The sequence below is a fragment of the Rattus norvegicus genome, chromosome 5, assembly GCF_021556685.1.
Source record: "Rattus norvegicus strain SHRSP/BbbUtx chromosome 5, alternate assembly SHRSP_T2T, whole genome shotgun sequence".
NCBI lineage: Eukaryota > Metazoa > Chordata > Mammalia > Rodentia > Muridae > Rattus > Rattus norvegicus.
In genome coordinates this window covers 144,123,143-144,194,903 of record NC_141538.1, presented here as the reverse complement: position 1 = coordinate 144,194,903, position 71,761 = coordinate 144,123,143, and the positions used below count along the sequence as shown (strand labels likewise).

General features: G+C 49.4%; 1 long non-coding RNA gene and 2 pseudogenes across 4 annotated transcripts; 1 reads left to right on the top strand and 2 right to left on the bottom strand.

Moving 5' to 3' along the window:
* Window positions 1–2,849: 2,849 nt before the first annotated feature.
* Window positions 2,850–3,016, bottom strand: LOC120103333 (U2 spliceosomal RNA; annotated as a pseudogene).
* A 16,977-nt stretch (window positions 3,017–19,993) lies between these two features.
* LOC108351107 (U1 small nuclear ribonucleoprotein C pseudogene) lies at window positions 19,994–23,528 on the top strand (annotated as a pseudogene).
* A 23,682-nt stretch (window positions 23,529–47,210) lies between these two features.
* LOC148006043 (uncharacterized) lies at window positions 47,211–59,648 on the bottom strand. 4 transcript variants are annotated; one of them, XR_015621126.1, is made up of 6 exons: window positions 59,467–59,648; window positions 59,261–59,354; window positions 50,933–51,135; window positions 50,439–50,671; window positions 49,428–49,505; window positions 47,211–49,262 (listed from the first exon to the last, which is right to left on the bottom strand). It is a non-coding gene; the product is annotated as an uncharacterized LOC148006043 (long non-coding RNA). The 4 variants fall into 4 exon arrangements; XR_015621124.1 differs by having other exon boundaries at window positions 50,933–51,030; XR_015621123.1 differs by lacking the exon at window positions 59,467–59,648 and having other exon boundaries at window positions 50,933–51,030; window positions 59,261–59,463.
* Between the last annotated feature and the right edge of the window lie 12,113 nt (window positions 59,649–71,761).

Here is a 71,761-nt window from a genome sequence, read left to right as displayed (position 1 = left end):
ACACACACACTCACACACACACAGAACACAGAAACACACACACATAGCACAGAGGCATACACACACACACACACACACACACACACAGACCAGAAGCAGGCACATACATACAGCACAGAGGCAGACACACACACAGCACACACACACAGCACAGAAGCAGGCAGGCACACACACAGCACAGAAGCAGGCAGGCATACACACACAGAGCACAAAGATAGACACACACACACATAGCACAGAGGCAGGCACATACACACACAGCACAGATGCATACACACACACACACACACAGAGCAGAGGCAGACACACACACACAGCACACACACACAGCACAGAAGCAGGCAGGCACACACACAGCACAGAAGCAGGCAGGCATACACACACAGAGCACAAAGATAGACACACACACACACACACACACTCTCTCTCTCTCTCTCTCTCTCTCTCTCTCTCTCTCTCTCTCTCTCTCTCATGCACAGGCAGACAAGGAGACAGACACATGGCCACATAAGTCCAGGTCTGGGGTGGTGCATTAGGAAGTGCAGGTGGGCACACATCCTCACAGAGAGAAATGCCGATGTTTGCCCGCCTTCTTTACTTCATGGATGAGCATCGAACCAAGCAAAGTGGCAGAGAACTGTCCTGGGCATGGGGCTGCCCTGTCTACCAAGCGGTTGACCATCGGGCTGGGGGATTTTTGGGAGATCAGTGGGGTCTTGGAGACCTGCCTTATTTCTGAGCCTCCGATGTCTGCTCCATGCTGGTAGGCAGTGTCCTGGTGCTGTGGGTGGGATTTTCTGGGGAAGGCTCTGTCAGAGGGAGGGAGGGAGAGAGGGAAGGAGAGAGGGAACGAGAGGGGGGGAAGGAGGAGGGAGGGAAACATGACACAGGCCAAGGAGGCCTGTCTAGGGCTACCAGAGGATGCCCTCCCAACCCCTTGCTCCTCTGACCCATGCATGGCAGAGACACCGCTGGTTTTTTCTCTTCCTGTAACGCTTTTATAAGCATGACCTCCAGAGGGCACTGGACCCGGAAAGAAAGCCCCTTGGAGACCTCTGGACAAGCCCAGTGCTCATGCTCTGTGGTAGCAGCTTAGGGGGGCAGTGTCAGGCGTGGGGTGACGCTGTAAGTCAGAGCATTTTGGTGCATAAAATCTGGAAACATGAGTCTATGAATTGTAATCGAGCATGACGAGATCTCATCAACAGAAGTAAATATGAAATGCAAGAGGATGGGACTCTCAGCCATGTCTGCTCTTCGCCCAGCCCCACTCTGTCTGCAGATTCTCTGCAGCTTCATACACCGCACGTACCATATCAGCCCTGGGCAGCTCTGAGGGCCATTTGACCACTGAGTCCTTCATGTCCCTGTTTCAGGACCCTGCCAGTTGCCTCCTCACGGCTGACCACTCTTCCTTCACTGTTTGGCTTAGACTCTTGCTTGGAAGAATCTAGAGTCTAATTCTGACACCCACACAGGCCTGGAGCCGGGGACAGACACCGCCTGTGTACTGTCAGAGTCCTGCTGAACAATGGCTCTATCCGGTCTCTTTGCAGACCTGCTGAGAGCTTTTGCTAATTTAATCTGTAAGCTCCAAGATGGGGCTGGAGCAGCCTGAAGTTTGCAAATTTATTTGGCCAGTTTTGTTCTTGGTGTCAGCGTCTCCTGGCTTTAGCCTGTTTCCTTAGGATAACGTTGGGATAAGAGTTGTCGGCCCGAGTGGAAGGCCTTTTAGGCTTTGGTTTGGGAGGTAGGCAGAAGTGTCACAGCCTTTTGAACTTGTGAAAAGAGCAGTGACTGAGAGAGAGAGAGAGAGAGAGAGAGAGAGAGAGAGAGAGAGAGAGAGAGAGAATATGAATGAATGTAGTACCAGGGAGGTGGTCACTGAGCACATCCGAGTGGCAGCCTCCCCTCTTTCCCATCAGGCAGAGTACAGAGCTCACCCTGGAATTCCCTCACCCAGACAGGACCACCAACAGATTCACTTGGAAAAAGTCTTGGCTTCATGCAAGGAGAAACTGGGGGTATTAGGGATTCCCTGGTTTTTACTTTATGATCCTACAATCCCACTCAGGGGTGGAGAGGCGCACTCAGGGGTAGAGAGGTGCACTCAGGGGTATGGGCACACATAGGGGATGTACTCTGCATGTAGCCACAGGTGCACCATCTGTTATACATCACAGACAGCCCAAGCCTCTCATGCACACCACACAGTCCCAGCTCCCCTACTCGTCCACAGTCTCCCTTGAGCTTCACAGAGTCCCAGCTCCCCTATTCGTATCTTGAAAGATCTCCCCTTCTCAGTTGACTCCAAAGCCTTGTCATGTTAGGCAAGTAGTCTACCACTGAGCTGTGTTCTCCACTTTTCTCTTACTTTTTATTTTGAGACAGGGTCTTGCTAAACTTTCTAAGCCAACCTTGACCTCTCTCTGGATGTAACCGAAGCTGGGACTTGAAGTTGGAGTCCTCTTAGGGTAGCTGGGATGGGAGGCTTAAGCCAGTGGGTGCATCTTAGAAACGACAGCTCTTACTTCAGTGGCTTTGGGTTAATGACGAAGGCAATCTGCCTGGGTGGACCTGGCTGAATCAGGTGAGGGCCTGCAGGTGGAAGAGGGGCTCTTCTGCCATGAGCTCTCCATGTGAACTCGACAGAGGAGCTTAGTACATCTTGATCAATGTCTCCATCGTGAGGCTGTGTTGGGTCTCCTGGCCCATGGACACCGTAATATGATATTTGGTATTCTGAAGTGTTGTTCTGTGGGACTTAGCTATAGTTGCAGAACACATGGCTCAATGTCCCATGTGACCAAGGTATGTAACTAGACAATGCACTCGTGTATGCAGACATCATACGATGTGTGCACTTACACACATGTATTCCTGTATCCACTTACAAACTTGTTATAGGCACACATTTACACACACTATACAATATTCACACACATGAATATATGTAAACATAAATAAATATGTACGTGTTCTACACTTGATCTTAGCCAAAAGGCCGAGAAGCGATATATGTACGTGTTCTTAGACGTACATGGATCCATCTCTTAACATGGAGGGAGGCATGTAACATCTATGCAAACATCTCTATTCACATGAACGCAGACATGGGTACCTACACATGTTCGCACATCGTAACAGTGGCAACATGCTGGTTGCTTTGTATGAGCTGGCCTTCATGCCTACTAACCAAAGGAATTGGCAACCGCCCAGATGAATACACGTGGTCTACGCACACAGATCTGTGTTATCAAACTTCTGTAAGATAGCACACTGTCCTGAGACACAAGGGATAAGGGGAAGAAGCTCTCAGGTACGGCAGGCTCCATGGGAGTTTCTGGGGAGCCTGCCCTGCTTCTTCTAGCACCTGCAGCTCAATCCAGGCATCTCACACAGGGCCACTTCACCCAATGCAGATTTCAGTTTTTCCACTAGGTGGCGCTAAATTGGCACCTAGGGTTTGATGGGCAGGCCACTCCCACTCCCACTGGGTGTGTGTATGGGTGGGGGCAGGGCAGAGCTTGCATCTTGGGTGAGGAGAAGAGCAAACACAGCCCTTTTATTTCAACATAGTCCAATATGTCCTTGGAGTCCCGGTTCCTGAGGCCATTGCTGCTGTCCTCAGTCCGCAGCTGAGAAGGCTGGTTAGTTCTGGTCTTGCCTGACAAACCCCTGCCAAAGATACCCGCTCAGGTTTTATTAATTTGTTTTTAAAAACCCCTATGCACCATTCACTGTACCCAAGGGACTGTTCAAAGTGCCTCATGAATGTCAACTCACGTGGTCCCAGTAACAACCTTATGAGGTAGGGCTTTAAAAAAAATCTTTATTGTTATTTATTTATTCATTTGTGCGTGTGTGCGTGCATGTGTACCTGCAGAGGCCAAAAGAATGCACTGGATGCTCTGAAGTTGACCTGTAGGCTGCTGCGAGCCGGCTGACAAGTGTACTGGGTACCAAATTTGGATCCTTTGGAAGAGGAGCGCCTGAGTGCTCTCTCTGCCCCTGAGGTAGGAACAGAGTAGCAAGTGTAGGAATGGAGTTGAGGTAGCTTGCCCAAGCTCACACAGCGTGTAAGTGATGAAAGGGTAATCATTCTTCTTCCCATTTTAGAGACTGAGTAACCCAGCACCAAAGCCAGAGGGTCTGGAGGACTCTAGCCTTGAACCTAGAGTTCCAGTCCAGGGGCAGGGTTTTCTCCCTCGAGTGTGGGATGAATCCAGACGAAGGCTTAAGCTGTTGATGAGTTAATGATCTGCGAGGCCCCAGAAGCCACTTCTTGGCTGTTTTTAGGGTTTTCGTGAGGAATCCACAGAAAAGGCTGGGCCGGCTCACTGCGGATGCCCCGCTGTGGGTAAGTCTATAGACTCAGACGGCGGAATGGGCCTTTTACAAGATACACAACCCATTCTACACTCAATTGCATCCCATAAATCAGGTTAACCTTTTCAGCGCGGCTCGGGGAAAATTAATTACTCATATCGGAGCACATGACCTTTTTCCTGGCCAGCACGAGGCAAGCCGCTGGGGAGTGCTGGCTTCCCGTCCTTCGAATTACAGCAGCCTGGCCTCCAGGAACCCACCCAGGGCCACACAGTGAGTCAGGGAGAGCAGCTACCTGTGGGCTTCCCAGAGATGTTTCCACGGGGCTTCCCAGCGTCCAAAGGACCGGCAGAGACTGCATTCTCATTAAGCTGCCCACAGGGTGCACGGCAGGAATGTCCTCTTGGGGTCTTGGCTTTGCTGGAGAGGGGAGGGATGAGAGGAAAGGACAAATGGTTAAAGGTTCTGTGTTGCCTCCTGGGAGACCTTTCATAGAAACCGGAGAGGATCCAGCTGAGATCCTTTTGATAGATTTCCCTAATAGGGTCTACTGCTGGCTTTGCAGGTCAATCCCCGACATTCACAAAGGGCCATCTCCCACCCAAGCAAGGCGGACATCTAAGCCAACGGTGGTCCATCACACGCTGAATAGACAGCCACGAAGGCAGTTTGCACTGGAATTTACATTTTTCTCATGCAGCTCTGGGGAATAAAGGTAAAAGGGTACAAGCCCTCTAGAGACTTCTAGTTCAGCGGAGACATAAGACTCACAGGGCAGGTTTACTGAGTAGGTGAGGAAGGCTCTCAACCAATCCTGGAATGGTTTAGTTTCTATAGGGGCTGGGTGCAACGTTCGCGCGCGCGCGCGCGCGCGCACACACACACACACACACACACACACACACACACACACACACACACCGGTGTGTACAGGTGTACATGTGTGTACAGATGAGCACGCACATAGACGTGGAGGTAACGCTCTTTCTACTTTGTGCTTTGAGTCAAGTCTCTTATTGGCCCAGAGCTAGGCTGGCCAGCCAATGAGCTCCAGGAATCTCCATGCTTTTGCCCTTCCAGAGCTGGGATGACGAGAATGTACCACTACGCCTGGCTTTTTGCTTGAATGCTGGGAACCGAACTCAGATCCTCATATTTTTTGAAGCAAGCACCGCACCAAGCCATCTCAACAACCCTCCTTTTTTTTTTTTTTTCTTTTAAATTTCAGTGCCTGTGATTGTTTTTCCGCTTCAACACAGGCAAGGTATTCTGGGAAAAGTAGTCCTTTGACCATGATCCCAACCACATATGCATGCCCTGGTGAGGATAGGGTGTAGCCGTTCAGCGTTTTGCCTTTGAAGCTGAAAAGATTTTAAAATTTGAAACCTGGCTCCTTGGGCAAACTACCTAAACTTTGAGCATTCATTTTGTTGTTCTTAATCAAAGGGAAAGGCAAGGTATTGTGAGATACGCCTTTCAGAGCAGCCGTGGGAAGTCACGAGATAATGCCCGGAGAGTGCTTAGCACAGTGCCTGGTACTTAGCAAATGCTCATTAAACACTAACTGTAGTAATTACCATGATCAGCTGCCAGTATGATTCTTGGCAGCCTGGTGAGCCCAGTTCTGAACCAGATCTGGAGATGCTGTGCGCTTTGGAGTGCGTGTTTCGGAGGGGACTCGAGAAGTATGCTGCTGGAGCTGGGTGTGGGGGTTCGTGCTTGGGATTCCAGCCCTCTGGGGATGGAGGTGAGATGATGAGGGAGCCTAGTCTACACAGTGAGCTCAAGGGTAGCCTTGGCTATGCAATAAGACCCTGCCTCAGAAACATAAAACCAAAACCAGGCATAGGGAAAAGGAAAGTACATTGCTAGTCAGCTTGCTTCCTTGTGTCCGGATTGAGGTGATTGTGCCGCTGATCCTGAGCAAGCGGTAGAGTGTCTCACTGTCTTGGTTCTGTCAAGGGGAAGGATGTTTAGTTTCTGGCCCTGTCAGTAGAGGAGACAGCCTTTCTCCTTTCTTCTCATTCCCACGGTGGGTTGGTGTTCTCGATCCCACCAGCAGGTTGCTCTCCTGGAGGGCCTGGCATTTCTGTAAGAACAGCCACTCGTGTCCTGTGCCTAGGGATTCTTGGGGTAGAGGAGCCAAGGCAGGTGGAGGTGAAGGGCTAGATGAAAGCAGAGGAAGGGCGGACCACAGGTCTTGCATGAGAAGATGCATGGAGGGGCTGGCCACACTAGTGTTAGAAGATGGGGTAGGCTGGAGAGATGGCTCAGTGGTTAAGAGCACTGGCTGCTCTTCCAAAAGTCCTGAGTTCAAATCCCAGCACCTATTTGGTGGCTCACAACCATGTATAATGGGATCTGATGCCCTCTTCTGGTGTGTCTGAAGACAGCTACAGTGTACTCACATACATACAATAAACAAATAATTTAAAAAAAAAAGAAGATGGGGTAGATACGTGATGCCAGAGAGGCAGCTGGGGCACAGTGGGGCTAATGGGGACAGATGTAAGCCCAATTAGAAGTGGAGGGGACTGCAGGGAGGAAGCAGACTGACATCTGTCATGACTCCCTGGTTCCATCTTCAGCCCACATGATCCCATAGCTTCCTTTAGTTCTTGTCACCTGCATTCCTGAGACCCTGAGATGGACGAATTCACAGGCACCCAGCCGCATCCTTGGGTTCCGGACCTGCAATCTACGAGGAAGTGGGAGGCCTTACCGTCGGATGACTCCAGAGCCTCACTTAGCTTACCTCTAACCCTAAACTTCTTCCTCTGTATCATTTGCCTGAGAACTGCCACTCATTCCTAAGGACTAGTGCCTGCAGCCACATTGCTATGAGACTCTGTCCCAAGCCATGGCTGATTGGACTCAAGCTTGGCCACTGAGATTTTCTGTCTACTGGCCAGCAAGGGCCAGTCTGTCAGTGGCAGCAGCACTGTGCATGGGGTGTGGGGAAGAGTCCTCTTTGGTTGTCAGGTGTACGGGGAAGCTGAAGTGGAGATTCCAGACAGATGAAGGGAGGAGACTTCTGTTGGCTTTCCAGGCCTTTGGTGGATGGGCCAAGGCTCTGCCTCTGGTTGCACCAAATATCCCCAGAGCCGCAGAACAACCTACTTTACTGAGCTGTTTTTGTCCTTTGGGCTACAACGTAACTGGCAACTTGGAAAACATTCCTATAGCTGTTAGGTTGAGGAGTGTGTCCTGGCCATGGGGGAGGGGACAAGAGGGGGTAAGGAAGGCTGAGTAATGGGAACCCAGTGTCATGTGTATGATGGTGTATGCCATCGGAGGTTGAGGAGGACAACAAGATGGACAGAGGCTGACATTCTCTCTCTCTCTCTCTCTCTCTCTCTCTCTCTCTCTCTCTCTCTCTCTCTGTGACATGGACAGGGTGAGACTGAATGAGACTAGATCTTATGTAGAAGGCTGATCAAGGGTTTCTATCACTTCAGAGAGAGAGGATGGGGTAGATGGGGGGCAGTCCCGGGGGGGGAGAGAACAAGGAGACGACAGAGATGATTGTAGGTCTGTGGAGATGGGATGAGGCTTTTCCTTTTGCCCACAGGTCTGAACTTCCAGCTGAGACTGCTGGGAGACAGCAGGGGCATGTGACACAGAGCCTGCCTTGGATCTTTCCCATCTATGGTCATGCTGTACAGCTGGGTGGAGACCCTCTTCTAACCCAACTTCTAATCCTCTGTGGGGATTGCATGGAGCTCAAAAAACCTCCCATGGTTGACCAGGCACCGACCTTTGATCAGTCTCTTGCCCTTACAGCCCCAGACGCACACAGTAACACAGTAGACACACAACACACAGACATGCAGACATGTCCTCTCTATCACACATATTGACACGTAATATAGTTACAGGGTAACACACACATATGTAGACATCCACATAGTAATGCTTTTGTAAACGTGGACAGATAGGCACACGGAAACACAGGCATGGGCACACAGTGTCTATAATAACACAGAGACCCCCCTACGTGCATGGGTGGACACTAACACAGAGATCCAGACAACATACAGAACACCAGGGCAGAGGGATGCACAGTGACCCTGAAATACACACACACCCATGCACCCTGACAGGTGCAGATTACAGACATGCATGGTCACAGACCTCAGACACTTGCAGACGTGCAGAGGCTGCCTTGGTCAGCAGATATGCGTCCTGAACGCCCATGTGCATGTGTACCAGGCACATATATGTCTACAGGCACTGTGAAGATATGGCCTGGACCCTTATCTGGTGGATAGATAGGGCTCACACTGGCTGGGTCTTGAGGACTGCTCTCTGGGCAGCTTTTTCTTCCATAGTGGGAGAACATACTGCTCAAGGGTGGGAATGGATTGTTCTGCATTGTTGGTCCCTGCAGTGGCATCTGTGCAAAACAGGCTCCTGGGAGTGGGAGGGAAGCTGGTCACTTGGCCTTCAGGAGTGGGGTGGGCCTGGCAGGATTCCTGAACAGGGCCAACACTGAGAAGGGCCAGGCAGGTGCATGTGAGAAGCAATAGAACGAATCCATTCTAGGCTGAGGGTCAAGCCTGGCTTCCCTGGTTGGGGTCTGAGTACAGAAAACAGGGCTTCCCCAGGTCTCACTGGGGCTACAGCCTAGCCAAGCTCTTAGGCAGAACCGGAAGTCTTTATCTTGGAGACTGCCTGGAGATACGGCAGTGATTGTGTTCGTGTGTACAAGTGTGTGCATCCATGCATGCATTTCTTCCATAATGGGAGAAAATACATATACATCCATACATATATGTGAGCACATGCCTGAAGTCATACCCATGTGTGCACTGCTCTCAGCCTGCAAATGCACGTATATGCACATGGACACACATGTGTGTAGGTTTGGTGTATTTGTATGTGTGCATACTACGATGTGCATGTCTGCAGGCCTGTGGTTGTGAGGCTGTGCATACACAAGAAGGCTGTTTTCTGAGCTGCCAACACTGCCGTCGCTGTGTGTACCTCAGCCTGGGGCAGCTCCAGATGTTGTTCCAACATTCCTCAGTCACTGCAGAAAATCAAACAAACAAATGAAAAATTAACGCCATTGTTAGCCAGGGATGCCCCCAAGCGGCTGAAGCTGCCTCCAGCCAGCCCAGCTGGCGCAGATGGCGGAGGCTCCAGGGCTCACCTTGGGCCTTGGCACCAGCACAGATAGGATCAGCAGTGGGTTGGAGAGAGGCGGGTGTGGTGGGTTGGTAGGGCCAGGATGTGACTGGGAAGGCTGTCAGGGCCTCAAGGGAGTGTCTGTCTCTTCTAGATATCTCTGCCCAAGCATCTCCTAGGGTTCCAGGGCAGGAAGGCAGGATGAATGAGGCGCTTAGGATATAATCGATAACTGGGCAGTGTTAGCCTGGGTGACGTAGACATATGATTCCTGCATTTGACAGAGCAGGAAACTGAGGCTTGGAGAAGTTGCTTAGGCTGCTCAGTGCTCTGAGGCTTGTGTGAGGGGCAGTGAGGCAGTGGGCTATCTTGAAAGTCCTTTCAGCTCAGGGACTTCTCACTACACTGTGATACACATGGTGATGAGTTAGAGATGACTGCAAAATTTCCGCCATTTTCCCCCTGGAAAGGTGGCATCTAATCTCCTAGCCAAGGATTGGGGCTGGGCTTAGAGACTTCCCAGGGCTGGCTGTGACAAGCTTTGCAGCTTCTAACCCGCCAGGAACCTCCCTTGGAACTCACCACATGAAAAGTCCTGTGATCTGAGGCTGTCCTATGTAGAAGTGTCATGGGGGTGTTCGCCGAAGGTTGTGACTGAGCCTGCTGCTCGTGGCACCAGGCACGTGAGGAGTCATCTTGGACCCAGATTGCCCTGCTCTCCAACAGAAGCTGCCATTTCTGTTAATATCTCAGTGGCTCGTAAGGAAGCTACCAAGCTGGGGACAGCCTGGATTTCCTTTTCTTTTTTTTAAATTTTCTTTTATCTTGATTTTTGTGCGTCACAGAGGCCAGAAGAGGGTGTCAGATTCCCAGGAGCTTGAGTCACACAGGCTGTTGTGAGCCATCCTGTGTTGGTGCTATGAATCCAACCCCAGTCCTCTTTAAGAACAGCGAGTGCTTCTAACTGCTGAACCATCGCTCTAGCACCAACAGCCTGGATTGAGCCGTAAAACCATGAGCTATGACAAAGTGACTGTGGCTCAAGCCACTTAATTTTGAAATAGCTTGTTAATGCAGCAATAAAACCTGGACCAGCACTGCCCCCATAAACCACACACACACATACCACTTACACATACACGTACCACACCACACACACACGTATATACACACCACACTCCCCAAACATCCCCCCACCACACATATACGCTGCCACGCACACCCCCCCAATCACTCCACATACATACACTACCCCCACCCTGTCCCACATATATCCACACCACACCACCACGTACACATACACCACACACACACCATACACAAACACACATACACACACCACACCCTACACACCACACCTCTCCAACCCTTCATAAACGCATGCACTTAGAGACACACGCAGTAAGAGACCCCACCCCCACCGGTGTCCGCAAATTCTCCTTGGTGTTTCTCTGACCTGGCAGCATCCTGCCGCTGTGTGCTGTGCCTTCCTGCTTTTCCTGGGTGGGAAGTGCTCACGCCCAGAGAGCAGACAATGGCTCCTCATCAAGCAGCTGAGATCATTGTTTGTGATCTTTCTCGTTTGAATTCTCCCCAAGAATCAGAACGAGTAATTTCATACGGAAATGCATAAAAAACAATAATTACTGTGGTTGTGTCATAGTAAACATTTCTGCTGAGTGGGTCCTCTGCATCCTTCGGCGCCGCTCTCATATCTGCTCCAGCCTTGCGCCTACAGCCTGAGAGCTGGGATGAAGGGTGGACGTCCCCGGGAAGACATGGAATACATTGGATAAAGGGAAGAAGGCTTTTTGTGGCGAGGTCCCTGAGTCTCTAGCCAAGAGCTGAGAAAGGTCACCTTGCCCATCCTCCAAATGCCATGTCCCACTAGTTGGTTGGGCCATGTGGGTGCCAGTCTGGGTGACATGTGCTTTCCTGTGTGTGTGTGTGTGTGTGTGTGTGTGTGTGTGCACATGAACAAAAATGTGGTTCTGATGATGGGTGTGAATCGGTGGGAGGGGAAAGTTAGGTTATGGGTGTGGCCGTATGTACGATAGCATCCACCTGTGACTGTAACTACGGCAATGATACACAGGTGATAATGTATGGCGGTGTGTACCTGCATGTCTCTGGTGACTTCATAGGCCAATGGATGTATAGATCTATGAGGGTGAGTGGGATGGGAGAGACCTGGATTTGTGTCTCTTCATAGGACTGAACGGTCCATTAACTTGTCATGGGTGGAGGAACGAATGTATTCATACATACACTCACATGCATGTGAGTGTGCATGTAAGTGTATGTGTGCACATGCATGCCACAGGGACTGTGTGGACCACATATTTTGGTAAGAAACCATGATTCTGTTGCAGTGTGAATGGGTAGTATACAATTTGCCTATAGGTGAAGCTCATTTCCAAGGTCAGGCAGGAGGTGTTTAATATTAAACATTCTAACATCATTTCTGGGCATCAATGTTGTAGATCCAGGGAGGAGCAAGATAGGGAAGACACCGCACTGTTGGAGCTATAGTCACATAGAAAGGACAGAGAGGAGCTAATATCACATCCTAATAATTATACCATCGTGAGTTCCAGAAGGTGCTATGAAGGCAAAGAACCCAGGGCTGTTTGGGGCCCCACCGTTCCAATGTAGCCCGAAAGGGTCAAAGCTAACGAGGGTTTCTCTGAAGAAGTCACACTAGACTGAGGTGGGGACCAGGCATCAGAGAGGGTGGGGACAATGTGGTGGGTAGGGACAAAGGGAACGGCATATACAACCTCTGAGGTGATATAGAGCAAGTTTCTGTGAGGAGACACAGGAAAGGAAGGGTGGGAGCCACACTAGCTTTCTGGGGCCTTCTAGGACAGGGCAAAGGTTTGGTCATTACCCTACATGCAACAGAAGGGCAGGGAAAGTTCTGAAGTGAGCATATGGGCCGTACCGAGACCCTACCATCGGTCTGCAGAATGAGTTTAGGAGGTGGGAGGCAGATGTGGTCCTCAGGTCAGCGGGAAAGCAGGAGGAAGGGAAGAGGGCTCAGAAGCATCCTGGGGTAGGATCCAACAGGCACCGATGATAGGTGTGAGACAGGCATTAGAGAGACTCTCAGGTCTGGTGCCAGCTCCAGCTTGCCCGAGAGCCAGGGATGGAGCGTGGGCATCGAGAGGAGCACCAGCTCCAGGGGAGGGAGGATTCAAAATGATCTTGTGCATGAGTTGGGTTGGGCACTCGGGCGTGTGCAAAGACCTGGAGGCTGGAATGGACCAAAGTGCAGGGTTAGGAGGGAGACAGGGACTGACGCTGAGGGGAGTCAAGATCTCTGTCTCTGTCTCTGCCTCTGTCTCTGTCTCTGTCTCTCTCTGTGTGTGTGTGTGTGTGTGTGTGTGTGTGTGTGTGTGTGTATGGGCAGTTCAGGTGACAGAACTGAGAGGGGCTCAATTTTCATTGCCTTAAGTGTAACACGCAGGGCAGGTGCAGTGAACCAAACTGGACACTGCGTCGAGGTTTGCACACTTATCCGTGCCCACACTATTCATGGCAGCAATATCTATAGGAACCAAAAGGCAGAGTCAGCTGAGTGTCACCAGTGGACAAACTGTGGTCTCTGGCTGCAATATAATGTCACTCAGCTTCAGAAAGGAAGGACATTCTTATGCCTGCTGTCATGTGGAGGAAGCTTGAGGATGCTCAATAAAATAAGCCAGATCCTGGGGGTGGAGAGAAGGCTCAGCTGTGGAGAGCGCTGGCTGCTCTTCCCGAGGACCTGGGCTCAATTCCCAGCACCCACATAGCAGTTTACAACTCTCTGTAACTCCTGTTTCAGGGCATCTGACATCCTAACACAGACATATATGTAGACAAAAACATCAAAATACATACAAAATATTTAAATAAAAAAAGGTCAGACATAAAAGGACGAAGCCAGGGCCAGGATTTGCCACACAAACATGAGGACCTCTGTTTGGATCCTCAGCACCCACACAGAGCATCTGTACCTGCTGCGCTCTAATGCTGAGGTGGGAGTCCGAGGCAGGAGAATTCCCAGAAGCTTGAGGAGACCCTAGTCTGGTATGCACTGCAAAGAACAAGAGACTCTGCGTTACCCTGCCTTCCTCAAGGCTGTCCTCTGACTCCCCACATGCACACTGGAGGGTATCTGGGCCTGTATTCACATACATAGAGAGGGGAAGGGGGAGGGAAAGGAGTGGGAGGAGGAGGGGAAGAGGGAGGAGAGTGAGAGGGGGGAGAGGGAGGAGAAAGAGGGAAAGGGAATGGGAGAGGAGGAGAGGGGGAGGGGGAGGAGAGGGACAGAGAGGGAGAGGGAATAGGAGAAAGGGAGAGAGAAGGGAAGGGGGAGGGGGAGGGGGAGGGAAAGATCGAGCGCAAGAGTTACCTCAGAGCGGGAGCGCAGTATGCTTCCACTCACATGGAAAATCTATGTCATCAGATTCATAGAGAGCGGAACACCAGGGCTCCAGCCTCCATGGGCTGGGGGAGCAGGGCACAGGGAGTCAGTGTCCTAGGGATGGCATTGGAGTCAGGGTTATGTTAATGTTCGGGAGATGGATGGTACAGATGGTTGTATAACAACTCGAACACACTTAATGCTACTGAATTACACAATTAAAACTGGCAAATTGTATGTTATGATATTGTAACACAATTAAAAACCTAAGATCCCAGGCTGTGGAGCCAGCTATTTTGCTCTCATTTCTTGGGTGTGCAGCTTAAGGAGGAGGGATAATTAGCAGAGCAAAATGCAGGCGTTTGCTCCAGTCAGATGCCACCCTCCCAAGTCAAAACTATACTTTGAATTCTAATAAGAATGACTAACGCTGCCTAGGAGAGGTGGGAAGGGAGAGCGAGGACGGGCAGGGTTTTGGAGCATGAATAGAAGCCTTCGAGGACGACAGCTCACAAGGGAAAGCCAGGCAAGCAAGAAGAAACAGGCTTTGGATGAGAAATGAAAGCCTAGCTCACTCATTAGCGGTGTGAGCTAAGCACACAGCTGCTTCTGCCCTCAGCCTATAGATTACGTTTAATGGAATGAAGAATGCTGTAGGGTTACTGTGGAGATCAGCAAGGGGGCTTGCGCAGTGCCTGCAAGAACAAGGGTTCAATGCCCGGTGAGCAAACGTTCTTGCTCGTGGGTATGTTGGTGTTTGGCGTCAGAGGCCAGCCAAGGGCAGGCATGATTGCAATGTGGGTAGGACTTCTGTGGGCTCGGTCAAGTTCACGGGAGGGCAGAGGCTTTCCTGCTCCACCCTTGCCCTGCAGCACTCATGACTTTGACCAGTTTGTGATGATTAATTAATTAAGCAGAAGGTCTGGGTCTCCCAGCTGGCCCTGTGGAAAGGTGAGGCTGAGGAGGGAGGTCTCTGGAACCTTCCTTGTCTGCTGTTCCCAAGGATGAGCATCAGGACTGAGGCCCAGGAGCAGAGCTCCAGGGAAACTCATTCTACCCTGTGTCCCTCTCTGGGTATTTGTGTTGAGAAGACAGAGGCTGACACCACAGCAGCATGGTCAGGAATTCTACAGGCTTAGTCAAGCTCATGGGGCTCAGACCCAACCTAGTTCTTCCTGAGGCGACCTTAGGCATATCACAAAACAACAAACAAACAAACAAACAAACAAACAAACAAACAAACAGAAAACCCAAAGACCCCACCACCGCTCTGAGCTTTGGTGTTCCCACTGGTCCCGTGGGGACTGCAGGCTGCCAGGGCTGGGTACGTTTAGATGAACTAATAGCTCTATAGGACCCTTGGCTGCTGTGGGAACAGAGCATGACAGTGAAGGTGACTTTTGGGGGCTCCCTGCAGTCCCAGGAAGGCTTTAATCCTTTTGACGCCCCAGTCTCATTACCACCAAGGACCGGTTCTTTGCCAGCTCTTGGTTCACTCGTGGTGTGGCTTTGAGCACAGATCTTAAAGCAGAGGCTATAGCTGGAAGTGGCTGATGTAGACGCCCTCAGAGTGTACCTTCTGGCCCCACAGCTCCAATCTCTTCCATGGGGTTCACAGAAATACCCATTTTCAGACTTTGGACTAGATCCCCTGAAGCAAGTTTGGGGGCACCCCTCAAGCAGGTGCTGCTATTTGAAGTCAGATCCACTGCCAACACTCCACCCTCTTGTGCACTCTTGGAGCTGTCCCTATGTCCCAGCTGAAAGGGTTGCCAGCAGGAGGAACAGCCTCATCTCTCTGTGACTATGGCATGGGAGGGGAATTCTTTCCTCAGCCTCAGCAGCAGGGTGGATGCCAGGGGATCTGCATAGCTCATTAGCTCTTCTCTGGGCTTCAATCTCTCTTAATTAGTTTTGCAAAAATTATTCATTAAAAAAAACCCAAATTCATTACAAATCAAACACGGGCCCTAGATGAGTTTGTATGTGCGAATGTGTGTTTGCGAATGTGCAGGTGTGTATATGTGAAGGTATGAATTCGTGTGTGTGCACGCATATGTACAGAGGTCAGAAGGCAACCTTGAGTGTTGTACACTGGTCTGGAATCTGCCACTTAAGCAAGGCTGGCTGTCCGGCACGTGTCAGGGATCTGTCTGTCTCTGCCTCTCCAGCCCTGGGATTATAGGCATACACCTCCATGCCTGACATTTTTTTAAAATGTGGGTTCTGGAATTGAACTCAGATCCTTAAGAGAACTTTACTGACAGAACTATCTTCCCAGCCGCATGTCCTTGCTGACTCTATGGGTATGGGCGAATGTGTATTTGTACCTGCATCCCAGGGTTTTGGCTTTTCGGTTCCCTAGGCCCAGCCCCCACTTCCCAGGGTCCCCAGCTGGAAGTCTTGATGGCAAGGGTGGACTGGTCTTGGCAGCTGAGCAGCCAGGGGGACAGCAGTGGCCACTGGTGGTGAGGACCCAGTAAAGCCAGTGTCTGGATCAGAGCTGGTCCAGTCTGAGGACCGGAGGAGGCTGTTAGGATCCCCTTACATATCTCCTGTTTTCAGATGCCCGGACTCTCTAGGCATTAGATCTCCTGTAGCTGGAATTATAGATGGTTGTGAGCTGTCTGACATGGGCACTGAGAACTGAACTCAGGTCCTTTGCAAGAGCAGCAAGTGCTCTTAGCTGCCCATCCATCCATCTCCCCCTGCTTCTTTATTCTGTATCCCCTGGTCCTACCTCTCTAATCCTCAGGACTCTGGGTTGAAATCCTCAGACCTCCCTCCCAGGAGATGCTAGCAAGAGACCTGACTGAAGGGCTGGGGCTCAGGGTGTCCAGAGATATCAGCTCTAGAGTCTGGACCCCTCCCAATCCTCTCCCACCAGCTCCATCCTCCCCGGTGCCTTCCCTGCTGGGAGCAGCCCCAATTGGAGCCAAGTAAATTTATGGCATAATTCCGCATGGAAATGCATGGAAATACTGCCAATTACCATCAAGGCAGAAGGGGAGGCTGCATCCCCCATGCCCTCCTTGGCCTGCTGTCTGCTGGCTCCCAGCCTCCCTGAAACCACAGGGAGCTAGGAGCCAGCCTGCATGGCCCAGATTATCAGAGTGGGACATTTGTATAAAACTCTTGATTCGTCTCACCTGGCCCTGGTGGTTTGTGGCAGGAAGGGCTCCTTCACATTAAACTTGAGCAGATCTGGAAAATGTCATTCCCCAGCCTCAGCAAAGCCGACAGCTGATGCGATTTATCTAACTGCGGATCAGTTCATCAAACTTGGGTAGGGCTCAGCCGCTGGAAAGACTGGGGTGGGGGGCAGGGGTGGGAAGTCTGATACAATCGGTCCTGTTTAAAATGCAAAGGCTCAGGAGATTTGGGGAATGCTGTAAGGAGAGTCTGGGAGGGGGAGCAGTGTTCAGCAGGCACCGAGCCAAGCTGGTGGTGCTGGGGGCACCAGCTGGCCAAATTCCTTCATCGAAGACATCAGAAGCAAGAGGGTGGGTGGGAGCTATGTACTCTTAGCATCCGCTCTATGCTGGCCACATGTGCTGGCAGAGCCTTGTGCTGTCCACAGAGGAAGCATGTTCTCTACTGTGTGCTTCTTTCTGAAGGGTTGGAGTGAGAGTGATGTAAGGCCCTGGCCCATCTCTGAAGACCTCACAGTCTAAGAAAAGAGGCAGGCAGAGATCCGGGAGCATGGACGGTCGTGGTCATGGAATCCACGGCAGAGTTGTGTGTGAGTCTCAAGGTGTTGGTAAGAGAGGGTCATGGCGGAGCACTCGGACCCTGGGCCCTGTGGTCAAAGAGGGGCTTGGGGCAAACCTCAGTCTTCTCACTTGCTTGCCAGCTGTGCGTCCCTTCTCTGAGCCTTCCTTCCTCACTTGGGAGATGGAGAAACAGTTGTCCCGGATGGGAGGATGGAGAAGTACTGTGTATACATACGATGCTTGGCATTACTGTAAGTGGTTAGGGGTTGGGGTGGGGACCACATAAACAGAAGGAATCTGAAGGCTGGGGAGAAGATGGGGAGGCCACCAAGGCTTTGACAGATGGGAACGACTTTAATTGATAGGCAGATGCAGGAATGGGTCATGATAATGAAAAGGGACGTGTGTAGGATCTGGCTGTCTGATGTCACTGTTGTCACCACAGTTCCTGAAGGGGCAGAAGGGGAGGTCCCCGGGATGGCGTGCCAGGGGCTTAAATCTGAAGAGCAACTCCCTCTCCTCTGCTCCATATCAGTCTCTCTCTTCCACCCCACCCCCTTCTTCATATGGTCTCGTTCCTTCCCTGAGTGTTTAATCATTTGGCCAGAGCTGGGTCAGAGACCGATTTCCTGCCGTCAGTCAGCAGTGGGCAGCACTGAGACCCGACCAGAGACTCTGTGTCATCCCTTTGGGGTACAGTATTTTATTTTGCCCATCCAGGCCGCCCTCTGTCCCTGACGTCAGCTATGCTCCCAGAAAAGTGGGGAAGAGATGGGGTTCCAGTTCCCGGAGGGAGAAAGAGCCAGAGCTGGGATGGGAGGGAAGGGCTGGGATGGAAGGACTGTGTGGGTGCCCGGGGAGGGAGAGGGGAGGGGAAGGGGGAGGGGAGGCTTGGCTGTGTGGCAGGGACTATGTGGTCTCCTAAGACAGGTCATTGACATTCTGGATCCATCTAACTCTCTCTTGACAGAGCAGGAAGACAGAGGCTCATGGGGAAACTGAGGCAGCAGCTCAGGGAGCACCAGCAAACAGTATGTGGAGGCAATGCTCTGGCTGTGACAGGGCTAGGGCTCTGTCCAGGTTTCCAATCTCAGAGGTTCAGGCTATTGGAGGCCCTCAGCCTGGGCTGGGGCACTCTCACTTCAGAGGTCTAGGGTGACTCTGGAGGACAGCCTACCTACTCCGAGAGGCCAAGCCTTTGGATTTGGTGCCATTTGCAGGGACTCTTCATGTTCCTCTCATTTTAACTAGACACGAAGCTGCAATTAACTGAAAACTTATTATATGCCAGGCTGTGGGCCAGCACTTAACATATATTAATTTATGTAAGTCTTTATCAACTTGAAGAGACAGACTTGAGGAAAATTAACTCTTCTTTCCCCCCTGAGCACATGGGCTCTGAGTGGCTGGATAATTGCTCAAGGTCTTATTTCAAAGTCACCTCTGTAGAAAATCCTACCTTGGGGGCTGAGGCGATGGCTCAGCGGGGAAAGTGCATTTGGCATAAGCATGGGGACCCAAGTTCAGATCCTGTAAAAGCCTGGGGTGGCCATGCACTTGCAACCCTAGCACCAAGCGGGTAGAGACAGGCAGATCCTGTGGCTCATTGCCAGCCAACCTAGCTGATGGATTGGATGAAAGAGAGAGGTGGGGGGAGGGAGAAGGAGAGGAAGAGGGGGAGGGAGAGGGACCCTGATTCAAAGATAAAGTAGATAGTGAAAGTAGAAGATACTGGGGTCAACCTCTGACCTTCACATACATGTGCAAGTGCATAAAACACACACGCACATACATGCACACACATGTACACATGAACACATGCACACACAGACAGAGAGACACAGCCACAGACACACAGCCACAGACAAAAACACACAGATATACAGACACACAGACATAGAGACTCAGACACACAGACATAGATAATACAGACACACACAAATACACATAGAAAGACATAGACATACAGACAAACAGACAGAGACTCAAGTACACACAGACACACAGATAAGGACATACAGACTCACACACAGATGCAGACATTCAGACACACACACAGACACAGAGATACAAACACAGACACAAAGACACAGACAGACACACAGACACAGACAGACAGGCAGACATGCACACACACACACACACACACACAGAGAGAGAGAGAATCTTACTGTAAGCATCTTTTTTTCAGCCCCCCCCCCCCGTGCCTCCTGTCTGTGTTTTCTTTTTGAGTTGTTTATTGTCTGCCTTCCAGTTAATGTGTAAACTCCACGATGGCAGAGGCTTTGCCATCCCCTTTCCACAGTGTCTCCAGCAAGGAATGCATTTGTTGAATGAATGAGAATGAATGAATAAATGCATGAATGAATGAGTGACTGGATGCTTCGTGGCTAACACTGAGAGTAAGGATTCCATGCAGGTGTCTGTTTCCACAAAGCGCTACCTGTTTGCAGCCATTGGGGACGCTGCCGGCCACTGTCAAGGACAAGACAGGTGAGAGGGAGGGATTGAAGCTTATAGAATGAACTGCATTAAATCAGAGAGGCAGAAATATAGACCCCAGCACCTCCTGCAGTTAGTGAACAGAAACAGTGACCCTTTTAGTACTGGGACTGGGAGGGGATGGCTGTTCCCAGCTCTTCGCCTCTTGGGTCAGAAGACTGTGACTGAGACCTGGGGGGGAATCTGCTATCTCCAGGCAGTGCAGCAGGACCCTGTGCAGCACACAGAGGCTGGCTGGGGCCTCTGCAAGGCTGGGCGCTGCGCCCTGAGTTCAGACAGTCATTAGGATTTGGGGCAGGGGGAGGGGTTCTATTTGTCTGGGAATGACAGGGACACGGGGAGAAGGGCTCGTGGAGATGAGTGGCGGCAGAGATAAGCCTGATGTGTGACTTCTGACGCTTGGTTGGTTTGAAAATGAGTCCTGGGCCCAGATACGGGATTGACAGTGGGATCAGAGAAGGCTGTTCAGCTTTCTGCTTTCTGACTTTGAAAGGGGGTCACTGGAGGAAGAGACTGGGTCCTAGTGCCGGAGGGATGGGCTGGCTGGGCCAAAGGTCACCTTGGCTAAGCTGCTGGGGGACACAGGGGTTCCTGAGATGCTGTGTTTCAGAGACTGCCTCCTTGTGTCTGGGCAGGTCTTTGGTTTTGAAAGCCAGAGTGCTTGCTGGTGGTGCCGGCCAGTTGTCCAACCTCCATATACGTGTCTTCATGTCCCCTCTGCCTTCTCCCCTGCCTTACGTCTCAGAAAGCTGTGGGATGGGGCACGTGAATGGGCTCTTTGTTCTGCTGGGAGCCATGAGCAGGGAGGAGGATAGGGCTATGCATTCCACCTCTTGTCTTCCTGGGTGAGTGGTGCAGGTTGGTTATTGCCTTCTGCAAAGGTCCAGCCCTTCTCCAGCCCTTCAGGCTTTGTTAATGTCAGCTGCCTACTCCCTTGGCCTGAGGTCCCGTGCTGCATTCTATTGACCTCCTGGGATCCTATGCTGACCTCTATTGACATCCTGGGTTCTATACTGTACTCTGTTGACATCCTGGTGTCCTATGCCGTTGGCTATTGACATCCTGGGGTTCTATGCTGTACTCTGTTGACATCCTGGGTGCTCTACTGTCGTCTGTTGACATCCTGGGGTCCTATGCTGTCCTCTGTTGACATCCTCTATGCTACACTCTGTTGACATCCATACTGAGCAATGATGTCTGTTGCTCAGCCTGGAGATAGGTCCCCCTGGTAGGTCTGGCTGTCACTCTGAAGACAACTAGGCAGAGATAGCATTGGGAGGACACAGTTAATGATCTGCCCTTGTCCCCAAGATGTCCTGTAATTTTGTTGCACCTTCCTTCTGGGACTATGGGCTTGGTCATGTAGGTTGCTTTGGCCGACAGTAATGAACTTGGTGTGGTGCAAGCCTAGGGCTTGCTTCTCTGTCCAGTCCTTGGCCATGGTGCTGCTAGAAGGCCAGGGCTGTTGTGATTTGAATGTAAAATGCCTGCCACTGGCTTGTGTTTTGAAATCGTCCTCTGGAGCTGGTGGTGCTTTCTGAGGACTCTGCAGACCTTTTGGGAGGTGTGGCTTCCTGATGAAGCAGCTCACTAGGGGGTAATGCTCAGCCCTGCTTCCTGTCCTGTTGTGATGTGCTCTGCCACACGCCTCTGTTGCCATGAACTGAGCTGCTGTGCCCTCCTCACAGTGGACTGAACACTCTGGAACAGCCAGAAGCGACCTTCTCTCCCTTTGGTTATTTCTATCAGGTATTGTGGTCCCCATGACATAAAGTAGCTAGTCCATGTCTGTTCTGTCTGCAGCCCAGGGCCAGCCCAGGGCAGGCACACACAGTTTATTATTGGCAAGAGTGACTCGGTGGGTTTAGAAGAAGGTCACCAGGCCAGGCTTACTCTCAATCTGTCCTACTCACTTTCCCACAGCTCCTAGAAGCTGACTCTGGTTCTCAGGACCACATACCAAAGCCTAGAGTTTCTAGAACAAATCACTTGAGTTTCTTCTTCCTTTCCCCCTTGTCCCTCCAACTGTCCCTAGATCATGTCCTCTTGTGTCTCTAGCTGGGTCTTGCCAGAGCCCCAGTGTCTTGGACCATCCCCATCACTCAGACCCCGGACTGTTGGACTCAGGTCCTTGGACGCCAGGCCTGTCTCCTCCTAAGGCTGCTGGTAGGCAGACTTTTATTACAGTGAATTCCCACATTTGACAGAAGGGTCACTTTGATTTTTTACAATTTAAATTCCATTTAATATTTGAATAAGTAATAAATTCTCATGGTTCAAGGATATCTATAATGCAATGTCTCCCTCCAACCCCACCCCCAAGACTCCTAGAGCCCTCATTCAAACCACATCCCCAGTTCTGTCTTCCTCAGGACAGCGTGGGAAGGCAGAGGCAGAGTTCTGTGTCCAGAGAGTTCTGAACTTTGTTCCTCACAGAACACTGTCCTTTAGAGCAGTGGTTCTCAACCTGCGTGTTGTGACCCATTTGGGGGTCAAATGACCCTTTCACAGGGATCACCTAAGACCATTGGAAATACTAGATATTTACATTATGGTTCATAAAAGTGGCAAAATTACAATTACGAAGTAGCAGTGAAAATAATTTTATGGTTGTGGGGGAATCACCACAACACGAGGAAGGGTCGTAGCATTAGTAAGGCTAAGAACCACTGTTTTATCTTTTTTTTTTTTTTTCCGGAGCTGGGGACCGAACCCAGGGCCTTGTGCTTGCTAGGCAAGCGCTCTACCACTGAGCTAAATCCTTAACCCCAGAACCACTGTTTTAGACAGAAGGTCCCTTCTCCTTTTTTTTTTGTTCTTGGAGATACAATTTATATGTGATAAAACTCACCCTTTTAAAATCTTATTATAGGGGGTAGCCAATGGCCTGTGTGGAGCAACACGCCTAAGTTTTATTGTGACGGCTGTGATACGTATCTTACCCATGATTCTCCGTCTGTGAGGAAGACGCACTGCAGTGGTCGGGAACACAGAGAGAATGTGAAAGACTCTTACCGGAAATGGATGGAAGAGCGGGCCCAGGCTGCATTTCAGCAAGCAAAGATCCCTCCAGCTCCATTCTCTGCTCCTCCGCCTGCCGGGGCCATGATCCCACCTCCCCCCAGTCCCCCGGGTTCTCCTCGGCTTGGCACGATGCCTGCACCCCACATGGGAGGCCCTCTCATGACGCCAGTGATGGGCCCTCCTCCTCCTGGGATGATGCCTGTGGGACCAGCTCCTGGGATGAGACCACCCATGGGAGGTCACATGCCCATGATGCCCGGGCCTCCAATGATGAGGCCTCCGTCTGCCCTAAGACGGTGCCCACACAGCCTGGCATGACCCCGCCGGGCAGATAAGAGCAGACACACTCTTTATCCTTTTGTATTTCCTGTTGTTTCACCATGAGATCGTGGCGCTGAGCCTGAGTGTTTCCTAGATGCACGACAAGGAACTTCCCTTCCTAACAGAGAGAACACTTCTGGATGGAGAAGTGATGCAAAAAGTGCGGTTTTCACTTGTATTGTGAAATGTGAAAATAAAATCTTCAGCTCTTTTAGTTAAAAAAAATCTTATTATATATATTTTCTTTTCTTTCTTTTTTTTAAACAAAGTTCACCGCCACTAGCTAACTTGACACTTCTGCCACCTCACAAACACCCCTGCATTCACCAGCAACCAGTCTTCCCTCCTTGATCTACAACCCACACAACCACTGACCTGTTTTCTCCATGGATCTGCCTGTTTGAGTTACTTCATTTACATGAAGTCACACACAGGCAATTTGTGTTAGCATACACACACACACACACACACACACATACTGTTTTCAGACACACCAGAAGGTTGTGAACCAACACATGGTTGCTGGGAATTGAACTTAGGACCTCTAGAAGAGCAGTCAGTGCTCTTAAGCACTGAGCCATCTCTCCAGCCCCATGTTTGCTTTCTTTAATGTGTTTAAAGTTTATCCAGATTGTAGCATGTGTATGTACTTTGTTTTATTCGTTTTCCTTGCAAAATAATGTTCCATTGCCTGGGTATACCACACTTGGTTTATCCATTCAACAGTAGATATTTTGTTTCTATGTTTTTACTATTGTGAATATTGTGAATATTTATGTACAAGTTTTGTGTGAATACTTTTTTTCTTATAAAACAACGTGAACATGTTTCTAATTTGAGTGTATGCTTAGGGAAACCTGGCTAGGTCCTCTCCTCATTCCTTGAATGTCTTCTTGCTGTCTTGTGGTATAATACACTCTGCCCTGACTTAAGGGATCGCCTGTTAATGGATGTTTCATTCATCCTAACCATTCTTTCAACTTTCAAGCTCACCAGTTCCCAAGTTTGTTTCTCTTGTGGGTGAAGTTCGCTGTCCTTCCTGCTCCAGATCTGTTTTCTGTGCTTCAGATCCTTCATATGCTCTCTGCCGGTATTTCTATTGAGTTATTGATTTTTTTTGAAAGAGTCAAACTATTTACTCCAAGCTGATCTTGAACTCATGGTGCTCCTCCTGCCTCACCCTTCTGAATGCTGAGATTAGGTGCACACTACTATGTCTGGCAATTTATCGGTTCATAAGAGCTTTTCATGTTGAAAAATATGGACTGAAAAACGTTTCAACCAGATGCAGCTTCCAATTTTTTGTCTTTTACTTATCTTTTAGGCTTATGTATTTCTATTTTATCTGGATGAATATTTATTTTGCCTGCAGGTTTGCATTATGCACCATGTGTGTGTAGTGTCAATAGAGAACAGAAGAGGGCATTGGATTCCCTGGAACTCCAGTTACTGATGGTTGTGAGCCACTGAGCATTCTGGAACCTGAACTTGGGTCCTCTGCCAGAGCAGTCAGTTCTCTTAACATTGGAACCACCTCTCTGGCTCTATTATTTGACTTTTAACTTTGCCGATGTTCAGTTCTGTCTTAAAGAAGTTCTCTATTTCTATAAAGCCAAATTAGCCTCCCCTTCCCCCTTCTGAGGGCTTTGTCTGAGGACTTTTCACAGAGTAAAATTATTGTTTAAAATGTATCTGCGGTTCCTTTCGGGCCAATTATTTCATTAAAAATGTTTCAATCTTTGACCCACCTAGAATTTGCTTTCATATAAAGTATGACAGGTGGATCTAATTTTACGTTTTCTCAATGGCTAATTGAATGTCCTAATGACATTAATAAGTAGTTCATCCTCTCCTCAATGATTTTGTTTTCCTTCCCAACTTTATCAAGGTACAACTGATAAATAAACATTATACATTTGGGATGCATAATATATTTTGATTTATGCATACATTATGAAAATGTTAGATCAAGTCAATCCATGTATCCATCACCTAATTATTATTATGATTTAAATATTAAATGTCCCTCACAGAATCATACTTTGAAATGCTTGGCCTCTTGTTGGTGGTTCTGGAAATTAGGAGGCAGGGCCTATGGTCACCCGGACATGTTTTTGTGAGTCTATTCTCTTGCTTCTTCTAATCTTTCACTGTGCTCCCCATTTGTTGGGATGTAAGCAGTGGTCCCCTACCACACACTCCTGCTACCATGATGTTCTGTTTAAGCATGTAGGGCCATTAAGTGTGTAGGGCCATGTGTGTTTATGTTCATGTGTGGCCTGAACTCTCTGGAACCCTGAGCCAGAATCCATTCTTCCTTCTGTAGCTACAGTGTAGATTTAGTGGGGTGTGTCTCTCAGATATTTTGTCAAAGCAATGAGAGGAACAGCTTTATGATTTAAATGTGAAATGTGCCTTGCAGGTGCATGTGTTTGAACACTGGGTCCCTGGATAGCGGTGCTGTTTTCTTTTGGAAGGCTGTGGAAACTTTAGGAGGTAGAGCCTCCGTGTTGGTGATGGACCACTGAGGGGCCAGCCTTGAGGATAATTGTCTGGGTCTCGGGTTGAGCTCTTAGCTTTCCTATTCTAGCAGATGTGAGCAAGCTGAGACAACAGAGAGAGCTGTTCAGCACGCTCCTGCCTCCACAGACAGGGGCCGGTTCCACTGCTGTGTCTTCCCCTATATGACCTAAACAAGTCCTTTCTTCCCTGAGTTGCTTCTCGAAACTGTCTTAGGCATTTGGCCACAGCAACAGAGGACTGAATACAGCTACTGATACACTTACACATGATTTTGTGGTAAGATCATTTATAATCTAACCTGGTGTATTCCAGGTGACCAAAGAAATCAGTTCATCCATATCCAGGTTGGTAAAGCCATGAGTTAACTGGGGTTTCTTCTGGAGCATGGAAAACACTGCAGGCAGATGCATCACGGAACAGCCCCACCCCGGCACAGATGGGAGCTCCCTCAGGCTATCTGCATTTCCGATTCCCCATACAGCTTATGAGCGGTGGTCCCACCAGAGCCCCTCCGTCCACCTTCACCATCAGTCACTGATTATGTGACTTCCTGGTGGGGTCTCTGGACTCTCGTCTCAAGAACCTCATGAACTTTCTCCCTAATATCCAGGATCCAATGTTTCCTTCTGGAAGAAACAGTTCCACAATACATGAATTATTATTAACTACAGTCACCAGGCTGCGAGACAGGAAATGGTTGCTCATCATGCCTGACAGAAGCGTTGCCTCCTTTCCCTGTACCCCTGTACCCCTCAGTCTGCTCTCTGCCTCTGTGAGTACAACTCTTTTAGAGGCTAGGTGTAAGTGAAACCACAGAAAGGTTTCCACGCCTGGCTTATTTTACTTGACATAATGCCTTCAGGTTCATCCATGTTGCAAATGACAGGATTCCCAGACTATTCTCCAGCTTCTTAAAGTAAGGGAGGTCTTACTGCAGGGTGCTGTGGATTAAATATGGAGTTGCAAAATATTTGGTGAGAGTAAAAACATTTCTGAATCTGTGGAGACCAACACTGATTCAAAATCAAATGTGTGATGAGGTATGCAGGCGGGGCTGGAGAGATGGCTCAGCGGTTAAGAGCACTGACTGCTCTTCCAGAGGTCCTGAGTTCAAATTCCAGCTACCACATGGTGGCTCACGACCATCTTTAATGAGATCAGATGCCCTCTTCTGGTGTGTCTGAGGACAGTTGATAATGTGCTCACATTGCTAAAGTAAATAAAACACCTTAAAAAAAAAAGAGGTATGCAGACTGTGCTCGCTTGTTGTGTCATGTGACCTCTCTGTAGCCGTGGTTCAGCACACTGGACATGGGCTTTTTGCACTGTGCAGACCATCGTAGCACAGGACCCCAACAGAGACTGCCTGAGACACCTTGGCTCATCGTGGAGACTAGTCCGTGTTATGAACTGCAGTGTTCTTTACTGTTCGCACAGAGCTCTCTGCTCTTGTGCAAAGAGAATGGTTTCATTATAGAAAACAGGCTTTTAATATTTTCCTACTCCCCTTCTTCAGCATGTAAGTATCAAGTTGGTATAGCTTCGGATTATATTGTGTTTGAATATTTGACTTTAAAAATTGCTGTTTGAGTTGCTGACTCTAATTTCATAAAAAAAAATCAAATCATAAATGAAGTTTGGCTTGAGGCTGGGACAGACTTTCCAACAGTCTCTGAAGTGGCCCTTCATATACTTCTGCCATTTTGTGCTAAGCACAAAATGCAAAGCAATGTTCTCAGCATTGGTAATTATAGATCAATAATCAATAATCAATAATCATTGATACCAATCAACTCTGGAGATCCTCATGATGCTCTGTGTCCTCCAGCATCAACCTTCTTCTTTAATGAGAATAACCGAGCACACCCAACTCAGTTGTGTGCATGCTTGCATTTGTTTTTTAATGAGACGGTAAAATTCTGTACATAGTAAGGAATTGTTTTTTAAATAAACTTCTTTATGATTTATTCTCAGTAAACTTTGATTTATATACCTGTTTTATATCCCTGTATACCTAGAGTCTTGTAAAAAGTTCTTAGGTGGAAGGAGGTTGTACGTGGGAGAGAAATTCAGAAACCCTGCTCTGTTTAAAGGCTGAGAAGTGGGCTGGGAGATGGCTCAGTTGGTCATCGCTTGCAATGTGTGACTGAAGAGGATCATCAGCACCCATACACAGTCAGACCTGCTGGTGTGCATTTGCAATCTCAGTGCTGGAGACGTAGACATAGGTAGATTCCTGGGGCTTGCTGGTCAACTGGCCTAATCAGGAACTGGCCTCTCAGGTCTGGGTTTGAGACTATCTCAAAAAACACGGTGGACAGCTCCTGAGGAATGGTGATATCCAGGGATGACCTCTGGCTTCCACACTGACACACACACACACATACATGCACACCTACACACACATGTGCACCTGCACATGCATGTAAAAGCTGCATGTTTTCCATCCTGTGTACATTCCACATTTTATTTACCCATTCATCCACTGATGGCCACTCTGTATGACTCTACCTCGTGGCTACTTTAATCAGTGTGAGGGTGCAGCTATTGCTTTGAGACTCTGGTTTCAATTCTGTTAGATGGAGAAATACCAGCTCAAACGGTAGTTCTTTTTAAAATTTTCTAGGGGTTGGGGATTTAGCTCAGTGGTAGAGCGCTTGCCTAGGAAGTGCAAGGCCCTGGGTTCGGTCCCCAGCTCCGAAAAAAAGAACCAAAAAAAAATTTTTTTTTTCTGAAGAACTTCTGTAACTTTAATTTTTCAACCCTTATTTTTAAGGATGGTTCTTAAATGCTTTAACCTCCTTCTCAGCCCACCACCCACCAGAGGTAGTGGGAAAGAAAGGATACGGGGGAAGTGGACCTGTTTAGAAATGGTTCTTGGGAGCAACTCTCTTCTGTGTTGTCGGGAATTAGGCAGTTAAGTTCACAGGTCAGCAGGGGCAGCTCGATCCACTTGCAAACACCTCATGGATACACCAGCAGTCCAGTCTGGTAGAGTCGGGACAGTAAATAGCAATCAGCAGTGGTGGCACTACCTAGCAGGGACTGCCAGGCCTTCAGCCTCAGCACGAGTCAGCAGGAGGGACCAGGAGGAGTTCTCTCTGTGCTTTCTCAGGGAAGCGAAGATCAGCGAAGACTCGAGACCCACCAGCGTTGCACAGGTAGTTCTATAGGCAAGCCTGGCTCAGCCTCCGTCACTGTCTGTCGAGCCCTATTTATCCCCTCCAAATATCACCTATGCCTCAGCACGAGTCTGAGTCTGTGGAAGCCGCAGAAAGCTGCTGTTAGCCGCAGCACACCACCAGAAGGTTTTGGTGTGTCCCTCTCTATGGAGTCCCGACAAATGCAGCTCAACTATGGAATGTAAGGCAGACTAATACATGTGTGTCATTAGCAAAGAATCCTTAATCACATGCCCTTTCACGTGCTTGCTTTTAGCAAGAACATCCTTTCACCTGTGTCTGCTTCAGCTAAATGGTCCTTCACGTGTTCACCCCAGCAAAACACCATCCAACCGACTTCAAACTTCTGTACTCTTTTCCATTCTGATTGTACCGGCTACACTCCACTAGTGTACGTGTGTGTGTACGTGTGCGTGTGTGTGTGTGTGATGTGCACGAGAGAGAGAGAAAGAGAGAGAGAAAGAGAGAGAGAAAGAGAGAGAGAGAGAAAGAGAGAGAGAGAGAAAGAGAGAGAGAGAAAGAGAGAGAGAAAGAGAGAGAGAGAGAGAGAGAGAGAGAGAGAGAGAGAGAGAGGGAGGAGAGAGAGAGATTACTGAGGGTCGAACCCCAGACCTTGAGCATGTTAAGTGCTCTACCACTGAGTTCCTTCACCCAGTCCCTCCTCAATGATTCTCAGTGCCAGCTTCATCATCAAGGACACTGTCACATGATTTTAGATTTTCCCATGTTTCTCATTGTGTTCTACTGATACGCTGCTACTACGAATCTACAAGCCACCGCCCTATTTCTGTTCATTATTAAAGTTTCAGATAAATTTGAATACCTCATAGGGCTGGCCTCCCTTCCAGTCTCTTCCTTTCAAACATGCCCTGCCTGTGTTTGCACACTTGTGTTTTCCTATGAACTTCAGTGATATCTCCCGTTATTAAAATTTCCTGTCTGTGTTTTTACTAACAGAGAAAGGCTGTAGGTTAACTGGAAAAACAGCTTCCTAATGCTAATACTCTTCAGTCAAGATGTGAGATGTCTTTCCAATTGCTTGACTAATATATATCATACACATCCATATATATATAATATATATATATATATATATATATATATATACCCATGTTTCAGGTATTTTATCTTTTTGGTTGCAATTGTAAATGTCATCTGTTTTTCCCATTACATGCTCCAGCTGGTTGTCACTGTAAAAAATGGCGGCCGTTGGCTTTTGCATATTAATTTTGCAGCTGGTCACATCACTAAATTTCCATACTCTCGGTAGTCATGTACAGCTCATTCTTTTGGGTATGGCGTGGATATGTTCCTGTGTTCTGGAGATAACGTTAATTTCACTTTCCTAGTTTTCCTGTGGCCTTTCCCCCAAAGCTTGGTGGTTAGTTAGACACATAGTCCTCCGTTGGTGATCTACAGATAGGTGGTGGGTGCTGCGGGATGCAGGGCCTGCTTCGGGGAAGTGGTTCCTTGAGGCACGTCCTTGATGGGCCTGCTGGGATTCCTGTCCCCTGCTTTCTTCCTAGCCACTGTGACATGAGCATCTCTTACCCTGCCGTACACGTCTGTGGAGATGTCCTGCTTGCCACATCCACAATGGGACCAAGTGGTCACACACTGAAGTCTCCGAAATCCCAAGACACGATCGTCCCTCCTTATAAGTTAATCATCCCTAGTGATTGCCTAGGAGCTGGGAAGTTGACGAACACCACTGAGCCATCTCAATACAGATGCTTCTCAACCTACATCTTGATAAGCTCACTGTAACTTGAAAATAGATATGTAAAAATTGATTTATTGTACCATACCTAGGGTATCTCCTATCATAATTCAGCAGCATAAACATTGTAGAGTGTGAGTTATTACTCTTGTGATCACGTGACTAACCGGGAGCTGCAGCTCAGGACGCTGCCTAGCGTTGTAAGAAAATATCCTGTCACAATTGCTTGTCTAGGAGTTCTAAACATATAATCTATATACAGTTTCTATGGGTCTCACATGGCCATTGCTAGCCATGAAGTCAAAAGTCCTAAACTAAACTATTAAGAGTGGGTTGGTATGCGGTCCAATGGTTTTTCTTATCTTATTGCTCCAGCCAGTGATTACGGTGTAGATTGGATGCTGGATGCTCTAGGCTTGTCCTAACTTTAATGGAAATTCTTTTACTATTTCCTGATTTTATATATATATATATATATGATATATATATCATATGTATATGTATACACATGTATATGATATGTATCATATCAGAAGTATCTATTTTTTAGTAGTTTTTATTTCATTGAGAGGTTAAAAAGTTAAGAGTGGCTACTGTATGTAGATGAATTGTGCTTAAATCCTTGAATGCAAGTTAACAACTTTCCTGATACCTTCCGGTCTTCCTTTCTTCCTTCTTTTCTCCCTTCCTCCTTTCTTTCTTCCCTCCCACCCTCCCTCCCTCCTCCCTTCCTTCTTTCCTTCCTCCCTTCCCTCTTTCCCTCCCTTCCTCCCTCCCTCCTTCTCTCCCTCCCTCTGTCTTCCTTCCTTCCTTCCCTCCTTCCTTGGCAGGGTCTCATGTAACCCAGGCTTGCCTTGAGCTCCATATATAGTCAAGAATGACCTTGAACTTCTTATCCTCCTGCCTCTGCTTCCCAAGTGCTGGGATTACACGCATGTAGCACAATGCCCGGTTTATGTGGTATTGGGAAATGAACCCAGCTCCCCCCCACCCCCCCACCCCCATGCATAATGGACACACCCTCTAGCCACTGGGTTAAGTCTTCAGGCCTGCAGAGCATTGCTATGGCTCATGATGTATTTTCTTCTGTGCTGCAGGATTCTGTTACTATTTCATTTAGATTTGTTCCAATAAAATTCATAAGTCGGATTGCTATCCGACCCCTCTCCTTCCCTGTGTGTGAGACACACACACACACACACTGGGCGGGGCAGGGGAGAGAGAGAGAGAGAGAGAGAGAGAGAGAGAGAGAGAGAGAGAGAGAGATCGAGCGCGAACTAGCCTGTTCTTGCAGTTGGGAATTGCTATTAGTGTTAATACTGTGCACACCTTAGGAACAGAATCTAGAAACTTTCCTTCTTTTTCAATGCCTTGTAACATTTTAAACAGTGCTGGAGAGATCCACTTGACAGTCCCAACCTCACCCTGCCACTGCCATTTGGGGAGAGGGCCCAGTGGTAGTTGTCCAGTAGGGAAATTTACCACAGTCCTCTGAGCCAGGGCATCCCAGGTCCTTCCTCTCCAAATCCTGGGACTGTATGCTGGGCAGCCTGCCAGCCTTCCAAGTGAAAAGGTCAGCGCTAAGCTGCACGCAAGCCTACAGTCAGGGAACAAAGGCCTGGGCTTGTCAGGTTAGGCTGCGAGGTAGGCTGCTGAGGCTCCATTTGACACTGTTTCTCCTCCCTCTCTGGGTAGCTGGGCAGTCCAAGCCACCCCTACAACAGCAGCCTGATATTCCTTCTGTTTTGGGTCTCTAGATGGCCACAGGGCCTGTCTGGTCACTTCACCTTCTGTTGGGACAGTCTATGTCTAGTGACCAGTGGCAGGCGAGCAATGTCTAATCTTATCTATTTTGCCCAAGGACGCTTCTTGCCGACACTCCATAAACCCCACCTCATAAGCTGCAGGTATCTCTTCCCTCCTGCCCCCTCCTCCCTCCTGCTCCCGCCCCTTCAAGCCTGCTGGCACAGTTTAATTTCCAGCCCTGGTATTTCTTCCTAGCCCGTGACAACCTCAGGTGGAAGCAATTTCACCGTCTTGTAACTCACCAGGTCATTATAATTAGTATCCGGGCACCTGGGGCGAGGGCGGAAGGAACAGAAGAAAGAGTTGATCCAGCCAGGCAGAGAGCAGCCTCACTGGACGGGGAAGGGAGGTGTGGGCGCACCCTCCTCTGCTTCAGCTTGTTGGTAGGAGTTTCTCAGGGTCCTGAGTTTTCTGACTCTCTTTGCCTGGTAAGCGGGAAGTATACACCATCAGGAGGGGCAACCATGGCCTTAGGCCCCCATAGCAGTTGTCTACGACTTGGTAGTGGGGCTCTAGGAACCCACCTCTGAGGCCTGGGTCAGGTGAAGGGCTTGGGAAGAAGAGGCTTAGTCCCTCTTCCTTCTTCCCCCAAGGTCCACTCTCCAAGGACCCTGGCCCTGGGTTACTGCATCTCAGAGCCTGAGCCCCACCAGGGCTGCTGGTGGCAACAGTGAAGTCAGGCTAGGGACACCTGGGGTATGGCAAGGTGTAAGTGGGTGGGTGTGACTCCAAGACAGACTGCATGTGCATATGTGTGTATGCATTTGAGAGGGAGAGGGAGAGGGAGAGGGAGAGGGAGAGGGAGAGGGAGAGAGAGAGAGGGAAAGGGAGAGAGAGGGAGAGAGAGGGAGAGAGAGGGAGAGAGAGGGAGAGAGAGGGAGAGAGAGGGAGAGAGAGAGAGAGAGAGAGAACGAGAACGCATCAGCCCATCAGGAAGCAAAACTACTCCTTATCCTGGGGAAAAGTTTGGGTTAATGGGTTATGACAGAAATGGGCTTAGAGAAGAAAGGAGCTTAGGGTTAAGATGTTGGGCCAGTGCCTCAGAGTTCAGAAGACTCCCTCAGAGGGATGGAAGTAACCCCAAGAAGCCTGGGATTGGAAGGGTGGGTCTCTTTCCCAGCTCAAAAGCCCAGTTCATTTTCACAACTCCCTGTCTGAGTCTCTAGGCTAAATATTTCAAATTCGGCTAGAGAGAGGCTGGGAGACTTCTGAGCCTCTGAGAGTGGGAGGAGGGTAAGGGAGCAAGACAGACTTGATCCCTGAGGGGGGGGGGCTGGTCGAACATGGGATGTGGGTTGTAGATACAAAGCGGATAAAAACACTGTTCTTCCAAAGGGCTTCAGTCCCATTTCCAGCATCAACAGCAGCTCACAGCTATTTGTAACCCCAGTCCCTGGGGATCTGTCATGCCCTTCTGGTCTCCCTGGGCACTGCATACACAGATATACACATAAACAAAACACCCACCCGCATAAAATAAAAATAAAGGAAAACATTTAAATTCCAAATCCTTCAGAGACTCGCTCCGCCATTCACTCATCCATTTGATATTTACTGAGCCCTTGCTGTGTGGCAGGCGGAATTCCAGCACTGCGGATACAGCAGTCATCCAAGGAGACAGCATTTCTTTTCCATCTAACGTGGTAGGGGCCGGATCATCATGGTCTCCTCTGAGTTATGTGTCTAATCGGCTGTAGTTCAGGGTGGGATGGGGTTGTGAACCAGCCCATAGTGCTCTATGACAATAATCAACACAGTCCATAAAATACACCTGAGTTCTTGGTGGACACCACAGAAAGCACATAGGCAGTAAGCATTTGACCTGAATAGACTGGGTATCCTCAAGGAGGGGCCGGTCTATCCCTCATCTCCTGGTCTCTGTGCCTCCTTCCCACCCAGCAACAGAAGCGGAACTTACGGCTGAGTCACAGGGCCTGGGCTAAGGTGAAGGGTGGACCTGCTCCCACTCTGCTCCCTTCTGCTCTGGCTGGAAGCTCCTTCTGCTATCTGTTGTGGCGGGAGCCAGCCCAGCACTTGGGCAGCCTAGGTAAGCGCTGTGATATATCAGCAGCCCACATCCCATCTTAACCGGCCCTCCTCTCAGGGCTCAGGTCTGTCTGTCTCTTGTCCTCCAACTATTCTGTAGCTCAGAAAGCTCCCAGCCTTCCTCCTATCCCCTCCTCTTCTATCTTGTAAAAATTTTTTCCCAGTACTCCGAGGTCCCTGGGAGTATTCCTTAAGAAACTCTCTGATCAGTCGTGGAGGAATTGCTACTTGGTTTGGTCCACACTCAATTCGAGAGGCCTGGGCCACCATCCCTCCCAGGCAGAGCCTTGTAAGGGGACCACTTAGAATAATACCATTCATTGTTCTCTGTAGCCCCAGGGAGGGAGTGAAGGGGGGCAGGCTGAGCCCCCCCACTGGAGCAGGTCTGCCATTAGAACCCTGCAGAAACAAAGTAATAGTCTGTACAGAGAGCCATTTGTAATGTTGCTGTAATTCCCATGATTCATTAAACAGGAATGGAAAATGATAACATTTCCCCTGGAAAGAACCCTCTTCGAGGAGCCGCACGCTGCGTTCATTTGGCTCAGCTATTTGATTGACTAAGCATCTTGTTGTGCTGATGTGAAGAAGGCTCATGCCCAGCGCCATTTGCTTTTACATAGGCTGAAAGGAAGCAGGAGATGGGTCGTTGTCCCCGTCCCCCCTGTCCTCCCCCCCGGGGGGGGGTGGAGGCAGGGTTTGACTTTGGAAGTGGATTTCCTGTCCCACCTTGGGTGGCTCAGTCAGGCATCTTCTACAGGATGAGGCCATTCAGGGCTTAAGGTCCACTGGGCCAAGGCCTGTTCAGCATCCTCTCCTCCAGGAAGGGAGTACCAGGCCTGGCTTAGATCTGCCTGTGTCGGAGTCCCATGCTGACCTTACTCAGTCTTAGTGGGGCATTCACGTTAGGTCTCACAGCATCTAGCCCTCCTCAGCACAAGCTCTGGGAACCCTGTCTGCTTACTCATATCCCCCTTTGCTTCATGTGGCCTCAGGCTGCCCACTATCCAGTGCCCACTCTGGAACCCAGGTGTGGCCTTGCCTCCTTCTTTCTAAGTAGCAGCCAGGCGCTGGGGAGTCTTGGGATAGAGCCCTCCAGTGCCTGTTCTGTCTTAGCCTACCATCTCCTACCCTCCAGCCACCCCATACATCACTCCCATACTTGTGTGACCAGCAAGGCCTCTGCAGGTACCAGAGCCACTGACCTGGAAGGCCACCTCATAAACTCCCTGTTCCTCATAGGCTCACTCCAGATACTACTGGGTATGTTCAGGGACTTTTTCTTTCCAATGCATCTTCAGCCCCCACCCCCACCCCCCATACTGGTTTCCCTCTCCCATGTACCCCAGGGCTGTACCTCAGGGTCCTATGGCCCACTCACGTTTTCTCTCTACATGCCCCCAGACAGAACTGCTTCTGCCTTCCTTTGTCCCCTGGAAGTCCCTCCAGCTTCCTGTCTGCATGGTCTCTGTGAGCACAGGGTGTGAACCACACTTCTGGCTTCACCTCCGGAAGTTGATTGGGTGTGTGGCGGTTTCTCAAGAGAGACTTAAGAGACTTCTGTTGCCACACTGTTCCCACTCTCTAGTCTTGCAGGGCCCGTCACCAGGACTGTCCTCTCAGGAAACTGAGACTTGCTAAGAGTCAGTGATACAGCTTGGGTGTATCTCCAGATTTCTCAGGTGACAGACATGGTCCCTGCTGTGGTGGTAGGGGGCAGATCACCCACCGACTCCTCAGATGACTTCTCCTGAGCTGGTCACTGTTCAGTACTGAAGCCATAATATAACCCAGCTTTCTGACTCAGAACTGCTCTGAAGCTTTCTACCACCCCACTCTATAGAGTGACCTTCCTAGAAATGCCATTGACCAGAAGCTGGGCAGGACAGAGACCAGCTGGCAGCCCCTCCTCCCAAGTGTGATACCAGGAGTAGAGCTGCTCGCTGGGAGTGGAGAGCAGGACTCAAGAGTGGGACTCTAGACCTGGTAGATCCAAGAGTATCGAGACTGTAAGGTCTCTCCCCACTCTTCTCCCATCCCCCGTTCTCTTTGGGCATCAGCACTGCCCAGAGAATGTCCAGCATCCTGAATCTACTCTAGTTGTGAACCCAGACAGGGGTGTAGGAGCTAGGCTCTCGCTAGCAGCACAGATAAACCCATCCTGGCTAGGTCTTTGGAAGTGTTTGATGGATTTACAAGGGTAAGGGCCGGTCTTTGTCCAGAGCTCCAGTGAGCCCTTCTTTATGGTGGGGAGGTCCAGCCCTGAGTTCTGGATCCCAACACCATATCCAAGGGCAAGTAGTTTATTGTAGAGGTGATCGGGAAATGTGATGGGGATGGGACAGTGAGGCAAGGTGGCACAGAAAGCTATAGAGTGTCACATGTTTACACTGTGGGAAAGTGTAATTCTGCAGGTGACAGTGTGGTCTTGCTCATGAGGCTGGCCAATTGGAGTTAAGAGCAGCCCAGATGGAACATAGCAGTTATAACTCGGGGTTATTGATGGGGAAGTAGACATAATAGCGTAGAGGGTTGATGTCTGCCCAGCTCTAGTTCATTAAAGGCTTATTATGAATATAAAGGTGGTGTGTCTTTTATCTGGGAACTGAATGATCAAAGGCGGTGTGGAAACCCCCCACTGAGATTAAATAATTACTACAACGAAGGACTGTGGCAGGCATCTCCTTGGTGGTAGGGATGTGCAGCCAGAACACTTTCGGTGGAAGAGTAGAGTGGACGTGAAGTAGCCTGGGCTAAAAAACCCCCAGGCCTGTCCCAGCGCCCCACTTCCTCAAGTCTCCATAACCTTTTAAAGTAGGGAACCGAGTGTTTAAACACACAAGCCTTGCAGGGGTGGGATGGGGTGGGGCGTGCATTTTATATCTCAAATGTGACCTTTGGGGACCAAGGCTACAGCATATGGCCTCAGTGGGATGTTTAAGGGCTGCACCATCCCAGAAGGCACCGAATACACACTGACTGGTCTGAACCAGCAGTGAGACCCTGGTGCCATCTCTCTCTGCTCCGCAGTCTTCCTGGATCCCTAGTGCCTCGACAGGAGGCCCGTACTCACCACGCCAAATGCACGCAGCAGGCTCTGTCTCTGAGGACCTCATCTCTCCCAGGTCTCCATCTGCCCATGCGGGAGCCCTATGCATCCCTTCCTGGGATCTAGAAGAGTAACAGTCTTAAAGGCTGAGGGCCAGGCTAGCAGGGAAGGGGTGAGGCAGACTAGAACGGCAGCATGGAGAGAGCAACAGTGGGAGACCAAGAAGGGCCACAAGCTAACCACAGCCCTTTGTATGCCAGTGCTCAGAACACCCGGGATGTGTTGGTCTCATTGGGGTTCAGCTGGAGGAATGCAGCCTGCCTTACATTCCCCATATCACCTCCTCTGGGAAGCCTGCAAGGATTCTGCCCGCAGGACAGACCCTTGTCTTCTTTGAGGTCTTAGCGTTTTGGATTCTTGCCGGACATTTTGTGTTCTCTTAGGAAACGAACACTTAACGACATTCAAGCTTGCAAGCCAGGAGACATCTGCATACTGTACCTCATTTAATGGCTGTGTTATTTCCATATTTCTATGTTGCCGAGTGACATAAGACAAGTCCATAAAACATAACAAGTAATTAGAAAGGAGACATGAACATAAACAACAGTCGTAAAAACAGAACTTTGTAATTGACGTGGTAACAGAGAAATAAAGCGATTCACTCTTCGTCACACAGGACCTGAGTAGAACAGGAATTTGAACTCAAGACTGGCTGACTTAGGTATGTGATCCCATCGCCCAATGGCTACCAAATAAAAATACTCAGTGATCGGTTTAATGTGAATTTCAGGTAAACTACATATATCTTTCTAACCAGCTTATCCGAAGTCCACACTTAACGGAGCACTATGGTGTAGGTATGTGTCACCCAAAGACTCCCATATTAAAGGCTGGGTGCCCAGGGTGGCATTACTGGGTGTGTGTTGTAGAACCTTTAGGAGGTAGAACTAGTAGGGGTCCTTAGGACATTGGGAGTGTGCCTTTGATGGGGATCGTGGAACCCTGGGCTGTTCCTCTCTTCTGTGTCCTCCAACTGTGATACCCGGCCTCATCTGATGTGCAAAGTCAGGGGACCATTGAGTCGCAAACTGAAACTTTCCAAACTGTGAGCCATGGGAAACCTTTCTTCTCGTGTAATTCTCTCAGGCATTCTGTTATAGTCACAGAAATAAGCCAGTAGGTGGCGCATCCTATGTTGGCAGGTGTTCATAACCTTCCAGCTTGATGACTGAACCTGGGTCTCTCATTTCTCTTCAGGGTGACCATATAGGAAACACCTTTGCCTTGTTCATATCAACTCCCCCCCAGACACCCCAGACCAGGCCTAGATGGTGCTCAGGGAATGCTACATGTGTGTGCTGGGTTCCAGGAAGACTGGCCAGTTTTGACTGACTTTGGTCTGACTTCTTTCCTTAGCAGACCCTGTGTGTTTTCAGAGATAATAGGCCCTTGCCTCTTCTTCACTGTGACTCTGATCTGTTCCAGCTCCGATAGCTATCGAGATCAGATCTCATCTCATAGGGCTAGCTGGGGCCTTATGCCCCAGGGACACGGGAGGACTGTGAGGGAGGACTCTGCAGTAAGGCATGTTACTTCCATTTTTATAGACAAGGAAGCTGAGCTCTCAAGGCACACGACTCAAATGTTTGGACATTGCAAAGGGATATTCGCACCATGGTGGGAGTGGAGTTCGGATCTCGGTCTTTCTGATTCAGAGGCCCCCTCCCTAGCTCTGGACTGTGGGCTCCTCTACCCTGAGCTAAGGAAGGGATGAGGCTGGGTAGGTGAAGGGTGGGTAGTGTCGGGAAGGGTCTAGGCAATATCCCAGCCAAAGACACTATTGGGAGAACACTCTAGGGGCCAAGCTGTCCTCCACAAAGCCTCACAAATCTGCCATCATGGGTCAGGGATGGGGCTTTTTAGGCTCCTTAGCTGGCAGACTCCAGGCCGGTCTGGCACCGCTTTGGGCTTCTTTCACCTTATTGGCCGAAAACAAACCACGCAAACCAAAATAAAACAAAACCCCAAGTCATTCATCAGCCACCAGGTTAATTACAACTGAATTCTTGGTGCTTGGCTTTGAATTTCTGCTGGAGGCCCTTGGGGGAGTTTATCTGTGGTGCTTAGATATGTTTCAGTTCTTCCAGTTTCTAGATTCAGTTCAAGGTCAACTTGTTTAAGACCCAAGGTTAACTAAAGCCTTCCCTACTTCCAGCTCTAACTCTAATCTCTATTCCCATCTGCAGACTCCTGGGGTCTGAAGGCCACAGTAACCCACGGGCCCTAGCTCAGCCTTGGCTTCTCTTGGGCTCCCCTGAAGACAGGCCCTTCAGCCCTGCCACAGAGGCAGACATTCAAAGTCAAGCAACAAGGACCTGGCTGTGATTGGCCCAGTTCTGCTTGAAACTTGTCTGTAGATGGGAGACTATCTGTGTCCGAGCTAACTCTAAAGAGCTAGCCTGGACACTTGAGACTGCTTCCTATCAGCTTTGCCTATGAGGCTTCAGATCCTCTGAACTAGTTTGGGAAATCCCAGCACAGGGTTGGTTCTCCTCTGTGTACTTGGGTATACAGGTACATATGTGTGGCCTAAACAAGTCATGTGTCTCTCTGGTGTGTTTTGGGTACCTCTACATCTTTAGACCACACTGGGAGTGTGTCCACGTCTGAGCCTTCCACAGGAGGGACCTGCATAAACTGGAGTATGTCCAGAGGAGCTACTGAGGAAATGGAGGGATTTATGAGTCCCTTTACTGAGAAAGGCTCTCGGGGAAGGTGAGCAGCAAATCTACTTCCCACTATGGTTGCAGAGGGCAGGACAGAAGCTCTCTATACCTGTCAGGATTCTGTGCCCTCAGATCCAACTCACTGCTGATTAAAAATGCCCAGAAAAGATTTGCATCCGTAACGAACACATACAAAATCTCCCTTGTTACTATTCCCTGAACAGGATGGTATGACAATTCTTTACATAGCATGCACATTGCATTAGGTATCTGCAGCAATCTAGAGACGCCTTCAAGCCTGCAGGGGCATGCATAGGTTACATAGGATGTGGTGCCATTTCCTGTGAGGCCCTCGAACATCATGGGTTATGGGGGATGTCTCAGAGCCAAACCCCATGATGTGGCAGGGCAACTGTACTCTATGTCAGGGTTGGGGGCCATGACAAAAGCATGCCCTGGCCCATCCTCTCCCATCCTGGGCTCTCCTCCGATAACCAGAAGCCATGAAATGATGTGTTTCAGTTCCCTGAGTCAGAAATGGACAGGCTGCTGGGAAAGTAATCTGCCTCTCGCCAACAGCTGCTCTGACTGGAGGCTCCCTCTCCCCTGCCTTCCCCTCAGAACACTGTGGTTTGACCTGAGGCAGGCCAGGCAGGCTTGGGGACACAGCCTCCTTTTCTTTGTTTTCCCTGGGGATAAAGGGGAAGAAAACCCCATCTCTCTCTTTCTGGAGACCCCGGGACCCTGTGGCCTCCTGCAGCTGGCTGTATCTGTACCCTTGTGCCACACTGCCTGTCCCTCCTCAGCTCAGCTTACTTCAAAAACAAGCTTATTTATTCATTTATTTATAAATAATATCTTTCTACATTGCCCAGGTCCATTTTGAACTCCTGAGCTCAGATGCTCCTCCTCCCTCAGCCTCCCAAGGAGCTGGGACTGTAGACATTCATGATCGTGCCCAGCTTTAACAAGAGGTATCTCTCTATGTGTTGTTGAGCACGGCATAGGAAAATCACCTTCCTCCACAGCCACCGTCTGGGAGGCATGGGAGATGACACACCCACTAGGAAGTGAAATCAGTTTGTCAGATGTGCTGAGTTTCATGGGGAAAGACGAAGCTCTCATGCCCATGGTGAGAAGATCCCTCACCGTGAGCTTGGAGCTGGGGCAGCGTCTACAGCCGTGCACAGTAACCTCACCATTTTGCTTCCACTTCCTGTGCCCCATCACCCACCAAGTTCAGTCCTGGCTGTCCCCACAGTGTCATTCCCATAATCTCACAAAGACCCTGGGAGTTTGACACCTATTTCTACTGAATAGACCAGGAAGCTGAGGCTGGAGAGCTCAGGACACTGTCCAGAGTGACACAGACCACAGTGCTACGACTTAGGCTAGTTAGAATCGCCCCTCACCATACCCTTAATCTTCCAATGTCTGTAAAGCGGGGAAGACAAAGCCACCATTTATCTTTGTTCTATCCCCACGTCAGGGTAGATTTGAATTCAGGCCCCTAGGAGCCTCCCGGAAGGTAGCCCTAAGATCAGAGCTTCTACTTGGGTGTGGTGGTGGTACCTGCAATCCCAGCATCCAGATGTGGAGGCAGGGGAATCATGACATGAGCTCAAGGCCAGCTCAGATCAAATGAATCAAAAACCAAAATGAAACCTATCAGCCCTCCTCAAGCTTCTCTTGAAGTTCCTTGTCTTCACAGTTAGGTTTTCTCTGTTTTCCAGGGTCTAGGCACTCTAGGGGTGTTTGGAGTCTCCATGGGACCATACCAATTTCTGCCTACCATCTTGCCTCCCACCCCAAGAAATCTTTCCTGATTGAGTCCTTGATAACAGCCTGTCTGTCTCTCTACCTCATCATCAAAGAGTGCCTTCATCCCATTTCTTCAATTGTCTCCTATATGAGGTTGAATGTGGCCCCTCTACCAAAGCCATAGGCTGATGTTGCCACCCCTGGTTCCTCAGAATGTGACAGTGTTTGGAGACAGCATTTTGATAATTAAATGAAATTTGGTTCTTATTTGTTTGGGGCCAGGGTCTCTCTGACAGTATATTCCTGACTGTCTTGGAACTCCCTGTCTACACAGGGCCTTGAACTCACAGAGAACTGCCTATCTCTGCCTCCCAAGTGCTGGGATTAAAGGCATGGCCCACCCAACCTGAAAAGCAGATCTTAGGATGGGCCCTAATCCGACGTGGTGGCTTCAGACTGAAAGTGTAGAGGGTTGGGAATAGAGCTCAGTGGTAGAATGTTTGCCCAATGTACAGGAGGCGCTAGCTTCAATCAGAGAACGTAGGGAAGGAAATAAGGCAGGAAGGCAAGAAAGAAAAAAAGAAGGAAGGAAGGAAGGAAGCCAGCCAGCCAGCCAGGAAGGGAGGAAGACAGGCAGGCAGGGAGGGAGGGAGATGGAGAGATTAGGATACATACACCTATAGAGGTACAGTCTAGTGGAGACAGGAGGAAGGAGGAAGACAGTCCTCTACCAGCCAAAGAGAGGGACCCTAGGAGTCCTGTGGGTTCCTTGACCTGCAGTTCCAGCCTCAAGAACGGTAGGGAAATACGAAATGGCCGTTTAAGCCATTCTGCTGTCAGTACTGTTATGGCGGCCATAGAAACTCTACCTCTACACTTCCCTCTCCCACATCTGTGGGCCACCTCTCCTTAGATGGGGGTTCAGCTCCTGACTTCTGTGCTGCTTGGCCAGGTCTTGGGAATAGAGGTCATGGCTTGCCGACATCCCATCTGCCAATGGCCTGTCAGAGCTGTGTTCCCTGGCTGACACTTCAATATGCAACCCTTCCGCCACGCCGCCCTCACCACGTAGGCATTCTGCGCCCTGTCACTCCAATCTGCCTGCAGTCAGCAGCACAGTTTGCTCCGGCAAGATTCCACAGAGCTGACACGGAGAAACACCGACTTTGGCCGAGACAGCTACATTCCACCACTCTGACATCTCTCAGGCCCTGTGGACATCCCCAGAACCCTGGTTCACCAGCCCCTCCTTCTGCTGACCTTCCTGGCCAGTTAGGAAGTCTGGCTAGATTTCTTCTCCATCCCCTCCCGGCTAACGTGTCACCAGCAACCTGCTCACCACCACGGGCTCTTGGTGCTCATCTTCATACAGGACCCTCCTCGCTGTCCCTGCTCCATCCCACCTGCCCCTCCCCCTGTGCCCTATGCTAACTGCCTCTGCTCAGCCTTAAGACCCTTGGTGAGTGTTCAGCCACTCCCACAACACCTGCTCTCCACCTGATGTGTGCATTGCCCTTTTCTAACTGAGCGCATGTGGCCACACCCTGGCAAGGGAGGTCTCTCTACAGGTTGGCCAGGGCCCCACTGAACTGGTTATGTTCACGACACTCTGACTCCAGGAACACAGAATCTCCAGACATCATGACTGATTTTCTGCTTCTCTGGACATCAAGTGGGTATTCAGCCAACCAGCTCAACCCTGATGCTGTCAGACTGGAGTAAGTGTCAGACCCTACACATTTAGGGATTCAGTCCTCGGGACTTGCACCTATGTCTGACACCAGGTTTAAGTTCCAGGCCTGTTGTGGGTTGAGGATACCCCTGATCTTCACCACACACTCTATAATGTGCTTGAATGGCTTTGCACAGCTTTGAGAGACATTTTACTTATGACAGACAGCTCACTGTTAAGAATGCAACTCAGGGGCTGGGGAAAGGACTCCATCAGTAAAGTGTCTGTTGTATAAACTTGGGGACTTGATCCCCAGAACCCACATAAAGCTGGGCATGACAGCATGTGCCTGTAACCCCTGCCCCCACCATGCTGGGGAGATGAATGTAGGAGGGTCCCTGGATCTCGGTGGTCAGCCAGTCTAGCCAAAACGGAGCTCTGCCTTAAGTGAGAGACCCTGTCTCAAAGAACAAGGTGGAAAGTATCTGAGGAAGGCTATAGTGATGATTCTCAAATTTTGGTTTCTTAAAAAAACCACAACTATTGTAAGAATGCTTTCGATTTAATCCCAGGTACGCGGCTGCGGGGCTGCTCCGGACTGTCCACGCAGCCATGGATTTGTCTCGTGCTCTAGGAGAGCTGTGGTTTTGCCAGCTGTAGATAGTTTTGGTGACTGTGTGATGTGGGATTCTGGGAACTTTTCAGGGTCTATAAATGGTAGAGCCCTGCTGGGCGGGTTTGGTGGCGGTTGGCTGTGCTTCGTTACTAGTTGTGCTCAAAGGAGAAACAAAGGGAAAAAGAATTTAGATTCAGGGATTATTTTTTTTTCTAATTTCTCTCTCCCTGCTCTCCTTGTTTCTCCCCTATCTGGTGTTAGCAGTGGGTGAAACTGTGGGGTAAAGGGTGGGAAAAAGAAGCCACAGAAGATACTGGATGTCAGCCTCTCTCACCTCAACAAGCATGACACATATGTGTGTGCACGCACAGACACACACACAGACACACACACACACACACACACACACAGATACACAGGGGCGGGGCAAGGAGGGAGGGAGGGGAAAGAGAGAGGGGGAGAATATAGCTTAAGTACGGCAGTCAAATCCAGAAGATGCACAGGATAAGGTATTGAGAAGGTCATACCAGGCTTTCCTACCCTCTCTGGATGCTGTGTCATCTTCCAGCGTCTCCAGGCACCTCTTGCTCACCAGCCCCTCCCCCTCATTCAGCAGTTTGTGGAGACAGACAGCCATTGGCAGGCAGTTCCCACTCTGGTGTTAGTCATCTGTGATAACCTGATGATATATCTCTCTTCCCCTTTCCCTGGACAATGGGCTGTGGGGCTGCCATTTTCCAGTCCCTCTCATCAGGTCCTCTCCTGAAGCAACTTAGGGGTCCTCAGTTACTGGTAATCTTAGTATCAAGCAAAAGGCATTCTTATCACCCTGGAGAGACAAGGGTTTTAGGGGCTGTGCGCCAGGAATTGGGGGCAGAGGCAGAATAGGATATTTTTTATTATTCTACATACCTGTGCACCTATGTAATTTCAACAAATCTTCCTTTCCCCAAAGTAATGAATGAGTCAGCTTGTTGACACCAAATGTCGCCCCAGTGATCCTTTTGCCTGCACCAATTTCTTCTTTCGTCACTCCAACCCCTGCCACCCTCAAGTCCTGGAATCTAAATTCAGCCATTGATATTAGCTGTATGACCTTGACCCAGTCCAACTTGCAGTCTAAGCCTCAGTTTCTTCATCTAGGAACTAGAAGCAGCAAGATGGACACAGCGTCAAAGCGTTGATGTGTGGAGCAGTGGAAGGCTGTGTTAGAGTGAGTACTTGGGAAACCTGGACATGCTTGGGCTCTGGAGTCCAACTGCCTTGGTTTAGGCCTAGGTACTGAACCTTACTAGCTGGACGGCCTCAGGAAGGTTGCTAAACATCTCAAGGTGTTACCTACAAACATGGAATTTCCGGTGTATTTACTAGCTAGAATTATTCTGAGAATTAAGTGTCTTAGAAAGATTGGAGCCCCAATTAGACTACGGCACAGAACAAGTTCTATTTGAGCATTAGCTGCTAGTCTTAATGCGGGTAACCCATATGTTGCCAGCGATTACACACACCACTGGTTCCATTTTTAATCTATGCTAGTAACCGTTAGTCCACATAGTTGTAGTTTGAGTTGAAACTTTGACTGTGATAGGATGTTCTCACCAGCCTTAGCACATGTTATCTTAAGCCCCGACCTCAATGTCCCTTCGGTGTCTCACCCATGTGTCCACAAAGCATAGACTGTATTGGGAGGAGAAACCCACCGTCCATGAGAACCAGTCTCCTTGTATTAGTTGTACAATGGAAGCCCACCCACACCTGATTGCACCCAACCTTAGGAAGTAGAGTCTCAGAGAAGTGAAGCCATGTGCTCCAGGTCACAGTGGGTGGGTTAACAGCCACAGTTCAAACCCATACCTGTCTGACTGTAGTATTTGTATAAGGTCAACCCTGCTTGTGACTTGAGTTGTTCTGTTTCCAAGGTTTGGGGTTCTGCAAGCCCCCTTGCAACGCAAAGCCTTTCCTCTCAACACTCTCTTCCTGGAGACCCTCTCCCACATAGCCCCTCCCACATTCCTGAGTCATTCAACCTCGAGGCTTTTCTGCTGCCTACCCAATGTTGTTGTAAGTTAAGTAGAAAAGGGGTTGGAGGAGTAGCTCAGTGATTAACAGCACTGGCTGCTCTTCCAGAGCTCCCAGGTTTGTGTCCCACCACCCACATGGTAGCCATAACCATCTGTTACTCTAGTTTCTGGGAATCTGATGCTCTCTACTGGTTTTCGAGGGTACTAGGCATATACATGGTGTCCTAGTTCGGCTACTATTGCTGTGATGGAACACCACGGCCAAAGCAACTTGGGGAGGGAAGGGTTTATTTCAGCTTATACTTCCAGGAAAAAGTCCATTGCTGAGGGAAGTCAGGGCCGGAACTCAAATAGGAGGCAGGAGCTGATGCAGAGACCTTGGAGGAGTGCTGCCTACTGACTTGCTCCTCAGGGCTTGTTCAGCCTGCTTTCTTACAGAACCCAGGGCCACCAGTTTAGGGATGGCATCACTTGAAATTGACTGGACCCTCTCCTATTAGCCACTGATTAAGAAAATGCCCTACAGGTTTGCCTACAACCCAATATTATGAAGGTGTTTTCATAATTGTGGTTCCTCTCCTCTCAGATGACTTTAGCTTGTGTCAGGTTGAAACAAAACCATCCAGCACATCTGATACCCAGACATGAGAACAAACACTCATACTTATAAATTTTTTTTTTTGAAAAAGAGATTAGCAGAACAAAGCTAGACGATGTGGTTTGATTGTAATTCTAGCAGTTGGGAGACTGAGGCAGGAGGACTGAGTTCAAAGCCAGCCTGGGCTATATACCAAGACACTGTCTCTAAAACCAAAACAAAACTGAGACATCCCCTAAGATTTGCCACCTTAGTGGATCTCTGGTCCACAATCTGGGATCTTTCACTCCTCCCCCCTCTCCCCCAGGCAGAAGGGAAGTCCTGGAGCTAGTGAGAACGAGAACCTAACAGTCAGGTTTGAATTCCACCCCTTGCTCTGGGGCTGCTTGGCCTTGGGTGTATTGGCTAGTCTTATATTTCGAACTAGAGTCCTCTGAAAGGAGGGAACCTCAGTTGAGAGGTTGCCTCCATATGATCCGGCTGTAAGGCATTTTAACAATTAGTGATTGATGGGGGAGAGCCCAGCCCATTATGGGTAGTGCTGTCCTTGGGCTGGAAGTCCTGGTTCCATAAGAAAGCAGGCTGAGCAAGCCATGGGGAGCAAGCCAGTAAGCAGCATCCCTCCATGGCCTCTGTATCAGCTCCTGTGTCTAGGTTCCTGTCCTGTTTGAGTTCCTATCCTGATTTCTTTTGAGGACGAACAGTAATATGGAAGTTTAAGCTAAATAAACCCTTTTTTTCACAACTTGCTTTTTGGTAATGGTGTTTTGTCAAAACAATTGAAACCCTAAGACAGATGGTTTGACAGATAATGAGCAGAAGGTGCTTTATAGAAGGCACCGTGTGTGAGGTGGCCCTGCTATGTGAATGGCACAGTCACATGATTCTACCTCTTGCTGGTAAGGCAGTTCCTCCATGTTGCATGTCCTTGGGCTGTAAGCTCCGGGGGGACAGAGCTATTTCTGAGACCCTTGTACCCATCCCCTTTACATAGGGTCTGACATGGACCTGTGGAACAAGCAGGTTTGGGTTTCAGCTCTGGCACTACTTCTGGATCCTTGGACAGTCACATGACCTCACCACATCATTGTGTAGCAATTTCCTCTGAATTGAATATTTCATTCCAGAGGGAAGCTCCCTAAGACTCATGAAGTTGTAAGGAAGGCTCCTTAAGGCTCAGGAAATAAACAGTCCACAAGGTTTAGGAAGTCCCTGAAACTTAGCACAAGTCCCCACCCTTCACAAAGTTATATAAGTAGTAAAGACTGCTGAGAAGAGGAGATCTTCTTCCTGTTGAGCTGTCTGTAGGTTGTGCAGAGGGTTGCAGCTTTCACAGTCTGTCACCCAGACTGGGGTGGTCTTTTAATGATGCATCTGTTTATGCATCTTCCATGCTCCTATGAGTAACCTCTTTCCCATACTTTGGAAAGTGACTCTAATATACTCAAGAGTTTACCAGTTTGGTGGTATTATTATTTTGGTCTGTTGTTGAGCCCTCGACAGTAGATATCTGTTCTTGTCTCCCCAGGTACAGCATCACACAGCACACACCTGACTGCTTTGTCTACACCCATTTCATGGTTTGCTGGGAGGACATACCAAGCAACTTGTAGAAATCATTTGACCCCATCTGCATCCAGCTTGGTACTTGTCCTCAGGTCAGCTAACCAGCATACCATCCCCTTCTCTCTCTCTTCTGGGCTTGTCTATCCTCCAGATCCAGGATTCTCCTCTCTGTCACCTGAGCCCCGCGCCCCCTGCACATCTTATAGGCAGCCTTTGACCTACAATGGTTCAACTTCTGACTATTAACTTAACGGTGGTGCAAAAGCGATTCTCAGTCAGTAGCAGCCACACTTCTGTAGAGAATCTTGATTTTCTCCACCTAGCAGTTTGCAGCACGCTTTTCTTCCTTCATACCAGCGAGCAGCAGTGAGCACAGCGTCAGGCAGCCACACACTCATGAGGGAAGACAGCTGATGTTCTGCAGTGTCTGCATCCCGAGCTGTGACACTCAGCAGGACAGGTGCGTTCCTGTATAAGATCCGTTTTTGGCCTCTGATCATGTCCACCTATGACAGGCTGAAATTCCCACTGTACGTGGAGGGACTCCTGTGTATATAACACATTCTTAGGAAACTATATCCCCACCCATGAGAGCCATGAATGTAGCCCATCACCCCCCACCCCCATTTTCTTACTTTCTCTTGGAGTCAAATTTTTAGAAGTAATAGTCTAGACACAGTTCATTCAAATCCCGCCTTTGCAGCTGCTCACCTTGGCAAGTTTCTTTCTTCTCTGTGCCTTGACTTCTTCACCCGTAGAGTAGCTTAATAATCTTCACCTCCCCAGTGCCTGAGATGGATGGAAGGAGTTCATGCTTGCTATGCACACAGCAGCCTGGCACAATGACAGCTGGAAGCAGAAGCCATTGCCGTTCTTGTTGCTTCGGTTCTATCGAAGGAGTCTCACCTCCCATGCGGTCCTTACCTGGCTGCAACCTGGTCCCTTCCACCACCTACCAAATGCTCTACAGTTTGGGTCACCCACTACCCCCCAGTGGCCACTCCAGCCACCTTCTGGGTATTGACTTCTCTGCAGTATTTGAGAAGGGTTGTGGCTGCAGAAGCCCCAGGGGTACATAAGCCCAGGGTCAAGAGAGCTCAAGGGACAGCCCTACAGTGAAAAGGGCACATGAGACAGGATATTTCAGTACTCAGTATGTGGCTAGCATACTAAGGGCAGCTCAGGGGCTGGTGACTAGATTTCTGTTAACTACCCCAGAGTAGCATCTGGGGTTCTCTGATGGATGACCAGCAGGACTGGGAGAGTGCTCACTGGGAAACAGCACCTTGTTGTGTGTGCAGCTGGGTAAAGGTGGCAGGAGGTGTGTGGGTTGGGAGGAGGGGTTGTTAACCCTCCATATTCAGTCCCTAGTCCCCAGGAGGAGGCCTTTCCCTTTTAGCTCCAGCAGCCTGACTCCCGAGTTGCACAGACTTGCCTGGTTTGATCTCTTATTTATTACAGAGAATATTCTCTGTCATGGTGAGTGGAGGGGAAGGAGTCTCGGGAGCCTCAGTTTTCACGGCTGACCTCATAGCTGGCCTGCTGCGGACCCTGGGCCTCTGATGGAGCCCCAACACTTGTTCTGTTCTCCATCCATTGTTTTCATTCATTAAGTGCATCAAGCACTCTGTGCACCGAGTCCCGATCCAGGTGGATCACTCGAGCAAGCCTGGAAACTTCCTGTGTCAGGTTGGAGGACATTCCTGAAAGCTTGATCCTCACCTGAATCTCAGCACCTGTGTCTCTTCCCTTAGATGGCAGTGTAGACCATGCCGACCACTTAAAGGATCTTGAGAGTAGAGGGGAGGGGGTGCCTCTCAGCCTGGTCAGATAAAACCAATCAATGTCTTCACAGGCTTCTTGGAGGTGAAGGTGGCAGGAGCTTTGGCACAGAGGAGGCGAGCGAAGCAAGCAGAATGAATGACACCAGAGTTCTTTGGCCTCGGAAGAGGGGTCTGCACACCAAGGAATGCACACAGCCATTAGATGCTGAGAAGGTCAAGAAACAGAACTTCTTTTGGGAGGTTCCAGGAGGAACTAGCCTGATGTACTTCCCCTTAGCCTGGTGGGACTGACTGAACTTCTGGCCTCAGAACTGTAGCAAGCACGTTAATGCTTTAAGTCATAGTCTGTTTAGGGTTTTGTTGCTGGGACGAGACTCTGAGTGACCAGGGCAACTCTTAAAAAAGGAAAACATTTAATTGGGGCTAACTTACAGTTTCAGACGGTTGGCTCGTTAAGGTCATGGAGGGAAGCCTGGTGGCATGCAGGCAGACATGGTGCTAGCGAGGAGCTGAGAGTTCTACAACCAGATCTGAAGGCAGCAGGAAGAGAGAGTGACACTGGGCTTGGCTTGAACATCTGAGACCTTAAAGTCTGCCACCATGACACACTTCCTCCAACAAGGTCACACCTTCTCCTGCAATAATGCCACTCCCTGTGAGTCTATGGGGGGTGGGCATTTTCATTCAAACTACCACATTCCACTTCCTGCCTGCCATAGGTTGAAGCCATATAATAATTTGAAATGCATTTAGTCCAACTTCAAACATCCTTGTAGCCTATTACAGTCTCAACTCTGTTTAAAAGTCCACAATTTCTGCCATGTCTCATGCAATCTCTTAACTGTAATCTTCTATTAAAAAAAATCAAAATGAAAAAACAGATCACATACTCCCAACATACAACATCACAGGATATACATTACCATTCCTAGGCAGGGAGGAGAACAGTGAGGAAATACTGGATCAAGGCAAGACTGAAAACCAGCTGAGCAAACTCCAAACCGTGCATCTCCATGTCTGATGTCAAAGCACTTTTCAAATCTCCAACTCCTTTCAGCTGTGTTGACGGCAACACACTTCTTTCTCTGGGGCTGGTTCCACTCCCTGTTAACAGCTATTCACAGCAGGTATCGCATGCCTCTGACATCTCCAACATCTCGGGTTCTCCAAGGCAATCCAGGCTTCATCTCCCCAGCTTCACATGATGGTCTCTCTAGGCCTCCATGCTGGACACCCCTGACACACACCTGGCCTCACTGGCTTTTCTTACTTGCAGAAGGAGATTCTATAACCCCTTTCTTGTATCCCTGCCTCTAAATCCAGAACCATGTACCTGAAACTGCTAAATTCTCCTGCTTTCTGGGACTAGAACATGGCACCCTTGTTCAAATACATATTTCTTTTTTTACCATCTTTCTGTTTTTGATGGTTTCCTTCACTGGCTAAACTTGGCTGTCCTGTCCTGGTATTTGCTTTACAGACCAAGCTGTCCTCAAATGCAGAGATCTGCTTGCCTTTGCCTCTGCCTCTGCCTCTGCCTCTGCCTCTGCCTCTGCCTCTGCCTCTGCCTCTGCCTCTGCCTCTGCCTCTGCCTCTGCCTCTGCCTCTGCCTCTGCCTCTGCCTCTGCCTCTGCCTCTGCCTCTGCCTCTGCCTCTGCCTCTGCCTCTACAGTGCTGGATTAAAGGTGGGTACTACCTAACCCTAAATTTTCTTTAATTCCTTTTCACAGACTGGAAGCTTAGCTGGGTTGGGTCTTGCCATCAGGTCTCCATTTCCTTTGTTCCATTTTATATCAGGCTTTAAAAAAATTGTTTAAAGATTTATTTATTTATTTATTTATTTATTCTATATAAGTACACTGTAGCTCTCTTCGGACACACCAGAAGAGGGCATCAGATCTCATTTCAGTGCTCTTAACCATTGAGCCATCTCTCCAGCCCCAGGCTTTTTTTTTTTAAGTCTGTTTATCTCCTTGAACACAGGATTTAGCTCCATTTCATCTCCTGGTCTCCCCATCCCCCTTTTCCCTCAAGCTGTACATTTTGTATCTTCCCTTGCCCAGCTTGCTCCTTTTCATTATAGATCTTCATAAGAGTGAACATTAATAACCACACGACAGAGTCGATACTAGGCTGTTCTGAGATTTTCTCTGCCAACTTTGTAATTAATCCAAAACTCTTCTTCAATTTAGCCTCAGGCAGACTCTTCAGGCAAGAGCAAAAAGAAAAAAAAAAAAAATCAGCCACATTCTTGGCCAAACTATCACAAGAGCAGTCTTTAGGCCACATACTAAGATTCTTCTCCTCTGAAACCTCTTGACCTGGATCCCCAGAGTTCAAATCACCCTCAGTACCGCTGTCTTCCATGTTCCTACTGGGATGGGCCATTAAGCCCCCATTAGATCATTCTACTGCTTTCCTAATCCAAAGCTCTAAAGTCCACATCTCTCAAAAATAAAATAAGATAAAATAAAATAAAATAAAAAAAAATCATGGTCTGGCCTATTATAGCAATACCTCACTCCTGCTATCAATGTCTGTCTTAATTAGGATTTTATTGCTGTGAAGAGACGCCATGACCATGGCAACTCCTATGAAAGAGAACATTGAATACGGGCTTGCTTGCAGTTTTAGAGGTTCAGTCGCCATGGCAGGAAGCACAGCAGCAAGCAGGCAGACATAGTGCTGGAGAAATAGCTGAGACTTCTACATCTGGATGTGCAGGCAGCAGGCAGAGAGAGAGAGAGAGAGAGAGAGAGAGAGAGAGAGAGAGAGAGAGAGAGAGAGAGAGAAAGAGAGAGAGAGAGAGAGACAGTGGGCCTGGGGTTGAGCAGCTGAAATCCACTCCCAGTGACACACTTCCTTCAACAAGGCCACGCCTCCAATAATGCCACTCCCTCTGAGTCTGTGGGAGCCATTTTCATTCAAACCGACACAGTCACTAAGTACCCAGGTTCTCACAGTGGCAATGTCGTACAAAATTACTGCCCTCGGGCACTTCACCAGCTGTTAACAAATGGACATTTTTTGTGAGGATGTGACTGTACTGGCTGGTTTTGTGTGTCAATTTGATACAAGCTGGAGTTATCGCAGAAAAAGGAGCCTCAGTTGAGGAAATGCCTCCATGAGACCCAGCTGTAAGGCATTTTCTCAACTAGTGATCAAGAGGGGAGGACCCAGCCCATTGTGGGTGGTGCCGTTTCTGGGCTGGTGGTCTTGGGTTCTATAAGAGAGCAAGCTGAGCACACCAGGGGAAGCAAGCCAGTAAGTAACATCCCCCCATGGCCTCTGCATCAGCTCCTGCTTCCTGACCTGCTTGAGTTCCAGTCCTGACTCCTTTGGTGATGAACAGCAATGTGGAAGTAAACTGAATAAACCCTTTCCTCCCCACCTTGCTTCTTGGTCATGATGTTTGTTCAGGAATAGAAACCCTAGCTTAGTCAGTGACCCACCCCGCTGGGTTGTAGGAGCGACTTGGAAAGCTCCCTAGGGAGTTCTTTAAGAGCTAGATCTTAAAGAATGTTAATGAAGTGAAATGGCCTTGGGACCAAAGAGGAGGTTTGTGCAGAGGCAAACCTGGTCTGTGAAGTGAGAGGAAACATTTGGCTAGCTTGGTAAGCTAGTGAGCAGAGGCTCAGAGCCGCAGAGAAGAGGCAGGAAAGGTGGCTGCAGCCAGGGCACTTCCTGTGAGAAGGTTGCGATAATAATTAACCCCACAGAGAATGGGAAGCTATTCTAGTGAGTTACATGAATGGCTTAAAATCTCAGGTCTGCCCCAGACTTGTTGCTAGGTGACTTGTAGATCTTTCCACCAAGGTCTCAGTATGTTTTCCCAACTTTAAGATACTAGTTCAGTTGCACATATTGTCTGGGATACCAATTGTGTAAATTAACTGTGTGTCAGTTCTGAGCCTGAGTCTTGAGAGACCTCACACATTCTGAGATGAAGATGTGCCCAGACCATGAGTGGGTTTCCCCCAGACCATGAGTGACCAGCTCAAGCCCAACTAATCTTAACCAACACACAGACGCATATACTACGATGACAGTGATTCTGAGCCCTGCAGCCTTGGGGCGGTTTGTTATGTAGCAATAAAAAGTTAATATCTCAATTAGAGAAAGAGATAGAGAAGGGGTGGCTCAAAAGACACAAGAGAACCAAGGAGGGCCACAGCTATCCAGAGACCCAAGGGAGATCCAGGACATTGAGTAGAGCTTAGATCTGGCCACAGAACAGTTTTGAATCACACTGAGACAGAGCTGTACTGACTGCTGGGGTCCTGGGGGCAATGGAACAGAGAAAATGAGAGAAGAGGCAAGTCCTTTAAAGATGGTGGTTGTGGGGGAGCAGGGAGAGGGTCAGGTGTCCTGTAGGTGTTTTTTTCCAAGGATGGAGATACTAGCTGGGTTTGTTGATGGTTCTGAAACAGTCTGATAGACTGTTAAAACAATTAGAGGGGTTGGGGATTTAGCTCAGTGGTAGAGCGCTTGCCTAGGAAGCGCAAGGCCCTGGGTTCGGTCCCCAGCTCCGAAAAATAGAACCAAAAAAAAAAAAAAAACAATTAGAGCCAGGCATGATGGTCCGTGGCCCGTAATCACAGCACTCAGGGGCTGAAGCCAAAGGGTAGCTCTAAACTCAAGGCTATCCTGGAACACACGGTGGGTTGAGCAGGTGAATGGCTGGAAGAGCTGGTCTATTTGGAATATGAGCTCTCTATCCCCTTTTTTTCCACCATTGAGACCAAAAGGCCTTGGCAATGGACTGGACTGTGTGAGCATGCTTACGTGGAGTGAAGGGAGAACAGCTTCACTTCCAGGATTTTCCCCGGAAGCGGGTGAGCGGTGAGCCTTCGCAGAGGGCTATAGTATGGACTCATTTTGCTTCAGGGATGCTGGGTCAGATACTTGTTAGAAATCCACAAGCAGACTCGAGGGAGGTCATTGAGAGTATGGGACAGGCAGCAGGGGTGAGGTCTCAGCTGGAGACACAAACTCAGAGGCCTCAGTGAACCAGGAACATTTAAATGCATGGCGCCTGCTGAGAGTGGTGTGGAGAGGGGAAGGCTGGCAGGTGGGTGGGTAGAGGTCAAACTAATACCAGGACAGTGGCCTTAGCTCTCTCCCTTTGCATGGTTGTGGGCCAGAGCTAGGAGGCATGCCCGGCATGTAGAAGATGTTTCACAGCATCAGAAGAATGTCCGAGGTCTGGGTGGGCCAAGGGCTGAGCATAGGAGGTTAGCATCCTGTAGCCTTTGCTCATCTACTTCCTCTGTCTGACATGGCCAGGAATACCCAGGACGGAGACTCTCAGCAAATCTCGATGTTCCTTCTACCAAGCCATTGGCCACTGTGTCTGAACCACCTGCGGCCAGCCTCTTTTGAGCTCTTGTCTACTGGAAGGCTGAGAGATTGCTTTAAATCTTCGTAGGATCCTTGGGCAGAAAGAGGACTGAGAGGGTATCTCACGAGTGTGGTTTGAACCCTGGGAAATTAATTGCTCCCCAACCTGCACCTTTCCTATTCACAAAAGGGAGACACCTGCTGGCAGGTTGCCCCACCCCCATCCCCACTCCCATCCCCACCCCTCCCCACATCTGGCTCTCCAGGATTTCTTGGACTGTTTTGCATGCCTTATGAGAATTTTCCTCCAGCGTCTGGAGATGTATGCCTGGCTTTTCTTCTTTGTGATCCAATCCCATTGGCTTTTTTTGGCAGCCCGGCAACTCGGAGCTTTGATGGTTCCCATGGGGCTGTAACTCTGCCCCAGCCGGTGCTGTTTTTCTGGACAGACTTTCCAGTAAGTCACTCCAGGGGAAGCAGAAGCAAGAGGCACTGAGGGAGCTGGCCCTGCCAGGAAGGGACAAAGCAGACCCCAGAGAATTCCCAACAGGAAGGCAAGAAAGTCTAGGGAATCCTGGAGAGAGGAGGGGTGGGAAACCTACCAGCAAGCACAAAGTCTTCACTTTGTAAAACAGTTTGAAAAGTGTACCAAAATGACCCGCCTTTGATCCCACCACACTGGTAACCGCCATGGGAACCTCAGGCTTTCTTATTGCTGCCCCGCTAGGACTCCCCAGGTGTTGGCTGTCTCTCCCATTCCCCTCCAAAGCCCTGGCCGAAAGCTGGCAGCAGTCTATGAAGAAACTGCTTTCAAAGCCACCTTTCCCCATGGGATAGTCACCTGTGGTTTGTTTTGGCTTGTCCTGGCACAGCCAGGCCTCTAGATGCCCCTCCTCTTTCTTCCTTACAGGGAAGCCTGTCCAGAAACCATATTCTCACCACTCCATCATCCTGCCTACCTCAGCTCTGACTTCTTATTGGCATATAAGATCTCAGCAGCCCCTCACTGCTGAGGCTGTTCAAAGATTAGATGAGGGTGCTGGAGAGAGGCCAGAGGACCCTGGTTTGGTTTCCGGCACCCACATAGCAGCTCACTGCAGATCTAGCTGATCCAAATGCCTTCCTCTGATCTCTGTGGCACTGGGCATGGATGTGGTACCCATCCTTACAGGTAGGCAAAGGGCATATATATATATATATATATATATATATATATATATATATATATATATAAATAAAAGCTAAAAAAGATGACATGAGATAGATAGCATGTCCCAGAGGTCCCAGCTCAGTGAGCCTGTAAGCCCTAGCTGACCATTGTCTCCGTCCAGCTTCCTTTCTTTCTTGCTATTCCTTTCTCTCTTTTCTACCTTTAGGCCATGAACCCTCAGGAGTACCACGCCGAGGCATGAGCTCCCTGTGGAAGATGGAAGGCTGCCGTTCTCATCCAAGCCCAGCTCCAGCTCATCTCTAGAGGGCCAGCCATCTGGTTTTTACCTAGAATGGAAGGGTTCTTGATTCACAGGCTTTCAGGGATGAACCCTGGAAAGTGCCAGGCAGACCAGCCCTCATTGTCACCTTGCTCAGTGGGTCTCTGTGGGCACTCTGTGGCCAGGATCAGGCTCCGCCCATGCTGTCTCTGACTTACCTGGGACAATGGGCAAGGACCTTTTCATGGCTGAAGGTTACAGCCCCGGGCCAGGGCCACTGATATGTAGGTTCATGCCTCACTCATTCTGGGGCCTCCTAGCTCCAACCCCTTGCGGGTAATCAGGGGTGCGCAGGCGGCCTTAAAACCATCAAAGCTGTCAGCAGTGGTTCTTTCACACCGATGGTCACTGATAGGCCCAGTCATTTCCCATCAGCCGGCTTACCTGATGCCACAGTGCCATATGCAAGTCAATTACCGTGCATTTCTCCAGGGACACATATCCAATCTGGGTCAGATACTATAGTATGCAGAAACTTCTAGGATTCACCTGACAGCTCCTGGCTGCCTGGGAAGCAGGGTCCAAGAGGTCTTTTTACTTTTGCTGTGCCAGCAGAATCTGGGCCTGGGCTCCAGGAAGCAGGCTCCTGTCCCCAGGACACTGGATGGCGGGAAAGGGCTTATGTGAATGCGTCCTTGGGTTCCCCTGGACACACATGACCTATGGGCTTTGAGGTCTTTGATTCAGGAAGATCTGGTGCTTATTCCTAAACTCTCCATTCACTTGCTATGCAGCTTCGGGGATAGTAACCACCTGCTCTGACCCTGCACCTTTTATAACCAGTAGTGTTGATCTCTGGTCAACATGACATCACTGCAGATGTGGTTCTCTTCTGTGGCCTGGGGGTGGATCTGGGGCTTCAGACATGTTAGGCAAGACCTCTACCACTGAGCCACACTCTTCAGCCTCTTTTTACTTTTTATTTTGAGACAGGGTCTCACTAGGTTGCCTAAGCTAGCCTTGAAGTCACTCTGGGGTCCAGCCAAGTCTTGAAATTGCAATCCTCCTGCCTTAGTTGCTGGGATTACTGGCCTGAGTCACCATACCCTGCTCCCTGGGCTGCCCTCAGCTTCCTTTGGTTATCTGTGAGCTGGGCCATGAATGTCTACCTCACAGGAGGTTGGGATAGGTCCAGTGGGGACACCAGACACAATATCACTGTATATGCGGAGCACTGAGCACCCTGCAGCAGCGACGGGACGGTCTTGATGAGGAGGCTTTTAGGAGATAAGGCAGTACTCTGTTTTCCTTTAATACCATGGCGGGGGAGAGAGAGGCAGACCTGGAGAAGGTAATCTGCATGCTTCATGATGGAGCTGGGATAAGAACTATGCATGATAAAGGCCCACTGTCCAATCGGCTGGGCTACTGGGTTCTTTTCACCGCGCCCTTCCACCCTGCCTGGCTGCATTGATTTACTTGAAAGTTTTAATGGGTTATAATTGGAAAAGGCCTGGGTGAGATTTGCATATTGATTTGACATTTAAGTATATGATTAAATAAAAGCTGACTGAGGTCATCACTTGACTAAATTGGCTTAATGAGTGTTGATTACCCTGTGCATGTTAATTTCATTTACTCTGATTACTCCATCTATCTTTCCCAGAGATCTATCAACACCTTTGACTCAATTGGACTTGATGGGACGCGAAGGAGGGTTGGGGTCAGCGGGTGTGGGGAGTTCTTAGTCTATCTGCCTGGTTACCCAGCTGTCCCTAGAGCCTGGGAGGCTCTCACCCACTGCTGTGTTCTCTTTCTCCCCGACTCCCACCCTCTCTTTCCCTCATAATCACACAAGCTTATCGCCAACCTCCTTTCTAACCAGGAGTACTGCCACTTTGCTGCCAGAGAGGAATCAGGCGTTGGCAGGGAGCAGAATGGGGGAATCTGTGACGCCCATGAGAAGTGTTTCTAGTTCCCCACATCATACCTTCCCTTCCTGACGTATACAGGAATCTGCCTCAGATGGCTGAGCCTTCCGGTGGCCCCCATGAGTCTTCTCTTCTTTACTGGTAAGGCAGTGTCTGCAAGAAAAAATCCCCACAGTGGGGCTGCATTCTCTGTTCTAGTCTTGTGTTTGCCCCTTCCAGATCCACTCTCTGGCTTAGTCCAGCCCATTCTGTTTCCTGTGCTGACCTGCAGGGACCCATAACTATGGGCTCTGTTGCCTTCTGGCTTCCTGTGGGTGTTCAGCCAATGGGAGGCCAGCAGGAGATTGAAGGGAGGGAGGAGAACACGGCTGGATGTTTGTTTATTTCTGGTGTTCATCCCTGTTGGCTGAACAAAGGTCTCCATCAGCCACCAGGCGCTCTCGTGGTTCCTCTCAGTCTCTTCAGCTCTAGTGAGATAACGTAGTAACAGCTCCCTCCAGCTCTCCACAAGCCCGAGGGAGCCTCGCTGTTGACGCAGCTCCAGCTCCGTACACCCTGCCCACACCTTTGTAAATAGACCTCTCACTAGCTCTCCTTAAATCACCCAATTTGAGTGTGCCATCTGTTTCCCACTGAGACCCTAACTGATACAGCAGGTGACATATTTTTCCTTTCAGAAACCAGGACACACAGTCTGACAGTCAGAGAGCGATCGCAGAACACACCAACGAGCCCAGACTGGCAGAGTGCCTCCCCTGCCCTCATCCTGCCCCCACTGCCCCCGCCTGATAGAAGCATCACCATCCAGGACCCTTTTGCCCGCTCCATTCTCCTCACTGTCTAGACCAGCCATCTGGTCCTTCTGGAGTCCCTGGCCCCTACCTGGCCTCTCTCAGCAGCCACACTCCGCTCTATTAGAACAGCCATGGGATGGGGTGGAGTCAGGGAGTTCCTCGGTACAAGCTTTCTCACCCTGCCATGGTTTGTCTCCAAGATCATGTCTTCTGGATCCTTCTGTCCAACACTGCTCTCTCCTCCTTGGCCTGTCTTCCCAGCCACTCCAGATGCTGAGGCAGGAGGATTGAAAGGCTAAGACCTATCTGGGCTATAGAGTGAATTTAAAGCCAGCCCCGGCAACTTAGAGAGTCTCTTACAAAACGGAAAGTAAACAGGCCTGGAGAGATGGCTTAGTGGTTAACAGTACTGGCTGCTTCCTCAGAGGATCCAGCTTCCTTCCTCAGCACCCATATAGCAGCTTACAACTGTCTGTAGCTCCAGTCCCAGGAGATCCAGTGCCTCTTCTGGCCTCCCTGGGCATCACACATACTTACAGTGCATAGATATACATGCAGACAGACACCCATACATAAAACAATCAAAATATACTTACAGAATAAACAAAAACAAAGCAACAATCATAACTCACATTCAAATAATGCCACACTCACAGGTACTAGGGAATCAGACTTTAACATATTTCTTATATGGGGGAGGAGGGAGGGTGCCATTCAGTCCTTTGCAGCTGATATGAGATAACACACAGGAAAAAGGGTGAAACTGAGGCCAGGGGGGAAAAGACCTGCCTTCCTGGAACTGGACCCAGGGGGACACCAGCTCTTGCCTGGAGCCTTGAATAGAGGGAAGAGGTTTGGGTAATAGTTTGTGCAGGTCTCTCAAAAGCCGATGTTGGTTGCTGCGTGTCATGGCCCATGCCTGTAATCCTGGGACTCTGGAGGAAGGAACTGCAGGACTGTGACTCTGGATGGGGTTTGAGGTCATTGGGGGCTGCACTTGGAAAGGATTAAAGTTGTTTCCAAGAGGGAGTTGCTATGAGTGAGCCTGCACTTGAAGCTGCTCTCTGGATCCCACTTCAAGCTGTGATCTCTCCTCTCTGCTGCCCACCAGCCCCTGGCAGGAGGTAAGCCAACAAGAGAGGCCTTACCAGAACCAATACCACGCTGTTTGGACTTTCGGTGCAGCCAACGGAAGTAAGTAAACATGTTTTCTTTCTAAAGTTAGTTTGCCTCAGGTACTTACTCTAGTAGTAAAACATGTATTAAGACAACACAAACACGTACACTCTCACCATGGTATCTACTCTCTTATTTTATATAGCCCTATGAGGCCGGGCTTTGCCTATTTTACAGAAGGGAAAACTGAGGTCCAGAGAGATTAGATCACATACATAAGATTCTATGGCTGGGAACTAGGGTGTTTTTGGATGCATTTGTGAGTAAAGATTTTCTGTCAGGACGCTATAAAGCTCTCAGTTCCATCTAGACCCAGTTCCATAACAACTACCTCTTGGAAACAACTTCAATCCTTTGGCCTTCCGATGTTGTATTTTGTACCATGTAAGGCGGATATGAATGTCTTCGGCCTTGGGAAGCCAGCTGGGAATGCTAGAGCACTTTGGAGCCCTGGAAGGATCAGGCAGGTGCTGTGGTTTGGATCCCTCATGTCCCTGGCAGGCCCAGGTGCTGCAGACTTGGTCCCCCCCTGGTGGCACTGGGATATGGCACAACATTAAGTTAGGACATTTTAAGGTGTGGTCTTAAAAGGGACAGTGTGATTTTCAAGATGACTGTCTTTTAAAAATTGGTTTTATAAACTTAAAAAAAAAACCTTGCAAATAAAGACATGACCTGGCAAAAATTAACCAGACCTAAAGTCTGTATAACGCAGTGAACTGCTATACAGTCAGAATTGGCATCTGGAATGGAAGCTGAAGAAGCTTCACGTCAAATTTTACACCTTCAGTTTCGAATATATTTTATGCACTCATCTACCGCTCAGCCCAAAAAACCCAGGACAGAATTAGCACTGGAAAAACCATGAACTTTTCATCCTCTTCATATTCCTCTCCCTTGACTACATTTGGTTCTTCCTCAGCCCCTAACCTTCAACCCACTTGGTTGTCTTTTCTGCATATTATACTCAGCCCATGTGTACATTTCTTTACGTATGTACATATATGATGGGCCGGATTGCACACACGAGAGAGAACATGGCGTGCCTTTCTTGGTGAGATTGTGTAACCTCACTGAATATCATACATCCCAAGTTCATAATTTCCCTGCCAATTTTCACTTCATCTTTCTTTAGAGTTAACTGGTTCTAGTATACACTTATATAAATATATTGATGTATTCAAATATGTTTCTATTTGATAATATTCGTAAATACATAGTCTCAAATTTTCATTATCCATTTATCTGTTGATCCAGAAAGAAAAGAAGGAAGGAAAAAAGAAAGAAGAAACAAATGGGAAAAGGGGAGAGAGAAAGAGAGGGGGAGAGAGAGAGAGGGAGAGGGAGAGAGAGAGAGAGAGAGAGAGAGAGAGAGAGAGAGAGAGATTAGGACCCTGGCCCATTCCTCTCTGTCTCTGTGTCCCTGCTTCTTGGCTGCTATTGGATAAGCACCACACACTCATAGCCACTCCTCCCAGTTAGGTCCCAAGCGATGGGGCCAAGTGACTATTGACAGAAACGTCTAAAACTGAGAGCAAAACTGGATCCTGTTCACTTTTTAAGTTGTTTAGCTCGGGTATTTTGTCATAGCAAGGGAGAACTGAGCAGTGCAGGCATGAGAAGATTCTTGGGGGTGTTTGAGAATGTGGGATAAGAAACAAGAAATTGGGTGATGGGCAGGGCCTTGAGGCCATGGGGAAGGCAGCTGGAAAGGGGTAACCCGAGGACCATGTGGCCTCCACAGGCAGGAGGCTGGTGCTGGCTAATATGTGTGAGATTGGGCTGGGAAGGATTGAAATAGAGGTCCAATGAAGCCTAAAGAGGACTGGGTCTCTGTGGCTTTTGGAAACGTAAGACAGGGAACGAGTGTTATCCAGGAGGAAGCCAGATACCAGACCTAGAAAGAGAGTTAAGTCCCTACAGATCCCCGACCCTGAGCGCATGTTTGTCCCAGACCTGGCCACCCATGCCCATCTCATCTGTGAGCTCTGGAGTCAGCTCCTTCAGCTTCTGTTCATTACTGAGAATTCCTGTAGCATCTCTAGGGCTTATGATGGGGGTGCGCCTGACTCTTGCTTACTAGGAGTCTCTACTGTCTGACCTGGCAGGGACTCACACAGATGACTCTTCTCTGGGTCTGTGACTCTCTCCTCTCTGGCCCTCCTGCCTAGGTTCACAGTCAAGGGGTGGGGTGGCGGTGGTGGTGGTGGTGGAACCCTTCCTCCATGAGGAAGAGGCTGTTTCCCAGGCAACTGATGGGGAGCAGGAGGGGTGGTTTGGAAGAAGCAAATGTCACCCTGGCTGCGCTGTGAATAATTCACAGCAGTGAGAACTGACTCACCCTCCAGTCTGCCATCTTCTGGAACCCTCTCGTGGACTCCTCCTTGGCAAGCCCCCTCACTGTAGTCTGCAGGGCTTCACTGATTCCTTGCCTTGGGCCTCTCTCCTCCTTTATGAGCCTCCTCACCTCTTTCTCCCCGTGTTTGGCTGTTTCCTCTCTACCACCTACTGTGTTGAGTGTACAGGGTGACTCAGGGCAGGGAGATAGTGTGTCCCAGGTCACATGGTTTTGAAGTGGGAGGAGTCTCTCCAGCCTGTGTCCTGGAAGTGGTCCTTGCGGTGGTGGCCGAGACTGTCGGTTTGAGACCTCCCTGAGGCTGCCTTGGGGTGGGAGAGAGGTATGGGGCTGGAGCAAATGATGTGGAAACAGAGAATTGTTCATTCTGGCTGTGTGCTGCCCTGCTTGCCCACCCATCAGGCATAGGGCTGGGTCAGTTTTCTCACCCAAAGACTACTGTATATCTGCCCAGAGCCATGGTTCCTCAGAGACTGCTATCCTTCTGGGACTTCAGGCCCCGTCTGAGGGAGCACAGGCCTCACTGGGAGCCTGCTGCTCTCTCTCCCCCACATGCCACAGTCTTGAGGGAGAAAACCCAGTTCTGGGCTGGGGCCCCAGAGCCTGAGGCTGCTCAAGAAGTCAGTGAGAGGCTGATGGACCCTGGGCGGCCATCAAACACGGTCACGTTGGTCTAGCTCTCTGGGTCAGGCCAGAGACAGGGATTCGGAGGCGCTTATAGACAAACTGTGCTGCGAGGCTGGAGGAGGCTGCCTATTCCTCAGTTCGCTGGCTTTGACCCAGACACACGCTGCTGTTTCAGAGTTGGATCATGGGATATCCAGGAACCAGGGAGGTCTTCCTGAGAGACAGTGTGTGGGGTGTAAGACTCCTGGGTAGTGCCCTCTCGTAGTGAGAATTTTGGGTCCAGTTACCACGTGGAAGATGGGGCTTTGAACCCCTGATAGCATCCACATAGAAAGTGATGTCCAGGAATCCTACAGCTTCGCATTCCAGAGAGCTCTGGCTGGAGCCCGGTTTAGATTTACAGCTGGAGGGGTTGAGGATTTAGCTCAGTGGTAGAGCGCTTGCCTAGCAGGTGCAAAGCCCTGGGTTCGTCCTCAGCTCCGGGGGTGGGGGGGGTGGGGGGAATTTACAACTGGATGAGGGAAGGTGCTGGGGCAGGTACTGTGAGGCAGAGAGGATCGGCTGAGATAGGTGAGCTATTTCCTCCTTTCCATGCGTCCATGCCAGGGAGACACGTGATTGGGTTAGCTGAAACCAGGAACTGGGTTTCCTCTGTCTTCTTTCTCTCATTGGCCAATTTTCTGCATTTCCGATCCCTTTTGGACCCCTCTGAAACGCCACCCGCACCTGCCCACTGCCGTCTGGCTTCTCAGCTGACTTCCTGGAGCTGTGATTCCCGGCCTAGGTTCTCACCATCGCCCCTTTACTTCTCGCACCCAACCAGGGTCTCATTCTAAATCTGGGTGGTCTCTAACCCCAGCATAGTCACCTAGACCTCCCTGGCCTCCAAGAACCCCCCAGAATTGCTGCAAGTAGTCATCCTGATGGTGCCCTCTTGATCCCCCAACATGGGACTGAGCCCTCCCCTGTAATCAGCCTGCTTAAGCGGTTGGGTTTTGCTAGGCCGTGATGAATGCAATTTTGTTAGCTGCCACTAGGTGGACTGGAGAGTCCGGGCTCGGTAATTAGAGACATTAAATAACAAGTCTGTGCATCAACAATGAAACAAACAGGAACCACCCCAACATACACACACACACACACACACACACACACACACACACACACACACACACACACACACACACACACACACACACACACTCTCACACACACGCACATGCACATGTAGCAGGATTTATTAAATAGCATATAGTAACCAATTTAATAACTGCATATAAAACGTGAAGGCTAATTTGGAGCAAGATGTAGAAATAGCCAACTGCTTAGGTAAATCAGGCATCCTCATTATCCCTTAACTGCTAATAATTAAGCTTAAGTTTACTTTTACTCCTCACTCCTTTGAGCAATTTAATTTTGGCTTCTTTGAGCCATGTCTGAGCCCCCTGAGACCTCTGGTCAGCCATTCAAGGTGTTAAGCCACCTTCCTCCACCTTCCCCTCCTGTAGCTTTAACTGCCCCATGAAAGAACCTTATCTATGATTGCTTTCTGCAAATCCCTGGAAAGGCCTTTGGTCTCCTTTGTCTGAGCTTCCAGCCCCTACGTCTTCTGCGTTCAGAGTGCAAAACCGCAGAGCAAGGGAGCATGCGACACGCGTGCTCTATTTTCCCGGGGCTGTCTTTTTTTCTTTTTTCTTTTTTTCCAATTAAGAAAAGTGTTTCTTCTCTTGATCTCATCTCCTGGCCAAACCCTCCACCTTTGGAGCCATGTCTTGTCTAGAGACTGTTTGCGTCTAAATCTCGAGCTCCTCAGCCGACCTTGGTCTTTGTAGCGTGTTGGGTGCACGACCCCGTCACTGTGGCAAGCTGTTCTCTGTGATCAAGGTTTAGAGCTAGGGCCATTCCACATCATCTTGAATGGAGTCTTTTAAACTGTGGAGGAAAAACCTTGCAATGACATTTCGGACCGAGAGCCTGTGGGTTCCTCATGGGGGGCTGAGGGGGGAGGTGACCAGAGAAGATCGCAGGGACAGCAGGATGCAAAACACAGCCTCCCTCTTCCCTTCTGCCCTAGGAAAATCCCCAGGTGTTGCTCTTCTTGCTGTTTGACCCAGAGTCCTGACAGCCTTTGAGACCCAGGTCAGGAGCAAACCAGGGGAACTGGAGAGAAGGGAGGGGGCAGAAGCCCAATGCTCCATTTGAAGTTCCAGGCTTAGTTGAGAGCCAGCCATCTGGGTAGGCCATGCACACACTGTGCAGGGTACAATGTAAAATGAAAACATGGGAGTTCCTTGTTCAAGATTAAAAATGTCAAGATGGTCACAGCAGAGCTTCTGCTCCAACGGGAATGGGATGGGAGAGAGGCCAGAGCTTCCCAAGATGCCCTGGGGTTCAGAGGAACACCCTCTGAAAATCACCGGAAGTGGAACTGAATATAGGCAGAATATAGGTCACTGAATATAGGCAGGGTTTTCTAGGGAGTATAAGGATTTGGGGACAAGAGAAGGGAAGTCAGACAGGGAAGGAGAAGTCTGCAGAACAACTGGAGCTGGAGAGATGGCTCAGTGGTTAAGAGCGCTGACTGTTCTTCCAGAGGATCCAGGTTCAATTCTCAGCACCCACATGGCAGCTCACAACAACTAGTAACTTCCAGTCCCACCCGCCCTCTTTCTAGTCTCTTCAGGTGCCAGGCAAGCTCGGGGTGAACAGACATACATGCATGCAGATAAGACACTCACACATGTAGGTAAACTAAGTAGTCCTTGATGCTTCTGCGGACAGTGGGACCACAGACCTGCTGACAGACCCGGTCTCTCTGCAGAGGCAGGATGCTCACTCTCTGGCAATAACACCCAGATGAACTTTCTGGCTGAGGAGATCCGAGGCTCCTTGGTCCTGAGGAAGAAGTAGGAAGACACAGAAAGGCAGTCGAAGTATGATTGTCAGTACAAGACAGGTCTGAGGGCTGGGGAGGAAATGGTTTCTGCACCCCAGGAAGATGGGACAGGAGCCTCCTCTGGACCCCGACTTCCCCTCCCTGCACTAATTAGCTCCAGGTTTTAGTCCTCTTGAGGCCTAGTTATTTCCTGCTGCCACAGCGATCAGGGGTCTGGTCTGGGCTGATGAGATCTCTGGGGCCGTGGAGTGCGTTGTACGGAAGTTGCCGCCTAAGCATCTTGACGCCCTCCCATTTGTCACTGGCATTAGTCCTCACACAATGACCTGTCCGCTGCAGACGAGGGGCTCAGAGTTCTGGAGAACGGGTCCCGGATGGCCAATGCGGATATCCAATTTAGAATTTCCGTCCATTTACCAGTGAATTGCCCCAAAAGAACACCATTTACGGAGTTGACAAAGGCCAAATTAGATTTCAGAGCCTGGTGTGCGTGGGTGACAGCCGAGGGATGAAGCGAAGAAGTGCGCCAAAAGCTGCAAGCTCCGACTTTGCGAGTTTGCAAGTTTGCGCAGGAGCCTCGGCTTGCCCCACCCTCATCTCTCCTGCAGCCCCCTGGTGGGTTGGACCGCTTAGTGGCTCAGTGACTCATCTGTATAGCCATGGGCACTTACTCTGTGGCTCCTTCCCATTGAACCCGTGGCCTCTGTCTCATCCCATTCTCAGCACCTCTCCTTACCTCTCCCCCCTCCTTCTCTTTGGTTGTATTTCCTGGCCTCTAATTACCTCTGTCTGTTTTCTTGGGGTTCTGCCCTAATCTCTGTTCATTTTGGCAGGCTGCCTTAGCAGACAGGGATCCTTATTCTGTTTGATTGGAGGGTGGGGGTAGAGAGAATGTGATATGCTCACCAAATCCTATTTTATTCTTTCTCTGGGCAGATTGCAAGACTACTTTTTCCAGCCTCTAAACAGAGATGATGCTGGGGGCTGGTGAGATGGCTCAGCTCATAAAGGTGCTTGCAGCCAAGGCTAATGGCTTGAGCTCAATCCCTGGGACCCAAGTGGTAGAAGAAGAGAAGAAACTTCCACAGTTGTCCTTTGACCTCCACATGAACTTCGAGGTGGCTGTCTTAGGGTTCCTATTGCTGTGATAAAATGCCATGACCAAAAGCAACTTTTGGGGAGAGCAAAGAGTTTATTTCTTTTACACTTCTACATCATAGTCCATCATGGAAGGAAGATGATGCAGGAGGTAAAAGCAGGAACCTAGAGGCAGGAACTGAAGCAGAGGCCACGGAGGAATGCTAATTCCTAGGTTGCTTTTCTAGTTTGCCGAGCACCTAGTATCACCATTCCCAGGGGTTGTGCCACCCACAATAAGCTAGACTCTCATCAGTCACTAGTGAAGAAGAAGCACTATAGACTTGCCCACAGGCAAACTTTATGGGGTCACTTCTCAAATGAGAGTCCCCTTTCCCAGATGACTCTAACTTGTGTCAAACTGACACAGAGCTAGCCAGGACAGCATGTGAAGGCCCATACATATGCATCTGCACAGGCACACATGCAATAAAAACTAGGAAGAAGATGTTTAAGATTTAAAAGATGGAGACAGGTGTATGATGCTGGCACGAATGGATACTTGGACGAATGGATTTAGGAGAGGGAGTAATGGATGGTGTCCCGGTTAGTTCTTTGTTAACATGACACAGGAGGGAACCTCCTGTTCTGACTGTAGGCAAGCCTTTGGGGCATTTTCTTAATTAGTGATCCATGTGGGAGGGTTAAGCCCCTTGTGGGTGGAGCTATTCCTAGGCTAATGGTCCTGGGTTCTATAAGAAAGCAGACTGAGCAACCCATGGGGAACAAGCAAGTAAGCAGCATGCCTCCATGGCTTCTACTTGGGCTCTAGGCTCTGCTCTTGGTTCCTGGCCAGTTTGAGTTTCTGTCCTGACTTCCCTTGATGATGAACTGTGATGTGGAAGCATAAGTAAGATAAACCCTTCCCTCCCAAGTTGCTTTGGTCATGGCATTTCATCACAGCCAGAGTAAACCTAACCGGGACAGATGCCAAGTCTGCACTCCTCTGTGACTGCATCACATGCCCACGTACTTGCCACAGTCTCATGGTGTTGGGAGCATATTTACCACGCAACCTGCCTTGCCCAGCAGGATGTCAAGTAGACATTTTGAAATGTTCCATTTGTACATACTCTGCCACTGCTAAGAGCAAGGCACGCCTAACAATGCCCCAGACTCTCAGTGTCCCAGAAGAATAAGACACTTGGGTGGGAGACCAAAACTCAAATATATGGGTAGTAGTCAAGAGCAGTTAGAGCAGTCGAAACCCAGTCAATTGACAGACACAGAGTTAGGGGAGAGATGGTTGCCTGGGATTATCATGGCTCTAGGGATGATGGCACTGATGGCTGGAATGATGAGCAGGACCAGTTTATGCAGGCTGGGTGGGAATCTGGATGGGGCATCTTTGGAGAATGCTATGTCTAGGTATAGGGGTAGAAGGGTGACTGGTGCCATTCTGCAGATGAAAGAGAATGAGGCACAAAGGATTTAAGCTGCTTGATCGATATCATAATGACAGAGGGAATCAGATTCCAGTTCACTAAGGAGCATCCTGAATTCTGCCCAGCCTTCCCTTTCCTGGTCTCATCTCCAGGCTCTTGGATGATGCTTCCCTCTGCCTGTGCTGTCCCTTGTATAACTTTAGCTTTCTCTGCTGTCCTAATCCATCTCAGTCCTCCAGCATCTATTCTGTCTCCTTGTTAGCCAGAGCCTGACCACTATTCTCTGGATCTCATCAGTCTACCATCCCATGATCCTCCTGGTCAACGCCATCCTAAGGCCTGGGCAGATCCCACACCATTGTCTTCTTTCTGGGCTGACAGGTAGTGCTGAAGACAATGACAGGGTGTGGTTCACAAGTCGTTGTTAAGGGCACGAGAGTTGGTACCCGACAGACTCGGAGGCTCCCCTCCAAGGCTTGGCATCGGTGCACTGTATGTTAACATTGCTTATGGCCTTGTATCTTATGTTCTAAGTTACTCAGTTTTGCTGTGGCTCAGTTTCTTGGCCTATATGTGAGAGATAAAGAAGTTTCTCTCTGGGCTTTTAGTTGCTTATGGACAGATGCTTAACTAATGGACACTGATAATGACTTCCAACTGCTCTGTGACCCCAATTCCCCACCTCTCTCACCTTCACCTTCTTTACACCATGGTCACATTCTGAACATTGCTTCAGCCTTTGCCCTTTACTGTGTAGGTCAAAGACATCAACTATGAGTTCCTTCTATTTCTGGGGCTCCCCACTGGGCTTCTGGTTTTGAGGGCTCCCATGCCCTCCTCATCAGGTCTCTGCTCTTTTGTTCGTCTGTCTGTCCATCCATATATCCATCCATCCATGTACCCACACATCCATACATGCATCCATCTGTGCATGCATCCAGGCATCCATTTATCCATCTATCTATCCATCCATCCATCCATCCATCCATCCATCCATCTATCCATGCATTATCCATGCATCCATTCATCTACCATGCATTCATCCAGGCATGCATGCATGCATCTGTCTATCCATCCGTCCATAAATGCACCCATGCATCCATGAATCCATTTATCCATTCATCCATGCACCCACACATCTATCCATCCATCCATCCATGCACCCACGCATCCATCCATATATCCATCTATGCATTCATCCATGAATCCATCCATCCATCCATCCATCCATCCATCCACTCGAAGTCCCTGGCCTTTCTCCAGTGGTACAAGGCTCAGGCCTTTCCAGTCTCAGATTAGGCTTGGCAGAGCCGCCTCAGCAATTGCCCCATTTCTTCTCCTCACCTCATACTGCCATTCTGAGAAGCTTCCTTCCTGTTTCCTGTTTCCTCCGTGCTTCCTCCTCCTCCTTCCCACCCATTCTATTCTCCCTGCTGGCCCCACTTACACCACATTCTCATCAAGGCCACCAGTGACCCACTTATCCAATCTAGAGACACTTCTGAGTGTCTTATCCTAGTGGATCTCCTGGCAGCACCCGACAAGGTCAACTGCGCTGTTCTGCTGACTCTCTTCTCTAGGTCGGAAACACCGGCTTTTTCTGGATTCCACCTGTCACCTCTCTCCTCAGTCCTTTCTCTGGTTGCTGTGGCTCCTTTGAAGAACAGTTCTTGGCCCTTTGATCTCTTTCCTGGAGGAGTGTCTTACTCTTTTAACCCCGAGTCTTCAGTCCAGATGGGGCTCCCATGTACCATGCCTATCTAGACAGCGATTCACAGGTGCCTGGGTCCATGGTCCTTCCTCTAAATCCCTACTGCTATTTCATCTTCCCCTGTAGGTTAGTGGTACATCCCATCATATTCCCTGGCCTTGTCATTTTCACCTCCACCATGTGACCAGATGCTGTGTCCTGGCAAATCTACCTTCCCTAAGAGACCCTGAATGTGGCTGAGACTCTGAGTTCCCTTCCCCTTTCTCCCAGGAGCCTCCTCTGATTGTCACACACACACACACACACACACACACACACACACACACACACACACACAAACACCCCTCACTCTACTGCTTTCTTGTAGCAACACAACACCCCAGCTGTGACATCATTGTCACACTTTCTGCCTGACTACAAGTTCTGTCAGGACCTGTTTCTGGCCTGGCTCTCTGTAGCCGAGGAACATAGCATGGTG